The 72,089-nt window shown below is 36.4% G+C and overlaps 1 protein-coding gene across 1 annotated transcript; it reads right to left on the bottom strand.

The window, feature by feature from the left end:
• Window positions 1-43,628: 43,628 nt before the first annotated feature.
• Window positions 43,629-44,801, bottom strand: TENT5D (terminal nucleotidyltransferase 5D; the record flags this gene model as incomplete). The annotated part of the gene is made up of 1 exon (XM_079727196.1): window positions 43,629-44,801. The coding sequence occupies one exon, from the start codon at window positions 44,799-44,801 to the stop codon at window positions 43,629-43,631; it is 1,173 nt and encodes a 390-aa protein (XP_079583322.1).
• Between the last annotated feature and the right edge of the window lie 27,288 nt (window positions 44,802-72,089).

The following is a 72,089-nucleotide window of genomic DNA, read 5'->3' as shown; positions in this document are numbered from 1 at the left end:
AAAGACCTAAATGTAAGTCCAGATACTACAAAACTCTTAGGGTAATACATAGGCAGAACACTCTATGACATAAATCACAGCAAGATGCTTTATGATCCACCTGCTAGAGTAATGGAAATAAAAACAAAAATTAAACCAAGGGGACCTAATGAAACTTCAAACTTTTGCACAACAAAAGAAACCATAAACAATATGAAAGACAACCCTGAGAATGGGAGAAAATATTTGCAAATGAAACAACTGACAAAGGATTAATCTCCTAAATATACAAGCAGCACCTGCAGCTCAATATCAAAAAAACAAACAACTCAGCCCAAAAATGGACAGAAGACCTAAATAGACATTTCTCCAAAGAAGATATACTGATGGCCAACAAACATATGAAAGGATGCTCAACATCTCTAATCATTAGAGAAATGCAAATCAAAACCACAATGAGTTATTTGTAGTGAGGTGGATGGACCTAGAATCTGTCATACAGAGTGAAGTAAGTCAGAAAGAGAAAAATAAATACTGTATGCTGACTCATATATATGGAATCTAAAGAAACAGATGGTTCTGAATAACCTAGCATCAGGACAGGAATAAAGACACAGACCTAGAAAATGGACTTGAGGACATGGGTAGGGCGAATGGTAAGCTGGGATGAATTGAAAGTGAAGAAGATATACAGATGGCCAAGAGGCACATGAAAAGATGATCAACATCACTAATCATTAGAGAAATGCATATCTTAACTACAGTGAGGTACCACCTCATGCTGGTCAGAATGACTATTATGAAAAAATCTAGAAACAATTAATGCTGGAAAGGGTGTGGTGAAAAGAGAACTCTCCTGCACTGTTGGTGCAAAAGTAAATTGATAGAATCACTATGGAAAACAGTATGGAAGTTCTTTAAAAAACTAAAAATAGAACTACCATATGACCCAGCAATCCTACTACTGGGCATATACTCTGAGAAAATCATAATTCAAAAAGAGACATGTACCACAATATTCATTGCAGTATTATTTACAATAGCCAGGATATGGAAGCAACCTAAATGTCCATCCATCAACAGATGAATGGATAAAGAAGATGTGGCACATATATACAATGGAATATCACTCAGGCATAAAAAGAAACGAAATTGAGTTATCTGTAGTGAGGTGGATGGACCTAGAGTCTGTCATACAGAGTGAACTACATCAGAAAGAGGAAAAGGAATACTGTATGCTAACACATATATATGGAATCTAAAAAAAAAAAAAAGGAACTGATGAACTTATTTGCAGGGCAGGAATAAAGATGTAGACACACAAAATGGACTTGAGGACACGGGGTGGGAGGGGGAAGCTGGGGCAAAGTGAGAGTAGCATCAACATATATACACTACTGAATGTAAAATAATTGGCTGGTGGGAAGCAGCAGCATAGCACAGGGAGATTAGCTCAGTGCTTTGTGATGACCTAGAGTGGTGGGATAGGGAGGATGGGAGGGAGACACAAGAGGGAGGGTATATGGGGACATATGTATTCATATGGCTGATTCACTTTGGTGTACAACAGAAACTAACACAGCATTGTGAAGCAATTATACTCCAATAAAGGTCTATCTAAAAAAAATGTTAGCTTACAATTATGCTTCTCAAGCTGGTCAAATTAGGCAGTGCCCTTAGGAGTATCTTATATTGATTAAAAGAAAGGTTTAGAAGGGACTCTCTTTTTGGGCTATGAAAAAATGGCTTGTAAATAGAGAAGAATTTGTTAATCTTGGTAATTCTTCATAGATAGAGAAGAATTTGTTAATCTTGGTAATTCTTTGAATAAGTTGTTCTACAAAATGCAAGGGGAATTCTTACATCACCGTTCTGACATACTAGCTGAGGAAACCTTAGGAAGCTGAAGAAAGTCAGTGGCACTGAACTTGAACTGTACTGGGTTGAGTGAGAAAATCATTGTGACCAACGAGTGGTTTCTTCATGGAAAATTTAAAGTTTATTTTAATCGTATTAGATGTAAATAGGAAATAATCTCATTTCAAATAGCATTACTTGTTTTTGGACAGACCTTACTACTCTGAAAAATAGAAGTAGCACCCTTTTTATTATGTTGGCTTTTACTCATGTGAAAGATCTTAGGGAAGGATTTGAGATGAGGAGGAAACTTCTACATCAAAGGGATACATTAATCTAACTCTTTTTTTCAGATTTGGGTTTCTAGATTTTTTCTTCTTTTTCTGTTCAAATGCTGAATTTCCATTTCCTTTGGTTTGGAAGGTGACTGGGCATTGCCCCATAGGCAAGGCAACACCTAGATGGGTAGGGAGTCAGAAAAATCTGCTTCTCAATCACTCCAATCCACCCCCAACTCACACCACACATTTAGTTTTTTTGTCTGTAAAATAAGGACAACAGCTATAGTATTGATTCTTGCATCAACTAAGATAATACATGTAAAGTGCCTAACACAGTGCCTGGGTTACTGGAGGTGTTCAATAAGTGTCAGCTTCCTACCATCCTCTAATCATCCTGTGTCTACAATAGTATTGGTCATTCCACCCTAACAAAGTGTAGAGTTTCTCTTTTAAGACCATCTGTAGGACTTTCTCTTTCCCCAACCCTTGCCCCCAAATTGATTCCACCCCTCCCATATTCACAGTATGTATTGGGGGCAATTTCATCAGTGCCAGATTGCATACTCAGATATATTCTCCACATCTCCTAGAGAGAGAAATATTATACTGCAGAGTAAGATCTGCAAAAATAGAAATGAGAAAAAGCAGAATATACTTGGAAGAAAATGTCGCATCCTTCCTGATAGCCACTTCCCTTGACCATGAGCTGCTTTCAGTGTCAGAAAATATTTTGTCCTATCCTTCTTGTTTGGAAACAAGTGAAGAATGACTTCCTCAGGTCACTTGATGCAGAAGCAAATTGGTTTGCTAACCAAACATGAACAAACACAAGCAATGTTTGCTCATGATAAAAAATGTCCAGGACTTCCCTGGTGGCACAGTGGTTAAGAATCTGCCTGCCAGTGAAGGGGACATGGGTCCGGGAAGATCCCACATGCCGAGGAGCAACTAAACCCATGTGTCACAACTACTGAGCTTGTGCTCTAGAGCCCGCGAGCCACAGCTACTGAAGCCCAGGTACGTAGAGTCCGTGCTCCACAACAGGAGAAGCTACCTCAGTGAAAAGCCCATGCACAACGAAGAATAGTCCCCACTTGCCACAACTAGAGAAAGCCCGCATGCAGCAACAAAGACCCAACACAGTCAAAATAAATAAATAAATAAATAACCAATCAATCAGTTAATTAATTAATTAAGAAAAATGTCCCTTGCAGCAATTCTTTTTTTTTTTTTTTTTTTTTGTGGTATGCGGGCCTCTCACTGTTGTGGCCTCTCCCGTTGCGGAGCACAGGCTCCGGACGCGCAGGCTCAGCAGCCATGGCTCACGGGCCCAGCCGCTCCGCGGCATATGGGATCCTCCCAGACCGGGGCACGAACCCGTATCCCCTGCATCGGCAGGCGGACTCTCAACCACTGCGCCACCAGGGAGGCCCAGCAATTCTTAATGGCTTAAAAAATAGCAGCCACTCAGAAAGGAGATTCATCCAAACCAAAGGAGATTCATCCTATTTTTCCAAATAGAAGAATTTGGTGTTGGTCTTTTCTCTTCTACTGGTACTATCATTAATATGAAGAGTTGTGAGCTCTATTTGATGTATATGAGAAGACTTAGAAGAAATGGGAATAATAACTCATTTAGTCAGGGACATGGATGTAATGACAGCAGAAAACATTATACCAAGTCACTGGAAAATAATAGCATCCAGTATGGAGAATATATCAACTCCTGATGATCTTCTGCTGATAAAAGGATTGAACCAAATTTTGGATGGCACCGAGGTCTGTAGAAAATGTCAAGCCTTGCTCAGCATCCTATTAATAAATATCTTCCATTATATAGTATATTATATGTGCCACTTCCTTCTTAATTAGCTAATGCACTCCATGAGTTCATTCCTTATGCAAGTTTTTCCCCCTCTACAGGTTCACAAAATACTGTCATTCAATCGACTGAGTCTGTAAATGTCTACAGGTAGAAAAGAAATAAGTGGGTGCTCTGAGAATTTCTCTGAACTATATTCTGATGTTATTTAAGAAGATTGCCACTTCTCACAGTTTCACGTTAGCTGGAAAGTCTTCCTGTTACCAACTTAAAATGAGTGAGATTCCCTTTTAACCATCCTTGCCTACACTAATCTAGCCCCAGCTACCACCACAGACTCAGCCCCAAACAGACCCTGGAACAATAATAGTGAGGTCAGCTGCAACAGGAGTCCCACTCTCTCTGCACTGGGGTCTAGAAATTGTCTTTTGCTCCAATGTCTAGCAGCCTCAAGAATAGGCTTTGCCCTCTTGGGGGTTAAGGGAATATTAAGCTGCTGCTTCCTTATCTAACCTGAAATCCTGACCTGTTTTCCTAGGTTCCACGTGTTCAGAACGCTTTGATTTCCATGTGAATATGATTCTAGCCCTAAATCCTAGGGACAAGTCTGAACTTTTATTCTTTCATCTAACCCTTTTAACTGGGATTAGGTTCTATTTTTTAATATAATTTTTAATATATGTGCAAGTCTCATCACAGAGAATCTAGAGTCTCCATTTTTCCTGGAACATATATATGAACCAAAGTATCAATATCTGCTCCTTTAATCAGATACCTCCCAGACAGTAACCTTGGGCTAGATCATACCTAAGTTTGTCAGAGTTTTTTAGACTTGGTTTTTGTGAACCCTAGTCTCTGCCCACACTGATCCTGGCTTGGTCCAAACACTCTCCTTTCTCCCTAATAGATGAGACCAATAAGCTCTATGGCAATACTGGTACCATTTTTTACATCTTTTCATTACTTCAATTGGAATCTCTGGAAACAACTTTGAATTGTTAAAGGAGTTATTTACAATTCAAGGATCAAAGGAGACAGACAAATATGTCTGAATTCACAACCATGTCTCTGTAGAAATTATGAGGGCACAGCCTTCCAAATGACACAGTGATTTGACATTTTTCTGAAGGAGAAAAAGCCTCACATGAATATCTGTAATTCATGCCAAGTTCATTAGATATGGGAATCAACTAAAAAGTGATCTTAATAGACCTTAACAATGCAATCAAGATGTATTCTTAGGGATTTATGAAGTCAGTTCCAGGGACAAGAAATTGGATGTAGGTACATCATTTGAGAGGTGATCCCAGGAAACACAAGTAAGGAGGTGGAAAAATGAGACAGAGAAGGAAGAAAAACCCATAGTATATGCATTAATGAGCAGGTACTAATATGGGTAACTGGGGCTCAATCTTGTTGGGGATTTTCTGAGGACTTTTGTATGATTTGCCTAAGAATTGTCCTACTGAAGAACAGGGAACAAACTTGTTTTCATCACTAGTTGAGGGTTGTCCCTGAAGGCATTAACTCCCATGCATTTCTGACTGTCCTGCTTCTGGACCATTGATTCTCGATCTGGAATAATTTTTCCCTCCAGGGAACATTTAGAAATGTCTGGAAACGGTTTTAGTTGTCATGACTGGGGGGAGGGTGTAACTGGTATCTAGTGGGTAGAGGCCAGGTATGCTGCTCAACAATTTACAATGTACAGGACAGTCCACACAACACAGAATTATCTGGCTTAAAATTTCAATAGTCCCTAAATTGAGGAAACTTGCTGTGGGATAAGCAAATTATCCTGTTTTAAAAGAATGCCCTCAGGCAGAGAAGCAAAGACACATAAGCTGTTTGTCTCTGTTAGCATAGAAGAGAATTAAGGCTGTAAGTGAACTCAGAGGTAGACCAAGGAGTTATAGAATGAGGTATCAACAACTTCTGCTAGACTAGTTAAAGACTATTTCATCTCTAAGTTATGCCCTTCATCAAGAATATCATAGAAGCTCAAGTTGAGTTCATGAGAAACAGATAATTTTGACATCTTTGAGGTATGTATTTATTTTCAAAGAAAATAAAATGATTATATATGTTTTCCAAACATGCAGCTAAATCACATTATTTGTCATAATACATTAAGGAGCTGTGAGAACAGCAACCATGACAGTGGCCCTAGGAATCCCAAAGGTGACTCTCTCCTCATGAAAGCAAATAAATACAAGGACACAATAATATTCATGTATGTCATCTGCAGAGAGCATGATTTTCATGGCACTGTCAATGTTAGAAAAATATTATTCTCAGTCACCCACCAGAGGGCCCCTGAGACCATGCTGTGGGCAGAGTCTCTGCCCACATCCATCCCAAACTGACCCCTATCCTACATTCCCCACTCCAGAGACCCCAAATGCCCCCAAAGGTAATGAAGGTTCTGAGCCTGGGGTTCATCTATGCATTCCCAGGTCCCTTCACCCCTACCATCAAGAGCTAATCCGGGGAGACGGAGGAAGATGGCGAAAAAGTAAGACGCGGAGATCACCTTCCTCCCCACAGATACATCAGAAATTCATCTACACGTGGAACAACTCCTACAGAACACCTACTGAACGCTGACAAAAGACCTCAGACCCCCCAAAAGGCAAGAAACTCCCCACATACCTGGGTAGGGCAAAAGAAAAAAGAATAAACAGAGACAAAAGGATAGGGACGGGACCTGCACCAGTGGGAGGGAGCCGTGAAGGAGGAAAGGTTTCCACACACTAGAAGCCCCTTCGTGGGCGGAGACTGCAGGTGGCGGAGGGGGAAAGCTTCGGAGTAGCGGAGGAGAGCACAGCAACAGGGGTGTGGAGGGCAAAGCGGAGAGATTCCCGCACAGAGGATCGGTGCCCTCAGGCACACACCAGCCAGAGAGGCTTGTCTGCTCGGCCGCTGGGGTGGGCGGGGCTGGGAGCTGGGAGCTGAGGCTCGGGTATCGGGTTTCAGTCGGAGCGCAGGGAGAGGACTGGGGCTGGCGGTAGGAAGAGAGCCTGAAGGGGTTAGTGCACCACGGCTAGCCCGGAGGGAGTCCGGGGAAAGGGTCTGGAGCTGCCGAAGAGGCAGGAGACTTTTTCTTCCCTTTTGTTTCCTGGTGCGCGAGGAGAGGGCATTCGGAGAGCTGCTTAAAGAAGCACCAGAGACGGGCGTGAGCCGCGGCTAAAGGCGCGGACCCCGGAGACGGGCGTGGGACGCTGGGGCTGCTGCTGCCGCCACCACAAGGCCTGTGTGTGAGCGCAGGTCACTGTCCACCCCCCCTTCCGGGGAGCCTGTGCAGCCCGCCACTGCCGGGGTCCTGGGACCCAGGGACGGCTTCCCCGAGAAAGCGCACAGAGCGCCTCGGGCTGGTGCAACGTCATGCTAGCCTCCGCCGCCGCAGGTCCGCCCCGCACTGCGTGCCCCTCCCTCCCCTCGGCCTGAGTGAGCCAGAGCCCCCAAATCAGCGGCTCCTTTAAACCCGTCCTGTCTGAGCGAAGAACGGACACCCTCCGGCGACCTACACGCAAAGGCAGGGCCGGGTCCAAGGCTGAGACCCGGGAGCTGTGAGAGCAGAGAAGAGAGAGGGAAATCTCTCTGTGCAGTCTTGGAGGCAGCGGATTAAAGGTCCACAGTCCGCTTGATGTGCCCTGTGTCTGTGGAGTGCATAAATGGACAGCGAATCATCCCAAATTGAGGAGGTGGACTTTGAGGACAAGATTTAAGATCTTTTCCCCTTTTCCTCCGTTTACAACGAATTATCCCAAATTAAGGAGGTGGACTTTGAGAGCAAGATTTCACACTTTTTCCACTTTTCCTCTTTTTACAACGAATTATCCCAAATTGAGGAGGTGGACTTTGAGAGCAAGACTTTTGATTTTTTCCCCCCTGTTCTCTTTTTGTGAATGTGTATGTGTATGCTTCTGTGTGAGATTTTCTCTGTATAGCTTTGCTTCCACCATAGGTCCCAGGGTTCTATCCATCGAGTTTTTTTTCAATAATTACATTTTTAATTTTAATAACGCTACTATATATTATACGTTATTCTATTTTACTTTATCTTCTCTCTTTCTTTTTTCCTACCTTCCCTTCCTCCCTCCCTCCCTCCGCCCCTTTCTTTCTTTCTTTCCTTCCTCCCTCCCTCCCTCCTGTCTGTCATTCTTTCTTTTTCTTTCTTTCTTCCTTTCCTCCCTCCCTCCCTCCTTTCTTTCTTCCTTTCTTTCTTTCCGTCCTACCTCCCTCCTTCCCCCCTCCTTCCTTTCTTTCTTTCTTTATTTCCGTCCTTCCTCCCTCCCTCCCTACATTCTTTCTTTCTTTCTTCCTTCCCTCCTTCCTTCCTTTCTTTCCTTCTTCCTTTCTTTCTTTCTTTCTCTCTCTCTTTCTTTCTTCTACTAATTCTTTCTTTCTACTTTTTCTCCCTTTTATTCTGAGCCGGGTAGATGAAAGGCTCTTGGTGCTGCAGTCAGGAGTCAGTGCTGTGCCTCTGAAGTGGGAGAGCCAACTTCAGGACACGGATCCACAAGACACCTCCCAGCTCCACATAATATCAAGCGGCAAAAATCTCCCAGAGATCTCCATCTCAACACCAGCACCCAGCTTCAGTCAACGACCAGCAAGCTACAGTGCTGGTCACCCTATGCCAAGCAACTAGCAAGACAGGAACACAACCCCACCCATTAGCAGAAAGGCTGCCTAAAAACATAATAAGGCCACAGGCACCCCAAAACACACCACCAGACGTGGACCTGTCCACCAGAAAGACAAGATAGAGCCTCAACCACCAGAACACAGGCACTAGTCCCCCCCCACCAGGAAGCCTACACAACCGACTGAAACAACCTTAGCCACTGGGGACAGACACCAAAAACAAAGGGAACTACGAATCTGCAGCCTGCAAAAAGAAGACCCCAAACACAGTAAGATAAGCAAAATGAGAAGACATAAAAGCACACAGCAGGTGAAGGAGCAAGATAAAAACCCACCAGACCTAACAAATGAAGAGGTAATAGGCAGTCTACCTGAAAAAGAATTCAGAATAATGATAGTAAAGATGATCCAAGATTCTATTTCCAAGATCCAAAAGCTTGGAAATAGAATAGACAAAATGCAAGAAACAGTTAACAAGGACCTAGGAGAACTAAAGATGAATCAAGCATCGATTAAAAACACAATAAATGAAACGCAAAATACTCTAAATGGGATCAATAGCAGAATAACTGAGGCAGAAGAACGGATAAGTGAGGTGGAAGATAAAATAGTGGAAGTAACTGCTGCAGAGCAAAATAAAGAAAAAAGAATGAAAAGAACAGAGGACAGTCTCAGAGACCTCTGGGACAACATAAAACACACCAACATTCGAATTATAGGAGGTCCAGAAGAAGAAGAGAAAAAGAAAGGGACTGAGAAAATATTTGAAGAGATTATAGTTGAAAACTTCCCTAATATAGGAAAGGAAATAGTTAATCAAGTCCAGGAGGCACAGAGAGTCCCATACAGAATAAATCCAAGGAGAAATACTCCAAGACACATATTAATCAAACTGTCAAAAATTAAACACAAAGAAATCATATTAAAAGCAGCAAGGGAAAAACAACAAATAAGACACAAGGGAATCCCCATCAGGTTAACAGCTGATCTCTCAGCAGAAACTCTACAAGTCAGAATGGAGTGGCAAGACATAATTAAAGTGATTAAGGAGAAAAACCTGCAACCAAGATTACTCTACCCAGCAAGGATCTCATTCAGATTTGATGGAGAAATTAAAATGTTTACATACAAGCAAAAGCTGAGAGAGTTCAGCACCACCAAACCAGCTTTACAACAAATGCTAAAGGAACTTCTCTAGGCAAGAAACACAACAGAAGGAAAAGACCTACAATTAGGAACCCAAAACAATTAAGGAAATGGGAATAGGAACATACATATCAATAATTACCTTAAATGTAAATTCACTAAATGCTCCCACCAAAAGACACAGATTGGCTGAATGGATAAAAACAAGACCCATATATATGCTGTCTACAAGAGACCCACTTCAGACCTAGAGACACATACAGACTGAAAGTAAGGGGATGGAAAAAGATATTCCATGCAAATGGAAATCAAAAGAAAGCTGGAGTAGCAATTCTTATATCAGACAAAATAGACATTAAAATAAAGACTATTAGAAGAGACAAAGAAGGACACTACATAATGATCAAGGGATCGATCCAAGAAGAAGATATAACAATTGTAAATATTGATGCACTCAACATAGGAGCACCTCAATACATAAGGCAAATACTAACAGCCATAAAAGGGGAGATCGACAGTAACACACTCATAGTAGGGGACTTTAACACCCCACTTTCACCAATGGACAGATCATCCAAAATGAAAATAAATAAGGAAACACAAGCTTTAAATGATACATTAAACAAGATGGACTTAATTGATATTTATAGGAAATTCCATCCAAAACCAACAGAATACACATTTTTCTCAAGTGCTCATGGAACATTCTCCAGGATAGATCATATCTTGGGTCACAAATCAAGCCTTGGTAAACTTAAGAAAATAGAAATTGTATCAAGTATCTTTTCCGACCACAATGCTATGAGACTAGACATCAATTACAGGAAAAGATGTATAAAAAATACAAACACATGGAGGCTCAACAATACAATAGTCAATAACGAAGTGATCACTGAAGAAATCAAAGAGGAAATTAAAAAATACCTAGAAACAAATGACAATGGAGACACGACGACCCAAAACCTATGGGACGCAGCAAAAGCAGTTCTAAGGGGGAAGTTTATAGCAATACAATCCCACCTTAAGAAACAGGAAACATCTTGAGTAAACAACCTGACCCTGCACCTAAAGCAATTAGAGAAAAAGAGCAAAAAAACCCCAAAGTTAGCAGAAAGAAAGAAATCATAAAGATCAGATCAGAAATAAATGAAAAAGAAATAAAGGAAATGACAGCAAAGATCAATAAAACTAAAAGCTGGTTCTTTGAGAAGATAAACAAAATTGATAAATCCTTAGCCAGACTCATCAAGAATAAAAGGGAGAAGACTCAAATCAACAGAATTAGAAATGAAAAAGGAGAAGTGACAACTGACACTGCAGAAAAACAAAAGATCATGAGAGATTACTACAAGAAACTCTATGCCAATAAAATGGACAACCTGGAAGAAATGGACAAATTCTTAGAAATGCACAACCTGCCAAGACTGACTCAGGAAGAAAGAGAAAATATGAATAGACCAATCACAAGCACCGAAATTGAAACTGTGATTAAAAATCTTCCAACAAACAAAAGCCCAGGACCAGATGGCTTCACGGGCGAATTCTATCAAACATTTAGAGAAGAGCTAACACCTATCCTTCTCAAACTCTTCCAAAATATAGCAGAGGGAGGAACACTCCCAAACTCATTCTACAAGGCCACCATCACCTTGATACCAAAACCAGGCAAGGATGTCACAAAGAAAGAAAACTACAGACCACTATCACTGATGAACATAGATGCAAGAATCCTCAACAAAATACTAGCAAACAGAATCCAACAGCACATTAAAAGGATCATACACCATGATCAAGTGGGGTTTATTCCAGGAATGCAAGGATTCCTCAATATATGCAAATCAATCAATGTGATACACCACATTAACAAATTGAAGAAGAAAAACCGTATGATCATCTCAATAGATGCAGAAAAAGCTTTCGACAAAATTCAACACCCATTTATGATAAAAACTCTGCAGAAAGTAGGCATAGAGGGAACTTTCCTCAACAAAATAAAGGCCATATATGACAAACCCAGAGCCAACGTCGTCCTCAATGGTGAAAAACTGAAACCATTTCCATTAAGATCAGGAACAAGACAAGGCTGCCCACTCTCACCACTCTTATTCAACCTAGTTTTGGAAGTTTTAGCCACAGCAATCAGAGAAGAAAAGGAAATAAAAGGAATCCAAATTGGAAAAGAACAAGTAAAGCTGTCACTGTTTGTAGATGACATGATACTATACATAGAGAATCCTAAAGATGCTACCAGAAAACTACTAGAGCTAATCAATGAATTTGGTAAAGTAGCAGGATACAAAAGTAATGCACAGAAATCTCTGGCATTCCTGTACACTACTGATGAAATATCTGAAAGTGAAATCAAGAAAACACTCCCATTTACCATTGCAACAAAAACAATAAAATATCTAGGAATAAACCTACCTAAGGAGACAAAAGACCTGTATGCAGAAAATTATAAGACACTGATGAAAGAAATTAAAGATGATACAAATAGATGGAGAGATATACCATGCTCCTGGATTGGAAGAATCAACATTGTGAAAATGACTCTACTACCCAAAGCAATCTACAGATTCAATGCAATCCCTATCAAACTACCACTGACATTTTTCACAGAACTGGAACAAAATATTTCAAAATTTGTTTGGAAAAACAAAAGACCCCGAATAGCCAAAGCAATCTTGAGAACGAAAAACAGAGCTAAAGGAATCAGGCTCCCTGACTTCAGACTATACTACAAAGCTACAGTAATCAAGACAGTGTGGTACTGGCACAAAAACAGAAAGATAGATCAATGGAACAGGATAGAAAGCCCAGAGATAAACCCACGGACATATGGTCACCTTATCTTTGATAAAGGAGGCAGGAATGTACAGTGGGGAAAGGACAGCCTCTTCAATAAGTGGTGGTGGGAAAACTGGACAGGGACATGTAAAAGTATGAGATTAGATCACTCCCTAACACCATACACAAAAATAAGCTCAAAATGGATTAAAGACCTAACTGTAAGGCCAGAAACTATCAAACTCTTAGAGGAAAACATAGGCAGAACACTCTATGACATAAATCACAGCAAGATCCTTTTGGACCCACCTCCTAGGGAAATGGAAATAAAAACAAAGATAAACAAATGGGACCTTACGAAACTTAAAATCTTTTGCACAGCAAAGGAAACCATAAACAAGACCAAAAGACAACCCTCAGAATGGGAGAAAATATTTGCAAATGAAGCAACTGACAAAGGATTAATCTCCAAAATTTATAAGCAGCTCATGCAGCTCAATAGCAAAAAAACAAACAACCCAATCCAAAAATGGGCAGAAGACTTAAATAGGCATTTCTCCAAAGAAGATATACAGACTGTCAACAAACACATGAAATAATGCTCAACATCATTAATCATTAGAGCAATGCAAATCAAAACTACAATGAGATATCATCTCACACCAGTCAGAATGGCCATCATCAAGAAATCTAGAAACAATAAATGCTGGAGAGGGTGTGGAGAAATCGGAACACTCTTGCACTGCTTGTGGGAATGTGAATTGGTACAGCCACTATGGAGAACAGTATGGAGGTTCCTTAAAAAACTACAAATAGAACTACCATATGACCCACCAATCCCACTACTAGGCATATACCCTGAGAAAACCATAATTCAAAAAGAGTCATGTACCAAAATGTTCATTGCAGCTCTATTCACAATAGCCTGGAGATGGAAAAAACCTAAGTGTCCATCATTGGATGAATGGATAAAGAAGATGTGGCACATATATACAATGGAATATTACTCAGCCATAAAAAGAAACGAAACTGAGCTATTTGTAATGAGGTCGATAGACCTAGAGTCTGTCATACAGAGTGAAGTAAGTCAGAAAGAGAAAGACAAATACTGTATGCTAACACATATATATGGAAGTTAAGAAAAAATTGTCATGAAGAACTTGGGGTAAAACAGGAATAAAGACACGGACCTACTTGAGAATGGACTTGAGGATATGGGGAGGGGGAAGGGTAAACTGTGACAAAGAGAAAGAGAGGCATGGACATATATACAATACCAAACGTAAGGTAGATTGATAGTGGGAAGCAGCCGCAGAGCACAGGGAGATCAGCTTGGTGCTTTGTGACCGCCTGGAGGGGTGTGATAGGGAGGGTGTGAGGGAGGCAGAGGCAAGAGGGAAGGGATGTGGGAACAGATGTATATGTATGACTGATTCACTTTGTTATAAAGCAGAAAGTAATAAAAAATGATTAAAAAAAGAAAAATATTATTATATAAGTAATTCTGTAAAAGTCCAACAGTAAACTCACATTGCAAGAAGATGTTTTGGGGTCAGAAGCCTTGCTCATCTTTTCAAGTCATTTCTAGTAGTTCCTTGGTATGCATCTAATTATCTTCATGCACGAGGATTTCCTAGATGTTTCCCAGTTACAAGTGACCTCTAACTCATTGGAATGCCCATGGAATATTGTCTTTGTCTCATAGAACATATCATTTCAACTTGTATTATTGTTCCTTATATACATGCCTCATTTTCCCCAGTAGATAGTGAACTCCTTGAGGGCATGTAATACATTAATTCTTCACAGTATATTATAGTATAATAACTGGCGCATAATCAGCACCAATAAATGATTGCCAAATGAATTAAACCATGAAAAAATGAATACATGAGTGAACATTTATCAAGTGAATGTTTAATTTTTTTTTTTTCAGTACGCGGGCCTCTCACTGTTGTGGCCTCTCCTGTTGCGGAACACAGGCTCAGTGGCCATGGCTCATGGGCTCATCCACTCCACGGCATGTGGGATCTTCCTGGACCGGGGCATGAACCCACGTCCCCTGCATCGGCAGGCGGACTCTCAACCACTGCGCCACCAGGGAAGCCCTAAAATATTTTGAAGTAAAGTAAAATGAAAATACAACTTATCAAAATTTGTGGGATGAGCTAAAGCAGTGCTTAGAGGGTTTTTTAAAAACCATTAAATACATATAATAGAAAGGAAGAAACATTTAAAAATCAATAATTCAAGCTTCCACATTAGAAAACTAGAAAAAGAAGAGCATATTAAATCCAATGCAAGTAGGAAAAAAAACAATAAAATTATAGCAGAAATCAATGAAACTAAAACAGGAAATCAATAGAGAAATAAACTCAATAAAAAAGCTGGTAATTGGGCTTCCCTAGTGGCACAGTGGTTGAGAGTCCGCCTGCCGATGCAGGGGACACGGGTTCATGCTCCGGTCCGGGAAGATCCCACGTGCCGTGGAGCAACTGGGCTTGTGAGCCATGGCCGCTGAGCCTGCACATCTGTAGCCTGTGCTCCGCAATGGGAGAGGCCACAACGGTGAGAGGCCCGTGCACCGCAAAAAAAAAAAAAAAAAAAGCTGGTTCTTTAAAAAGATCAGTGAAATCAACTAGCTTCTAGCCAGGCTAACTAAGAAAAGAAAGAGAGAAGACACAAATTACTCATATTAGTAATGAAAGAGGGGTCGTTGCTACAGATCCAATGAGCATTAAAAGGATAACAAAGGAACAGTAAGAACAACTCTATGCCCGCAAATTTGATAACCTAGATGGAAAGGACCAATTCCTTGAAAGAAACAATCTGCTAAAACTCACATGAGAAAAAACAGACAATTTGAATAGGCCTATATCCATCAAATTAATTGAATCAGTAGTTAATAATATTTTAAAACAGAAATAATCAGCCCCACTGGATTAACTGGTGAATTCTATCAAACATTTAAGGGAGAAATTATACCAATTCTCTACAATCTCCTCCACAAAATAGAAACAGAGGAAATTGAGGTATACCTCGAGGATATTAAGGGTTTGGTTCCAGATTACTGCAATAAAGTGAACATTGCAATAAAGCAAGTCACACATTTTTTTAGTCTCCCAGTGCATATAAAACTTATGTTTTATATTATACAGCAGTCTATTAAGTGTGCAATAACATTATGTCTAAAAATGCCTTAATTTAAAATTTCTTTATAGCTAAAATGTGCTAACCATTATCTGAGCCTTCAGCAAGTCATAATAGTAACCTCAAAGATCACTGATCACAGACCACCATAATAAATAGAATAATAATAAAAAAGTTTGAAATATTGCAAGAATTATCAAAATGTGACACAGAGAAGTGAGCAAATCCTGTTGGGAAAATGGTGCCAATAGACTTGATTGACATATGGTTGATACAAACTTTCAATTTGTAAAAATCACAATATCTGTGAAGTGCAATAAAGCAAAATGCAATAAAACCAGGATGCCTTTACTTTCTAACATATTCTATGAGGCCAGCATAACCCTAATACCAAAAGCAGACAAAGATATTACAAGAAAAGAAAACTACAGAACAATATCTCTCTTGAACCTAGATGCAGAAATCCTCAACAGAATATTAACAAATTTTATCCAAGAGTATATAAAAATAATTATACAGGCAGTAATGACAGCAATATGGTGGAATAGGAGGTAACAACCTTCTTCCCCCCCAAAAAAAACCCCACGCATAACAACCTTCCAGAAATGAAAAAAACCTTATAAAGGCTCTTGAATCCAGATGAGAGGTTATGGCACCCCCAGGGAGCACAGAAATAAGAAAAGACACATTAAAAGTATAAGAAGAACAGTTTAATTTGACCCACATCACCACTCCCCCAAGTTGTCATAGCAGAGTGCTGAGAGAGATCTCCTCAGCCTGACTTCTCCCACTGGGGAAAAATTCCAACTATATGCTATCTATAAGAGACTCACTTCAGATTTAAGGACACACATATCCTGAAAGTGAAGGGATAGAAAAGGATATTCCATGAAAATCGAAACTCAGAGAGTAGGAGTGGCCATATTACATCAGACAAAGTAGACTTTAAGTCAAAAACTTTCACAATGATGAAGAAGATCATTACATAATGATAATAGGGCCAATTCAGCACCAGGAAGCTATAACAATTATAAGCATACATGCACACAATATCAGAGCACCTAAATATATAAAGCAAACATTGAGAGATCTGAAGGGAGAATGGATAGCAATACAATAATAGTAGAATATTTCAGTACCCTATTTTCAATAATGGATAGATCATCCAGACAAAACATACAATTAGGAAACATTGAACTTGAACAACACTATAGAACAAATGAACCTAACAGACATATACAGATCTTTCCAACAAGCTGCAGCAGAATACACGTGCTTCTCAAGCACACATGAAACATTCTCCAGAATATTTTACATGCTAGGTCACAAAACGAGTCTTAACAAATTTAAGAAGGTTGAAATAATTTAAATTGTCTTTTCCAAACACAATGGAATAAAAGGAAAGCAGAGATATTCACAAATAAATGGAAATTAAATAATACACTCTTGAACAATCATTAGATCAAAGAGAAAATAAAAACAGAAGTTAGAAAATGGCTCAAAATAAGCAAAACAAAAACACAACATTCAAAAACTTTTGGCAGGGTGTGTTAATTAGCAAGATGGAGGGCTAGGAGATCACAATACTTGTCTTCCCCACAGAAACAAATAAACAACTACAAAGCAATGAAAATAGCTCTGGAAAAAAAAGCTCTGGAGTACAAGGAAGAAGCAACAGAAATCTTATGGAGCTCAAAACCTAAGGATGGTCACATAGAAAAGTATAGGAAGCACTTTATCTATGTCTTCTCATCCTTGAGTCCACAGCAGTTCAGAACAAGGAGGGAGTCCCTCAAAAGGATTTTACCGCAGCAAGCCTCACCACAGTGGTCATTTGCAGCTTTTTCTATTGAGAACTCCCACAGTCTTCACCAATGCTAATCCCAGCTGATGGAGTTGCCCAGAGTCCCTGCCACTACATCTCCTCCTAGGGGCTGGAGATATCACTGCAGGGAGACCTGTCCCCAGGAGTTCTAGTTGCTGCTGTGCACCACTCTCCAGGATCAGTACACAACAATACCTCATCATCTATGGTACTGGAGCTGCCCTGCTCCAAGTCCCACCCCCAGACCCCAGGTTGCAGTTTTGATCAGCAAGTACCTAGCTGTACTGTCACTGCTCTGTGCCCTGCTCCCCAGGACCCAAGTCCCACTTTGACCTGACACTACCAGGGTACACTACTGCTGTCATGAGTTCCAATCCTGTGTCCAAGATCATGGCTTTGATCCATCATTGCTGGGGTGTAGCTGCTACTTCTCTGAAACACAGCCCCAGGTCTAAGGTCAGGCTTTGACCTACCCTTACCAGGTTTGTGCTGTCACTGCTCTGCATCTGACTCCCTATGTCCTGACATGTGACCTTTAATAGGTCATCACCAAGGACATACTGTTGTTGTTATGAGAATATCCCCTGGGGGCAGAGTTGGGACATTGACACTCCATAACCAGGCCATCTTCCACTTCACCCTGGGGTTAGAGTTGGGACTTGACACATCATCACCAGACTGTACCACTACTGTATCCTGGGTCCTGGGCCCAAGCCACTGCTTCACCCTGTCATCCCATAGCCAGTGCTGCTGCTATGTACCACCCCCACCCCAGCCTGAGTCACTGTATCAAGCACCAGAGATCCAGACCCCAGTTTCATAGCATATCTGCCTATGCCCACACCTAGACAGCCACACCACTGCTAAAGCAAGTGGAACTGTGCCCAGAACTCAGGTGATGTGGTAGTTCCACATGTGCCTGATGACAGGAAACCAGCTGTGCTATAGCTCTGGGTACCAACACACCAGACCTGGTGCCAAGAGGGATCTTTCCCATTAGATATAAATTCCTCTCACAGGAAAACTATTGAACAAGTGGACCCCAGCAGCCTCCTACTTCAAGAACCTCAATAGCCTGAGCTGCCACTGCCATTCACAGGGCCTCTGTAGTCTAGGCCACAGAATACCTCTGCAGTCTTCACCAAGATTTACCTCAGCTGATAGAGCTACATGAAGACTACACCACTGTGCCTCCCCATGAAACAGAGATGCTGCACCCTATCCAGTTGGGGCCCACAGTCAACTTCAAGTGAAAGTCTTTCTCCACCAAAGCCAGTCTGATGAGGCTAGAAGAGGTGACTGCTTCCTCAAATGTGCAGATATCAATGCATAGCCATCAGGAACACAGAAATGCAAAGAAACATGACACCATCAAAGGAGCACAATAATTTTCCAATAATTGATCCCCACAAATAGAGATCTGCATGTTACCTAAAAAAAAAATTCAAAATATTATTTTAAGGAAGTTCAGCAAGATTCAAAAGAATACAGATAGACAACTCAATGAACACAGGAAAACAATGCATGAAAAATATAAGTTCAACAAAGAGATATAAATCATAAAATTAAGTACAGCCTCTATGGAGAACAGTATGGAGGTTCCTTAAAAAACTACAAATTGAACTACCATATGACCCAGCAATCCCACTACTAGGCATATACCCTGAGAAAACCATATTTCAAAAAGAGACATGTACCAAAATGTTCATTGCAGCTCTATTCACAATAGGCCGGAGATGGAAACAACCTGTGTCCATCATCAGATGAATGGATAAAGAAGATGTGGTGCATATATACAATGGAATATTACTCAGCCATAAAAAGAAACGAAATTGAGCTATTTGTAATGAGGTGGATAGACCTAGAGTCTGTCATACAGAGTGAAGTAAGTCAGAAAGAGAAAGACAAATACCGTATGCTAATACATATATATGGAATTTAAGAAAAAAAATGTCATGAAGAACCTAGGGGTAAAACAGGAATAAAGACACAGGCCTACTTGAGAATGGACTTGAGGATATGGGGAGGGGGAAGAGTAAGCTGTGACAAAACGAGAGAGAGGCATGGACATATATACACTACCAAACATAAGGTGGATAGCTAGTGGGAAGCAGCCGCATAGCACAGGGAGATCAGCTTGGTGCTTTGTGACCGCCTGGAGGGGTGGGATAGGGAGGGTGGGAGGGAGGGAGACGCAAGAGGTAAGGGATATGGGAACAGATGTATATGTATGACTGATTCACTTTGTTATAAAGCAGAAACTAATAAAAAAACCCCACAGAAATTCTTGGAAAAATAATAAACAAAATGGAAAATGCAAGAGAGCTTCAACATCAGGCCCAATCAAGCAGAAGGAAGACTCTGAAAACTTGAAGATAGATCTCTTGCTATTATCCAATCAGAGGAGAAAAAAAAATGAAAACAAGTGAAGAAAGTCTGTGTGCCTTGTGGGACACCATCAAAAGAAACAATAGTTGCATTATAGGAGTCCCAGAAGGAGGACAGAGAGAAAGAGACAGAAAACATATGTAAATAAATAATAGCTGAGAACTTCCCTATGTAGGGAGAGATATGGCCATCCAGGTATATCCAGGTACTGAAACTCAAAGATCCACAAATAGATTTAACCCAAAGAGATCTGTACCAAGACAGTATAATCAGGCTCTCAAAAATCAAAGATGAGGAAAGGATTTTGAAAGCAGCAAGAGAAAAAAGACTAATTACATACCAGGGAACCCCAATAAGGCTATCAGCAGATTTCTCAAGAGAAATCTTACAGACCAGGAGATTAGTAGGATGATATATTCAAAGCGCTCAAAGAAGAAACTGTCAACTAAGAACACTTGGTTGTCATTCAGAAATTAAAGAGAGATAAAGACTTTTCCAGACAAACAAAAGCTGAGGGAATTTTTCACCACTAGACCTCCTCTACATGGAATATTAAAGGAAGTTCTTCAAGCTGAAATGGAAGGACATTAGTCCTTTCATAGTAACATGAAAACATATGAAATTACACACTTCACTGGTAAAGGGAAATATATAGTCAAATTCAAAATAATACTGCAATAGTGGTGTATAAATTAATTTGAATTCCAGAATGTAGATTAAAAGTCAAAAGTATTAAAAATAATTATAGCTACAATATTTTGTAAGTGGATAAACAATATAAAAAGATTTAAATTAGGACACATATAAAATGTGGCTGAGTGCAAGTAAATGTGTAGAAATTTTTTATGTAGTTGAAGTTAATTTGTTCTCAGCTTAAAATAGACTATTATAAGATGTATTATGAAAGCTCTATGGTGATCACAAGGCAAAATCTATAAAGCTACACAAATGATAAAGAGAAAAGTATCAAAGCTGCAATTACAAAAAAAACATCAATTCACAGAGACAGCAAGGGAGGAAGAAAGAAACAACAAAGCTACAAGATAGAAAATAATTAAGAAAATGTTGCTAGTAAGTTCTTATCTATCAATGATTACTCTAAATGTAAATGGTTTAAATGCATCATTTAGAATTCATGGAGTAGCTGAATGAATAAAAAATGAAGAATCAACTATATGCTGCCTACTAGAGACTCACTTCAGTAATAAGGACACTCATAGGCTAAAAGTGAAAGGATAGAAAAAAAATATTCCAAAAAAACAGAAAGCAAAAGAGATCAGGGGTGGCTATATTTATATCAGACAAAATAGACTTTAAGTCAAAAGCCATAACAAGACACAAAGAAGGTCATCATATATTATAAAACGGTCAACTTATCAAGAGGATATAACAATTGTAAATATATATGTACACAATAGTAGAACACCTAAATATATTAAAAAGTTATTAACAGATCTGAAGGCAAAAATAGACAACAATACAATAATGGTAGGGTACTTTAATAACCCAATTTCAGCAATGAATAGATAATGAATAGATCATCCAGTCTGAAAATAAATAAGGAAATAATGGACTTGAACTATACTTTAGACCAAACAGACCTAACTGATATATACAGAACATTACATTCAACAGCAGCAGCATACACATTCTTCTCAAGTGTCCACAGAATATTCTCCAAGATAGATCATGTTTTAGGTCACAAAACAAGTCTTAACAAATTTAAGACTGAAATCATATCAAGTATCATTTCTGGCAATGATGGTATAAAACCAGAAATAAATAACAGGAGAAAAGCCCCAAAATTCACAAATATATGCATATTAAACAACACAAAACACTATGATCAACCAGTTTGTTAAAGAAGAAATCAAAAAAATAACTTGGGACAAACAAAAATGGAAATGCAGCATACCAAAACTTATAGGATGCAGCAAAAGCAGTTCTAATAGGGAAGTTTATACAAATAAATGCTTACATTAATAAAAATAATCTTAAACAATCTAACTTTACACCTCATGGAACTAGAAAAATAAGTAAAAGCTAAGCCCACAGCTATCAGAAAGAAGTAAACAATGTAGATTACAGCAGAAATAAATGAAATAGTGACTCGAAGGACAAAAAAATAAAAATAAACTGACCTTTTTTAAAAAGATAAAATTGACAAACCATTAGCTAAAATAACTAAGAAAAGAGATGACTAAAATTAATAAAATTATAATGAAAGAAGAGACATTATAACTGATACCACAGAAATACAAAGGATCATAAAACATTACTATGAACAATTATACACCAACAAACTAGATAATTTAAAAGAAATGGATAAGTTCCTAAAAACATACAACTTATGAAGACTGAATCCTGGAAATCTAAAACTTTCTGCACAGCAAAGGAAACAATAAACATATAAAATGGCAACCTATGGAATGGGAAAAATTAATTGAAAACCACATACCTGATAAAAGGTTAATATCCAAAATATATAAGGAACACCTATAAGTCAATAGCAAACAAAGAAACAATAAAAACCAAATAATCTGATTTTAAAAATGGGGAAAGGACTTGAACAGACATGTCTGCAAAGAAGACATACAAATGACTAACAGGTGTATGAAAAAAGATACTTAACATTATAAGTTATTAGGAAATTGCAAATCAAAACCTCAATGAGATATTCACCTCACACCTGTTAGAATGGCTATTATTTTTTAGAAATAGAACATTGTTGAGGATGTGCATAAAGGGTAACCCTTATACACTGTTGGTGGAAATGTAATTTGGTGCAGCCACTATAAAAAATGGGATGGTGGTTACTGAAAAACTTAAAAATAGACCTACCATATGATCCAGAAAACTTAGTTCTGGTTCTATATCCAAAGGAATTTAAATCAGTATCCCTAAGAGATATCTGAACTCCCATGTTTATTTCAGCATTATTTACAATAAGCAATACATGGAAGCAACCCAAATGACCATTTGATGGATGTGTGGATAAAGAAAATGTGGCAAATACAAACAATGGAATATTATTCATCCATAAAAAAGAAGGAAATCTCATCATCCGTGACAACATGGATGAATGTTGAGGACATTGCTAGCTGAAATAAACTAGACACAGAAGGACAAATACTACATGATACCACTTATATGAAGAATCTAAAATAATCAAACATAGAAGCAGAGAGGAGAATGGTGGCTGTCAGGGACTGGGGTAAGGGGACATGAGAAGGTATTACTCAAATGGTACAAATTTTTAATTATATAAGACAAACAAGAACTAGAAGTCTACTGTGCAACACAGCACTTATAATGAACAACAGTGTGTTGTAGACTTGAAATTTTGCTAAGAGGGTAAATTTTATGTTAAGAGTTCTTGAAAAAAAAGTAACATGAGAAAGTCAAACAAAGTTTAATAAGATGTATACATGGGAGAGACCCAGGAAAACTGACTCACTCCTAAAAGCCTTATTTAAAAGAAAGTATTAAAGAGAGTGGTAGGAAGATTTTGAAGGTGATGGGTATTTTTATGGCATAGATTGTGGTGATTGTTTCATAGATGTATATTTATCTTCAAACCCATCATCTTGTATATGTGAAATATGTACAGCTTTTTGTATGTCAATAATACCTCAATAAAGTGGTTTAAAAAGAAAATAATTATATACCATGACCAAATGGGATTTATTCCAAGTATGCAAGTTTAGTTCAACATGTGACAATTAATTCATGTAATCCATCACATCAGCAGGCTAAAAAAGAAAAAAAAATCACATGATTATATCAATAGATGCAGAAAAAGCATTTGGCAAATACAACATATATTCATGATAAAAACTCTCAGTTAACTATGAATATAGGGGAAATTCCTGCACTGACAAAGAATATCTTCAAAAAACGTATAGTTAACATCATACTTAATGGTGAGAAATTAGACTCTTCCCTTCTAAGATCAGAAACAAGTCAAGGATGTCCCCACTAACCCTTGCTTCTCAACATCTTACTGAAACTCCTAGTTAATGGAATAAGACAAGAAAATAAAATAAAAGATATACAGATTGGGAAGGAAGATATAAAAGTTTCTTTGTTTGCAGATGATGTGATGATTTTCTATGCAGAAAACTCAAAGGAATCAATATTTTAAAAACAAGAATTAATAAGTGATTATACCGAGGTTGAAAGATAGAAAGTTTAATATATAAAAGTTCATCACTTTCCTATATACCAGCAATGAACAAGTGAAATTTGAAATTAAAAACATCACACCATTTATATTAGCACCAAAAGAGGAAATACTTAGGTATAATTCTTACAAAATGTGTACAAGATCTGTATAAGGAAAACTATGAAACTGATGAGAGAAATCAAGAAAAAAAAAGAGGAGATATTCCATGTTTATGGACAGGAAGACTCAGTATCATCAAGCTGTCAATTCTTCCCAACTTGACCTCTAGATTCAATGCAATCCCAATTAAAATACCAGCAAATTATTTTGTGGATATTGACAAACAGATTTTAACATTTATATGCAGAGACAAAAGATCCAGAAGAGATAACACAGTTTTGAAGGAGAAGAAAGTTAGAGTACTATCATCACCAATCTTCAAGACCTACTATAAAGCTATATTAATCCAGACAGTGTGGTATTGGCAAAATAACAAATAGATCAATGAAACAGAATAGAGAGCCCAGAAGTAGAGCCACAGAAATACAGTCAACTTACCTTTGACAAAGGAGATAAGGCAGTATAATGGAGAAAAGCCTTTTCAACAAATAATGCTAGAATAACTGGATATCCACAGGCAAAAAAATTAATCTAGTCACAGATCTTATGTTCTTCACAAAAATTAACTCAAAATATATAATAGATCTAAATATAAAACACAAAACTATAAAAATCCTAGAAGACAACACAAGAGAAAATGTAGTTGGCCTTGTGTTTGGTGATCCAACACCAAAGGTACCAAATACAAAATCCATGAAAGAAATAATTGATAAGCTGGACCTCATTATAATTTAAAACTTCTGTGAAAAATACTGTGAAGAGAATGAGAAGACAAGCCACAGACTTGGAGAACATATTTGTAAAAAGCGTCTGATAAACGACTGTAATCCAAAATAAACAAAGAAATCTTAAAACTCAACAGGAAGAAAATTTTAAAAAATTGATTAAAAAATTGAACAAAAGATCTGGACACCTCACCGAAGAAGATATACAGATGGCACATAAGCAATGAAAAGATACTCAACACCATATCATTAGGGAATTGCAAATTAAAACAGTGAGATATCACTACACACCAATTAGAATGGCACAACCCTAAAACACTGACAACAACAAACGATGGCCCTGATGTGAAGCTACAGGAACTTGCATTCATTGCTCATGGGAATGCAAAATGGTACATACACTTTGGAAGACAGATTGGCAGTTTCTTTAAAAAAAAGAAACATATTCTTACCAAACAATCCAGAAAACCTGCTCCTTAGTATTTACTCAAAATTTTGTTCACTCGATGACCTGCACCCAGTTATTTATAGCAGCTTTATTCATAACTGCCAAAACTTGAATGGATAAACTGTGACACATGCAGACAATGGAATATAATTCAATGTTAAAAAAGAAATGAGCTATCAGGCCATGAAAAAACATGGAGGAAACTTAAATACATATTACTAAGTGAAAGAAGCCAATCTGAAAAGGTTACATACTGTAAGATTCCAAGTATATGACATTTTGGAAAGGCAAAACTAGGGACAGCTAGATCAGTGGTTGCCAGAGTTTAGGGGGAGGGAGGGATAAATAGGCTGAGTACAGAGGATTTTCAGGGCAACAAAACTATTCTTTATGATACTATAATGGTGGGAACATGTCTTTTAAATTTGTTCAAATCCATAGAATGTACATCATCAAGGTTGAACTCTAATATAAACTATAACTTTGGCTGGTAATAGTATGTCAATGTAGGTTCATTGATTTTAATAAATGCATCACTCTGGTGCAGATGTTAACAGCAGGGGAGGCTGGGCATGTGTACAGGCAGCGGATATGTGGGAGCTCTCTTCACTTTCCACTCAATTTTGCAGTGAATCTACAAATGCTCTTAATGATTGTCTATTTTTTTAAAAGCCACAAAACTTATGTTCTTACTAAGATTCAGCCATTTTTCTCTCTGTGTTGCTGTAAGCCTCTGGATAATTTCAAGAGTTCTGAAAAGGTTAATTCCAACAATCTTTGCATTCTTCATTGCTTTTATCAATAATTTAATATTTGGAAGTCCTTACTCCACCATTTTTACTGACTTCACCCTGGACATTTTGTATAAGTAAAGAAAAGATAAAAGAATTAACATGACAGGAGATGATACCATGGGCCATTAATATTTTTATGGAGGTATCTATTAAATGCAGCCTATGGAGGGGAAATCACATCAGGATGTACATATGTATGAGCTGGGTGAAGTGTGTAGGGGAGTGCTAGGGTACAGATTCAAATGCATAGGGGCTTGAGTCTTTGGAAGGGAGTGATAAAACCATGCTTAACAATTACCCCGAGGACATCCCCAATGGGGATGTTCAAAGTTATTTCATTTAGGCATTGGGATGGATGAAGGAAGTCACCAATCCAGAGATAGTGATATTTGAATGAGTTTTGCAAGAAGATACCCAGACATGCTCAAACAAGTGTTGTTCAGGTGATTTTGAATCTCCTTTAGAATCTACGAAGGTATCAGAAACCTATAAGAATATGATAATTAACTTCCCATAGAACTACTCTTAGGGGCCTTCCCTGGTTTCCTTTCTCTCTTTTTTTAAAACAATTTTCTATAATATTAGTTGGTAATGCCTCTCAGTTCAGCCAGTCTTATCCCTATCTCTGTGTGCCTAGAAAAAATGATCAGTTTCAACTAAATATTTTAATTATAACCTAAGACCATTATCATATATAGCAGTTTTCAGTCTCCCTTTGAAACTGAAGAGGTGATTTTCCTCCATGACATGTATATCAAAAGTACCTGCTACCTTTTCATATCCTTGTATGTGTGGATGTGGGGGAAGGGAGTCTGTAATATAGCTAAAAGAAATGTGGAGCCCATTCACAGATATATGTATACTCTACAGGAGACCCAATTTTCTGTTTGATCACATTATTCAAATTATATTTTAATGTTGTAATTCTTTCCATGGCAACTAATTGTGATTTTAGAAATGGACATTCTGTAATAACACAGGATATGAGAGATGAATATGGAAGCAGCTGGGAAGGACAACATGTAATGTGAGCAGCAATGGGAAATATACTGCTACTCATCATCTTTTTATGCCTTTACAATTTTATTTTAAATATGTGAAAATATGGTTAAAGTTTTAAGAAAAAATGAATGAAGTATACCTTTGAAGAAATCATGCAAGTAGATAATTTTAGATATTCCTACTAAGGACCAGACCTGATTTAGGTGGGTATGAGAGCAGATAGAACAACAGTGTGTCTCCACTTTGTTTTACTATTGGAAATAATGTTGGTAGAGGACAAGTACAGCAATCACCAAGTCCAATAAGAAATTTTGTAACGTGTATGTACTTTAATGGCATCACTGTCAGTGATCTCAAAGTAAATGAATCTCACTTCTACCAATCTCATTTCTATGTTTAATAATGATATAGTGTTACAGTGCTTGGTAAAATATACTATACTAATATAATGGTGGCTTTTATCACACATGATTTAACTGGCACATTTACAAGCAAAACACTGTGGGACAAAAATAGGAATATTTTTGGCTTGCATTTGTTTTTTGCCACTGTTTGTTACCAAATTTAAAGTTGGCTATTTTTATGTGTGTATAGTATATATGATTTCTGTTAAAGTTTGAAGTACCAGAGAAGGCACAACTTATCCTTGCATATTAAAGGATTAAAAAGCTGTCTTGATTGTGTCGGTGGGTCATTTTGTTCTTTCCTTGTAATCATCTATTTTAGTTTAAGGTTTAGTCATCTGATAACTTACATTATGTAGAGAAAATATGTGATTTTTAGCATAAGGGCATTTATTGATATCTTGCTTCATATTTCACACAAGATACTTAATCCTCTAGAGATACTAGGCTGTTGCTAAAGCTGTAGAAACTTCAAGCAAATCATATCAAGTGGAATTTCATCTCTCCAATCATTTTTACCACAGTTCTTTATTCTTCTAATACATGTTGTATTCTAACCTATTTGTCACTCCAAAGAGTGATCACTAAGATCATTGTTTGGATATGTGGTCAGCATACAGAGGTTAATTGAGACACTATCTGGCTCAATTAACTCTATGGTGCTGATGTGTGTGTGTGTGTGTGTGTGTGTGTGTGCGTGTTTTGTGAGGAGGATTCAATACAGTGTCATATCATTTGACTCAATTCCTTGAGTAATACTGCCGTTTTATTCACTTCACCACCAATTATGTTCTTATCCAAAGTATTGTAGATACCATCTATTTGAGAGGGAGGAGAGGATAAGTACATTTTACCAATGTAAACGCAAATTAAGTTTTGGAAATGAATGGATACACACTTTTTATATAATTAAGCTATGAAAATGGGATTATCTGTCAGTTAATCTATTATAAAGGTTAAAGTCAATTATATAGACCATAATATACTGAAGGTCAGTCCCTTCACATTATTAATAGGAATTCTGTACAAATTCCATGGTAAAGTTCATTTCTAAGTACTTTTTTGAACACACTGCAAAAAATTAATTTGGTGGTATATGAAATAATAGGCAGTTACCCATGTTTCAGTTGGTACATCGCTGTATGTTTCCCAGTGATTTTATTTCAAAAACTCATTTAATCTAATAATCTCTACAGTGCTTTTTCAACAAACTGTACAAAAGCACGAGGTGAAGCAAAGGAAACAGGTATAAGAGCCACTAAGTAAATAATGAGATACAATTATCATGGTATAATTCATTTAAACATAGTTTCTACCAAAAAAACCCTGCACTGTTCATATAACATTAAATTTTTGTCAACAGTAAAATACATTTTCCAAAATAGTTTATACATGTCTCAGTTAGAACTATATAATGAGCAATAACATGGCTAAAAAAAACCCTAATCTGACTTAACATTAATTGGAGTTAACATATGGTCAACATGAAAGCAAAGATGCACATTTTGATGGGTTAAGAAGTCATCTAGAGAGGAGCTTCAAGATGGCGGAAGAGTAAGATGTGGAGATCAACTTCCTCCCCACAAATATATCAGAAATACATCTACATGTGGAACAACTCATACAGAACACACACTGAACACTGGCAGAAGACCTCAGACCTCCCAAAAGGCAAGAAACTCCCCACGTACCTGGGTAGAGCAAAAGAAAAAAGACTAAACAGAGACAAAAGAATAGGGACGGGACCTGCACCAGTGGGAGGGAGCTGTGAAGGAGGAAAGGTTTCCACACACTAGGAAGCCACTTCTCGGGCAGAGACTGCGGGTGGCGGAAGGGGGAAGATTTGGAGCCACGGAGGAGAGCGCAGTAACAGGGGTGCGGAGGGCAAAGCGAAGGGATTCCCGAACAAAGAATCAGTGCCGACCAGCACTCACCAGCCCAAGAGGCTTGTCTGCTCACCCGCCGGGGCAGGCGGGGCTGGGAGCTGAGGCTCGGGCTTCGGAGCTCAGATCCCAGGGAACGGACTGGGGTTGGCGGCATAAACACAGCCTGAAGGGGTTAGTGCACCACAGCTAGCCGGGAGGGAGTCTGGGAAAAAGTCTGGAACTGCCTGAGAGACAATAGAATTTTTCTTGCCTCTTTGTTTCCTGGTTCACGAGGAGAGGGGTTAAGAGTGCCACTTAAATGAGCTCCAGAGATGGGTGTGGGGCGTGGCTATCAGCGTGGACCCCAGAGATGGGCATGAGACGTTAAGGCTGCTGCTGCAGTCAACAAGAAGCCTGTGAGCAAGCAATGGTCACTATCCACCACCTCCCCTCCCAGGAGCCTGTGCAGCCCACCACTGCTAGGGTCCCGTGATCCAGGGACAACTCCCCTGAGAGAAAACATGGTGCGCCTCATGCTGGTGCAACATCACACCAGCCTCTGCCGCCACAGGCTCACCCTGCACTCCGTACCCCACCCTCCCCCCGGCCGGAGTGAGCCAGAGCCTCTGAAGCAGCTGCTCCTTTAACGCTGTCCTGTCTGAGTGGGGAACAGACACCTTCAGGGGACCTAAATGCAGTGGCGGGGCCAAACGCAAACCTGAACCACAGGAGCTGTGCGAACAAAGAAGAGAAAGGGAAATCTCTCCAACCAGCCTCAGGAGCAGCGGATTAAATCTCCACAATCAACTTGAAGTACCCTGCATCTGTGGAATACCTGAGTAGACAACAAATCATCCCAAATTGAGGAGGTGGACTTTGGGAGCAACAATATATTTTTTTCCCTTTTTCTCTTTTTGTGAGTGTTCATGTGTATGATTCTGTGTGTGATTTTGTTTGTATAGCTTTGTTTTTACCATTTGTCCTAGGGTTCTGTTTGTCCTTTTTTTTTTTGTATTTTGGGATTTTTGTTTGTTTCTTTGTTTTTAGTACAGTTCTTTAGCGCTTGTTATTATTGGTGGATTTGTTTTTTGGTTTGGTTGCTCTTTTCTTTCTTTCTTTTTCATTACTTTTCAAATATTTTAATAATTATTTTTTACTTTAATAACTTTTACCTTATTTTATATCATTCCATATTATTTTATTTTACTTTATTTTATTTTATCTTCTTTCTTTCTTTCTTCCTTTTTTTCTGACTTTTATTCTGAGCAGTGTGGATGACAGGCTCTTGGTACTCCAGCCAGGTGTCAGGGCTGTGCCTTTGAGGTGGGAGAGTCAAGTCAGGATATTGGTCCACCAGAGACCTCCCAACTCCACATAACATCAAATGGCGAAAATCTCTGAGAGATCTACATCTAAACTGCAAGAGCAAGTTCCACTCAACGACCTGAAAGCTACAGTGCTGGACACCCTATGCCAGACAACTAGAAAGACAGGAACACAGCCCCAACCATTAGAAGAGAGGCTGCCTAAAATCTTAATAAGGTCACAGACACCCCAAAACACAACACCAGTTGTGGACCTGCCCACCAGAAAGACAAGATCCAGGCTCATCCACCAGAACACAGGCACTGGTCCCCTCCACCAGGAAGCCTACACAACCAACTGAACCAACCTCAGCCACTGGGGGCAGACATCAAAAACAACGGGGAATACGAACCTGCAGCCTGCGAAAAGGAGACCCCAAACATAGTAAGTTAAGCAAAATGAGAAGACAGAGAAACACACAGCACATGAAGGAGCAAGGTAAAAACCCAGCAGAACTAACAAATGAAGAGGAAAGAGGCAGTGCACCTGAGAAAGTATTCAGAATAATGATAGTAAAGATGGACCAATACCTTGGAAATAATTCCAAGAGTGGAGAAAATACAAGAAACGTTTAACAAGGACCTAGAAGAACTAAAGAGCAAACAAACAGTGATGAATAGAACAATAACTGAAATCAAAAATTCTCTAGAAGGGATCAATAGCAGAATAACTGAAGCAGAAGAACAGATAACTGACCTGGAAGATAAAATAGTGGAAATAACTACTGCAGAGCAGAACAAAGAAAAGAGAATGAAAAGAATTGTGGACAGTCTCAGAGATCTCTGGGAAAACACTAAATGCACCAACATTCGAATTATAGGAGTCCCAGAAGAAGAAGAGGAAAAGAAAGGGACTGAGAAAATATTTGAATACATTATAGTTGAAAACTTCCCTAATATGGGAAAGGAAATATTTAATCAAATCCAGGAGGCACAGAGAGTCCCATATAGGATAAATCTAAGTAGAAACACGCCAAGACACATATTAATCAAACTATCAAAAATTAAATACAAAGAAAAAATATTAAAAGCAGCAAGGGAAAAACAACAAATAACATACAAGGAGATCTACATAAGGTTAACAGCTGAACTTTCAACAGAAACTCTGCAATCCAGAAAGGAGTGGCAGGACATATTTAAGTGAAGAAAGGGAAAAACCTACAACCAAGATTACTCTACCCAGCAAGGATCTCATTCAGATTTGACAGAGAAATGAAAACCTTTACAGTCATGTGAAAGCTAAGAGAATTCAGCACCACCAAACCAGCTTTACAACAAATGCTAAAGGAACTTCCCTAGGCAGGAAACAGAAGAGAAGGAAAAGACCTACAATAAGAAACCCAAAACAACTGAGAAAATAGGAACATACATATTGATAATTACCTTAAATATAAATGGATTAAATGCTCCAAACAAAAGACATAGACTGGCTGAATGAATACGAAAAAAAGACCCATATATATGCTGTCTACAAGAGACCCACTTCAGACCTAGGGACACATACACACTGATAGTGAGGGGAGGGAATAATATATCCCATGCAAATGGAAATCAAAAGAAAGCTGGAGTAGCAATTCTCATATCACACAAAATAGATTTTAAAAGAAAGACTATTACAAGAGACAAAGAAGGATACTACATAATGATGAAGGGATCAATCCAAGAAGAAGATATAACAATTGTAAATATTTACACACCCAACATAGGAGTGCCTGAATACATGATGCAAATACTAACAGCCATAAAATGGGAAATTGACAGTAACACATTCATAGTAGGGGATTTTAACACCCCACTTTCACCATTGGACAGATAATCCAAAAGGAAAATAAATAAAGAAACACAAGCTTTAAATGATACATTAAAAAAGGTGAACTTAATTGATATTTATAGGACATTCCAACCAAAACAAGAGAATACACTTTCTTCCCAAGTGTTCATGGAACATTCTCCAGGATAGATCATATCCTGGGTCACAAATCAAGCCTTGGTGAATTTAAGAAAATTCAAATCATATCAAGTACCTTTTCTGACAACAATGCTATGAGACTAGATATCAATTACAGGACAAAATCTGTAAAAAATACAGACACATGGAGGCTAAACAATACACTACTTAATAACCAAGAGATCACTGAAGAAATCAAAGAGGAAATCAAAAAAACACCTAGAAACAAATGACAATGAAAACACGATGACACAAAACCTATGGGATGTAGCAAAAACATTTCTAAGAGGGAAGTTTATAGCAGTACAATCCTACCTTAAGAAACAAGTAACATCTCAAATAAAGAACCTATCCTTACTCCTAAAGTAATTAGAGAAAGAACAACAACAACAACAACAACAACAACAAAACAAAGTTAGCAGAAGGAAAGAAATAATAAAGATCAGATCAGAAATAAATGATAAAGAAATGAAGGAAATCATAGCAAAGACCAAAAAAAATAAAACTTGGTTCTTTGAGAAGATAAACAAAATTGAGGAATCATTAGCCAGATGCATCAAGAAAAAAAGGGAGAACTCTCAAATCAATAGAATTAAAAATGAAAAAGGAGAAGTAACAACTGACACTGCAGAAATAGAAGGGATCATGAGAGATTACTATAAGCAAATATATGCCAATAAAATGGACAACCTGGAAGAAATGGACAAATTCTTAGAAATGCACAACCTTCCGAGACTGAACCAGGAAGAAATACAAAATATGAGCAGACCAATCACAAGCACTGAAATTGAAACTGTGATTAAAAATCTTCCAACAAACAAAAGCCCAGGACCGGATGGCTCCACAGGCGAATTCTATCAAACATTTAGAGAAGAGCTAACATCTATCCTTCTTAAACTCTTCCAAAATATAGCAGAGGGAGGAACACTCCCAGACTCATTCTACAAGGCCACCATTACCCTGATACCAAAACCAGACAAAGATGCCACAAAGAATGAAAACTACAGGCCAATATCACTGCTTAACATAGATGCAAAACTCCTCAACAAAATACTAGCAAACAGAATCCAACAGCACATTAAAAGATCAGACACCATGATCAAGTGGGGTTTATTCCAGGAATGCAAGGATTCCTCAATATACGCAAATCAATCAATGTGATACACCATACTAACAAATTGAAGGAGAAAAACCATATGATCATCTCGATATCTGCAGAGAAAGCTTTCGACAAATTTCAACACGCATTGATGATAAAAACCCTCCAGAAAGCAGGCAAGAGGGAACTTAACATAATACAGGCTATATATGACAAATGCACAGCCAACATCATCCTCAACGGTGAAAAACTGAAACCATTTCCACTATGATCAGGAACAAGACAAGGTTTCCCACTCTCACCAGCCTTATTCAACATAGTTTTGGAAGTTTTAGCCACAGCAATCAGAGAAAAAAAAAGAAATAAAAGGAATCCAAATCGGAAAAGAAGATGTAAAGCTGTCACTGTTTGCAGATGACATGACACAATACATAGAGAATCCTAAAAATGCTACCAGAAAGCTACTACAACTAATCATGGAATTTGGTAAAGTAGCAGGATACAAAATTAATTCAGATAAATATCTTGCATTCCTATACACAAATGATGAAATATCTGAAAATGAAATTAAGAAAACACTCCCATTTACCATTGCAACAAAAAGAATAAAATACCTAGGAGTAAACCTACCTAAGGAGACAAAAGCCCTGCATGCAGAAAATTATGACACTGATGAAAGAAATTAATGATGATACAAATAGATGGAGACATACACCATGTTCTTGGATTGGAAGAATCAACATTGTGAAAATGATTATATGACCCAAAGGAATCTATAGATTCAATGCAATCCCTCTCAAATTACCACTGGCATATTTCACAAAACTAGAACAAAAATTTTCACAATTTGTATGGAAACACAAAAGACCCCGAATAGCAAAAACAATCTTGAGAAAGAAAAACTGAGCTGGAGGAATCAGTCTCCTTGACTGCAGACTATACTACAAAGCAACATTAATCAAGAGAGTATGGCACTGGCACAAAAACAGAAATGTAGATCAATGGAACAGGATAGAAAGCCCAGACATAAACCCAGACACTTATGGTCACCTTAATTTTGATAAAGGAGGCAAGAGTATGCAATGGAGAAAAGACAGTCTCTTCAATAAGTGGTGCTGGAAAAACTGGAGAGCTACATGTAAAAGAATGAAATTAGAACACTCCCTAACACCATACACAAAAATATACTCAAAATGTATTAAAGACCTAAATGTAAGGCCAGATACTATCAAACTCTTAGAGGAAAACATAGGCAGAACACTCTATGACATAAATCACAGCAAGATCCTTTTTGAACAACCTCCTAGAGAAATGGAAATAAAAACAAAATTTAACAAATGGGACCTAATGAAACTTAAAAGCTTTTGCACAGCAAAGGAAAACATAAACATGATGAAAAGACAACCCTCAGAATGTGAGAAAATATTTGCAAATGAAGCCACTGAAAAAGGATTAATCTCCAAATTTGACAAACAGCTCATGCAGCTCAATATCAAAAACAAAAAAAAAAAAACCCAATCCAAAAATAGGCAGAAGCCCTAAAGAGACATTTCTCCAAAGAAGATATGCAGATTGCCAACAAACACATGAAAGAGTGCTCAACATCATTAATCATTAGAGAAATGGAAATCAAAGCTACAATGAGATATCATCTCACACCAGTCAGAATGACCATCTTCAAAAAATCTACAAACATTAAGTGCTGGAGAGGGTGTGGAGAAAAGGGAACCCTCTTACACTGTTGGTGGGAAGGTAAATTGATAGTCACTATGGAGAACATATGGAGGTTACTTAAAAAAACTAAAAATAGAATTACCATACGACCCAGCAATCCCACTACTGGGCATATACCCTGAGAAACCATCATTCAAAAAGAGTCATGTACCACAACGATCATTGCAGCTCTATTTACAATAGCCAGGACATGGAAGCAACCTAAGTGTCCATCAACAGATGAATGGATAAAGAAGATGTGGCACATATATACAATGGAATATTACTCAACCATATAAAGAAATGAAATTGAGTTATTTGTAGTGAGGTGGATGGAACTAGAGTGTGTCATACACAGTGAAGTAAATCAGAAAGAGAAAAACAAATACCGTATGCTAACACATATATATGGAATCTAAAAAAAAATTTGTAATGAGGAATCTAGGGGCAAGTCGGGAATAAAAACGCAGACTTACTAGAGAATGGTCCTGAGGACACGGGGAGGGGAAGGGTCAGCTGGGACAAAGTGAGAGAGTGGCATGGGCATATATACACTACCAAATGTAAAACTGATAGTTAGTGGGCAGCATCCACATAGCATAGGGAGATAAGCTCGGTGATTTGTGACCAACTAGAGGGGTGGGTTAGGGTGTATGGGAGGGAGGGATACACAAGAGGGAAGAGATATGGGGATATATGTATGTGTATAACTGGTTCACTTTGTTATAAAGCAGAAACGAACACACCATTGTAAAGCAATTATACTCCAATAAAGATGTTTAAATAATGCACATTTCACTCAGTTCTGGACATTCCCATCATCTCTTAGACACTCCATTAATACTCTTGAAATTTTCATTTACAGAAACACAGTAATTTCTTAAGAACACTTCAAAAATTTTGCAGTAAGAGATTAAAATTGGTGGTGTGAACCATAATGCTAAAAAGGTACCTAAAACATTTGTATTAATAAGGCTATAATTATATTCACTGCTTTCCTAAAATGCTGAAATATTTAATGTTAAAATGTAGGTCTGTCTTGAAGTCGTGTACGAAATCATATCAATAATTTTCCTGGGTGCTGGGCAATTATTTTGATGTTTCTATTTCATTTCCCACTCAGTGATTACAAGTCCTTTCACTGATATTTTCTTTAATGCTAAACAATTGGATTTGAATTAGCTGAAACCTAAAACACATCTTTAAGATAAATGCTTATAGATTCAATTTGTTTGCTAAGCTTTCAAAGCTTTCTTTTAATTTTAAATTTATTCTTTATTGGATTAATTGTTTTATATCTAGTGAAATGATATTGTAGGATTTTTTCATATCTAATAGTTATTTTTGGTCTGATCTCTGTGGGATAATTTCAGTTATTGAATGACTTGGATCATAAAAATTTAGGTTCACTTTTCCTTGTTCATTACTTAATGATATGTTTCTGGTCTGAATTATCTTGGTAATTACCTAAATTCTTTGTTTTGTAGGTTGAGACACTCATTTAACATCCAGAAGAATGTTAAAGCTTTCTTCTTGCTCATGCTTTTCCAACTAGAAGAAAGTCACTAATACCAATTCCACTCAGTCTAAACAGGGACTACGTGAGATGAAACAATTAGCCACAACTTGTCAAAGGGAACTTTATTTTTCAATTAAATCTAGTAGCAGTGTGTGGGTTAATGTAGATTTATGTATTAAAGTACATATATGGGATTTGTTTTAAAATGGCAGAATATATTTATTTAAAAAGCAAGTAAGAGTTTGCTATATTTTAGCATGTCATTTGTAAACTGGGAACTTAAAGACAAATTGGAAAAGATAGTCATAGGACAATACTATCAAATCATGATGGATTGAAACCTGTGGAATGAAGATAATCCAACAGGTTATTTCCAATATTTATTGGAAAATGCTTAATATTTTTGAGTGAAATACATAAAATATACTAAAATTTTTCAATAAATGTGATACTGCATTATAATTAATGAAGGTGAATCATCTTAATAGTTTTATATTTTAACATAGCATTAATTCTATAAGAATTTTAAAATTTTATAAGTTTGTATACTTTTAAATATAATTTTATGCATTAAATCTAAATTGATACGGGGTTTTGATTTTAAAACAGTCTAATTGGTTTGACATAAATTTTTTACATGTACTAATTAAAATGCAACTTCTCATCTAACTTTAAAAAATTCTCAAGAATTATATAAGAGCACATAACAATGTTTAAAATAATGTTGACCATTTCTTACTAAAAACGTTAGTTTATAATTTATTCCAGTCTGAACTCTGAATGATTCAGTAAGCCATGTAAGTGATTTCTTCACATTTAGTTGCTTAGAATTCCAGGGTTCTTAAAGAACTGAAAAGTGTGCGTTTATCTCTAGAATCATGGCCTTTGAATCAAAGTGTTGTTAGTATATCCTAGTTAAGAGACATCTTGAAAAATCAGAGATCCTAAAATTGGATTCTCCACAAAGCACATATGAAAACTTTATTGTCTAAAATGGGACCATCTACCATCACAATCCTACTTGAGTCAATAATTCTGATATTTCCAGGCTCTCCTCTCACTAAGAACTAAACTTGGAACAGTGCCATTTTATCTTTTGGTAATATAAACAGTAATAAATTGCCCCTAGACTTCATTTCTTTGCATCTTATCACTGTGAGCACAGAAAGATGTCATTTTTGTAAATGAGGAGAAGGTAGAAGAAAAACTGCAGGAATTAAAAACTTGTCGGGAAATGTGCCCCCTTTTGTAAACTGTCAGGAATACAAAATTTTTATATCTCTTATTCAGAGGTACACTCCTTGACTAAGTAAACATTTACTGAATTTCATATGAGTCTATTGAAGCATATTAAATATAGTTTTCTACATTTCTAAAGCACATAACCTCCCTGCCATGGTTTCTATTTCTGTACATATATTATTTACCTAGAAGATGATGCCTTTTATTTTAAAAATGTATTTAGGTGCGTTTAAAAGAAGCAGATTTTTCACCTTAAAAACTGTTAATTTACATTTTTTACCTGCTGACACTATCTGAAAGAATTTTACCTGTTAATAAATCTGGAGGAATTGCAATGAGGCAATAGTTATTTGGCGTTCACTGTCTGAGCAACCATTGCTTTTTGGAGGCATTTAATCCTAAGTGTCCCAAAGCTACCCTAGAAAACTTACAAAACAGTAAAGAAAATAATTTTTGTAAAAATCATTTTGTTCAAGGAGGTCACTTGTAAGGCTTAAGGAACATTATTTTCAATCCTCCTTATTCAAATATCCACTAATATATGTTTGGGTTGACTGTTCAATTTTATTGGGGGAAGGTGAACATTTGTAAAAAAATTTTAAGCAGAAATTTTAAACCTCAATGGCTAATACCGGTTTTTATTTTAAAGAAACATTTTAGAAGTTAGTACAAATGTATGGAATTCCCTTTCTAACTCTAGTTTTACAAGCTGAAGATATTACAATATTATTTTTTCATTTGGGATTGAAGCCACACTCTATATAGAAAAGTGTTTGTTTTAAATATTGTCCTATGATAAAAGTAAAATTGCTGAATTAGATAGTAGTCTGAACCTCATACCACTCTCTACTGTCATTTTCATGGTGACCAAATCTGCCCTACTGTTTCTCCAGGGCTGCACCAGTGCTGAAACAGGATTCAATCTTAGGTTTCTGGGTTCTCTAGTTGAGCCAAAGGACCAACTGTGACTTGGTCATACTTTATTTATAAGGAAAATTGACTACTTATTAGAATTTTAAAGAATGGTTCAAATACTATCACCAGTCTAGAATGTATAAAATGTAAATTTTCATAAATCATCATGAAACTACTTGAGTTGGATTGAACAGGGCTAGTCAATCCATCACTTTTAACTAGGAGTCATGAGAGATAATTTTGCCAAGAGGGCCCTCTCAAGATATTTCTCTCTTGGGAAAGCTGCTTATGCATTTATAGGGGTTAACATCTTGGCCATAAAGTACTGAGAGGTATATCAATATAGTATTATTTTTCTAGAATAGGGAGTTTGATTTGTTTTTATTTTGAAGGGTCATAAAAAGCACATGTATTGGGTTGGCCAAAAAGTTCGTTTGGGTTATACCATAAGATGGTACCAAAAACCCGAATGAACTTTTTGGCCAACCCAATACAACGAAGTCATTTATAAATTTTCTGTTGCTATTTTAAGGGCTAAATCTAAACAGAAATGGTTTCTGTTGCTGTTTCAACCACTAATACAATCCATGTAGACACAACAACTGTGTGAAAAATAACGTTACAGTTCCCCATATTAAAGCAAAGCAAAACAAAAAGTACAATGAGTTGAGCTTAAAGGTCACCTGTTACATGTTAAATTGGTTTCCAGATAGCATATATTCAAAATTGTATATTTTGCTCAAACTCAAAAAATTCAGGGAAAACTGTTTCCTTAAGAAAGTACTTAAGAGCTGATGTTCCAACAAATTAGCTGCCTCCAATTACACATGCTGAAAATATGTTCATAAATGAAGCAGTGGATTAGCAATACAATTTCCTATACTTATTACATAAATTTTATCATTATACCATATAAAATAGAACCACTAAAATAATAGCAGAACTGAAAACAAAACATTAATGTATTTCTTTTATAATGGTACAGCAAATGAATCCCAAAGCAGGTTAAAATGTTGGGTTTTATGCCTTGCCAAAATGGACTTCATGAGAATGTTTACCAAACTGTAGTCCCACATATCTCCCAATTCTGTTGTAATGTTAATTTACAGAGTTACTCATTTAAAAAAAATCTATTATAAATGGAACTGCTGTATTCATATATTGATATAATTTTGAAAAGCATTACAATCTTTAAACTTCAAAATTTTTCTCAATTATACACTTTAATTTATATTTTTTAAATTGGGTGAATATTTTCAGATAATAGATCCATTGAATGAAATGAGTTTTAATCAGATCTCAGGCATTTTGCATATTGATATCTTTATCAATGTCTAAAACAAAAAGGTGGCTAAAGGCAAATTTTAAAATTGCTTTAATTTGGAGGTATTTTAATAGAGCCTTTCTGAGATAATATAAAAAATGGAATTTGGGCCCAGGAGCTTTCCCAATTTTTTAAAAGATATTCACAACTTTTCTAGCTCTGATAATTTGTCTTTAATTTAGCTGGGCTCTCATTTAAAACAATACTTAATCCTTCTCTTCAGTTTTCTTTGACTAAACTGGACATCAGTCACTATTAGAATAACTGAATTTAAAAGTTACAAATACTCTAGTAGTAAAACTTTGATAATAACATGTGAATATTGGTGAAATGCAAGAATATTTTAGTTTTTAAAAATATGTACCAATAACTGACACCAAATATGTCCCACTGATATGAATGCTAGAAGTATATCAAAAGGTTTTTTTCTTTTTTTTTTTTTTTGGTTTTGGTTAGGTTTCTGGAGGGAAAAAACAAAAAACAAAAACAAAAAAACCCTCCTGAGCCAAGTTTCAGTCTTGAATTGTATAAAATAAAATAAGAAAAGACAGCATCATTTCTCTCTTTTAATGGGATGACATGCTATAGAGTTATATTTTTAACTAACTTCTATTAGCTCCTTTAGGACAAGAGGCTAGCACTCATTTCCTTATAAAAAAAACAAAAAAAAAAACCCCAAAAAACATTTTCCATTTATTATCCTAATGAACAGAATGAGATAATACTGCTTCTCAACCCAACTAGCCTAATCTTGGAGAGATATTCATACACTATAGAAGATAAATGTTTTTCTGCTTGAGTTGGGAGCAAAGAGGACAGCCTAGCTTGATGATGGTATTGACAGAAAGAAAGCCATGATAGATAAAGCTATAGCTTTCTCTTTAGTGATATCATTCCCTTCAACAAGTTTGGATCCTCTCTCTTGAGAAAAATCTGAACTTTTTAAATGCCAATTCTGAGCTTCTTTGCTATAATGGAAACACATGCTTGACATGGTAGGAGGAAGCATATAGCTTTCAGGCCATTTTCCCAGCAGGAGAATACCATAGGGGATTTGCTTTTTAGGGAAGGAGTTCAAATTCTCAAAAGGACCAAAGGAAACTAAGGGAGCACATGGGTGATAAGATGTTTCCAAATAGCTTCAAAATTCTGCTATTCAGCATAAAAATGCTACTCTGGAAAATACTGAACCTTTACCCCTGACTCATCACTATCATAGTTCTTTTATTCTTAAATACTTTTCCTATATCTTTTGTAATGTTTTTGGTACTGTTAATACAGCATAAAATCCTTCAGTTTTATGTAGAAGCACTCTCATTGATATGGGGATAAATGTATATGTATAACTGATTCACTTTGTTATAAAGCAGAAACTAACACACCATTGTAAAGCAATTATGCTCCAATAAAGATGTTAAAATAAAAAAGACGCACTCTCATTAACTGAAAAATAAACAGTATAATTAGGGCAGAAAGATCAATCATTTTTAGCCAATACATTATGCTGATAGATGACTGAATTTTCTCTTTAATATAGCATTTTAAAATTCTTTATTTGTTCCAAGCAAGGAAGTGAATCCATACAATGTTTAAAAGCTTCACAGTTATGATACATATATAGTATATATATATATATATAACATTTCATACATATTGGTTATTTGAAAATGCCATCTTTGGTGTACTTCTTTTGTCCAATACTGTAATATAGAGAAGACAGATTAAGCACAGTCTATAAGTGACAAATTCTCAGAATATGCCCGTTGGATCATGTTGTGATGGAAAACCTTGTGACGGTCAATGAAAACTGAGATGGAAATTCATAAAAAAATCAGAAGCAAGTAAAAATAGTGAAGTTATCTGATGGTCTTATCTATATTCATTCAGGACAGCTCCTCCCCTTCTGTCATCCCAGGTAATATTGGTCATGGATTATTTTCTTCATTACAGGAGGAAAATACAGTTTTAATCCCACTGGGAGATTTGCTAGCTGCATATCTGATGTCGTGAGTAGATATTCAGATATATGATGAACATATATAATTGTTGAATAAATTATAGAGTTATGCAAAATCTCACATGAGGAGGCACTTTAGTGTCGTGTTAGAAACTGATCTTTGGTAAAGGCAAGATGGAAAAAAGCCTCATTTAGTAATGATGAAAATATTTTCAGTTACTAACACTGAACGTTTCCACATATTAAGATGTTGGTCAAGTCGGTCATAAAAATGGTAAATGCAATAGCTAAAAACCTCTGCCTACTTTTTGCTGTTTGACATGTAGAGTCTCTTTTTAACAGATGATGATAGAAAACTTTCACATTCAGAGTTGGTCATTTTCATTCTTTTCAACTTGTTTGGGGGAAAATGAAGAAATCTGTATAAGTGGTCACAGTATTGGCTGTCCAGCTGGACAGTACTATTCTTCAGATCCACAAGTCAACTTATTTGATAGTTGATAAATTACTAATGGCCAGTGTTTTCAAGAATAATTTTTTCAGTGTTCCTTCAAATTATAGTAGGATTTTGTATCTAACCCAGTTCAATTGAGAAACAAAATATATGCTTACAAAGTCCAGGGTTTAATATCTTCTGAATCTGTTGTCTTTGAAATTAGGCATTTTTGTTAGGTATTGAAAATTCATTGATGGTAATATTCACTAGCAAAAAATGAAGTAAAGGTAACAAAGGAATTGACTGAATATAAAAATTTTTGCACTGGTCTTTACTGTACATCTGGATTTTAAAATATGAGTCTGTTATTTTATATTTTAATCCAAGATGCAGGCATCTCTAATGTATTTGTCATAGAAAATTTGAAAGTCATAAGTAGTCAGTCAGACTTGAAAATCATTTTGTGGTCCACAACATTTGAAAGTTGTTATAGCTAATTGATAACATTTGAAAATCATTTAAAGAGGTCATTTCACAGATGATATTGTATTTACTGTGATGGTTTAAGCTATAATTGATGAAAAATTGTTGGTAACTGCATAAAAATAAAAATAGAGCTTAAATTTTATGGAAGTTGGAAACTTGCTTTTAAGAGGTGTTTAATTAAAGCAAAGTTTCTACTGTGTGTGTGTGTGGTTTTTTTTTAAGCCATACTATCTGGCACATGAAAGTGCAGTGGGTGGTATGGCTGAAACAATGTAGGTGGTGGTACAGATGTTACATAATACGTAGGGGACCCTCCCCAAGCAGCAAAGTATGGAGAAGGCAGATAAAAGCAAGTTACCTCGCCTGCATTAGGTAGGATATTCTGTTCTCCAAGTACTTTTAAAGCCATAAGGGTGATCATATTGAGGGTCTGTCTTCTTTTATCACCCATGGGGAAAACAGTGCTTTCATTCACAACTCCATGCAAGATCATGAGGTAGTCATATTTGCTCTTTTCTTCACCTCTGAAATGGTTGTAGAGGTATGATTCAATCCTCTTTTGCTGTTCTGCTACATCAGGAAAATCAATGAAGAATCTAGAACACATATAACGTTCTAGGGTCTTGATTTCTGCTTCACAAGCTGGCTTAAAGTTATGAACCAGCAAGTTACTGTATTTCAGAAGGCCACCACCTCTAATTTCTTCAGGTTTTCTGGTAGATATAAGCTTGTGCTTCAAGTGTGTCATTGCTTCTTGGAAGTCTCCATACTTGCTTTCAGCTACCACAACAGGATATAATTCTTTGGTTAGCTTACCACTTTTGTCACTGTAGAAATCTAACATGGGATCCAGGACAATTTGAAAGGAATCTACACTAAATTCAAATTGTCGTCTGAGTGAATTCACAAATGCTAGCTCTATATTCTTCCCAGTGTTATTTGAAAGAGAGATGAGACTCCAGTGATCATCCTTATCGCAAACTTTGACCATCTTCTGCACGTAAGCCTCTTTCAGAATCTTTAGGGTGATATTTTCCTTTTTTACATCTTTTGGTAAAAAGCTGAGTAGGCAACCTAGAACTACATCCTTAACAAGCTGAAATTCTTGATCACTTGGTAGTTCAATACCAAACATAACATCCAGATCCTTATGGCTCATGTCATTGTGTTTTGCAAGTATGTAACTTGCTGTGGAACCATTCAATCGGGTATCTTTAACAATAATTCCTTGCTCTATCAGTTGACCTGTCACAACATGAATGATATCTTTCGGTTTTACCTCCAATGTGGGGAAATTCCCCCTTCCATGAATTGGAATTACTTCATTTAACACTTGATGCAGTGTTATAACTTGATCCCAAGTGAGATAGCTGAATCTGATATCAGACATTATGAAGTCAGTAGGTCAACTAGAAAGTAAGCAAAATATTGAGAAGAAATTTAGCATCTTGAAATCAGTGTTATAGCTAAAGCATATGAAAAATAAACAATAGACTTACCTGCAACATAAATCAAACTAATACTAGGCAGTAAATTATCAATGTATCTAATTGTGTTCAAATCTATAAGTGAAATAAAAGCCACTATGATTATATCAAAATTGTTAGATTGATTGGTGCATGTAAACAGACATTCTCAGGGATTTGTTAGAGTTGGAATTATTTTTGATGTGAAACGGTGGCCTTTCTCAATCTTTCCTCATGTAAATACTATAACAAGTATATTTGTTTGGTGGTATAAATTTTGTTCATGAGATAATCAGAGCACATAATTGAGGTTAACTGTCATGAATTTAAAGTGAGATCAGATAGCATGTCTGTGTGTGGTAGACCCAATTGACTGAACAGCATAATGTTTAAAAGCAATATATAGCATCTTTAATCCAAAAGCATCAGATCATTCTATTATTAAATTTCATATATATTACTACTCTCATTTTAAAGAATGTTACTTAAGTCCATTATTAGATTATTAATTCCTTGAATTGCTTGAGGATAAGGAGAGTACTTAATGCAACACCTCCTCTATGTTCCTGGTAGCCCTTAAAGAAATGTTGGTTAAAGGAAATAATGAATGTCATTTTAAAATAGAAAACAAATAGTATTACTAAATTTGTCTCCAAAATGAGAGCAAGAATATACAAAAGCATAAGATTCCTGATTTTTAAAAAAATGTTTTCTGCAGATGTGTAATATGACATGCTCAGAAAATTTTACAGTTGGGGGAGTATTAGGAAGCTAAAATTATAGACACTATAAATATAATTAAATATAATTAAACTATTATATAATTAGGTAAAATTACAGTTATTACATGGATCTTCAAATACTCTTAAGCTATTTAAGCAATAAATCTAGTAAATAAAATTCATTATGGATGTAGCTTTGGGTTTAGGCACTCTTTCCTGAATTCCAGAAATAAAAATTATATAAAGCTTAAGACAGATTTGTATAGATAGTATTCATAATTTGCTTATCTAGAGAGCCATTAGAACAGAATCTAAATATTTAGAATTTGGTGTTGTATATTTCTATATTTCCCCAGTAGAACTTGAGCAAAGAGAATCATCTTATTTCACATCTGTAGAACCAACTTTGACAGCCCAAGAATTTTGCAAAAGGCCAATTAAGCAATGGCAGATCTGTCAGTGAGAAGGCTAAACCTATTTTGTTTCTCTATATCAAATCCCCATGTATATGAATTAGAGTATTTATATTTATTATGTGATGAAATGGCCCACATAATGTGCTGTGTGTTTCATTTTAAGCCACATTAATTGCCAAAGTTCATACAGTTTTATCAGCTATGTCAATATCAAAATCAATCCTTAAAGATGAATGAACTGAACTGACTACACATCAGGTTGTTGTATTTTGGTCATTCATCTGTGAAGTGAAATGATCTTTATAGTGTCTTTAGGACAATGGAAATAACAAAATGCTATATGAAGGATAGAATATGCAATAAGAACTGGCATGCTTATTTTCTACTTAATTTTCCTGGAATTATCACTTAATTATTTGAAGCTAACAAAGTTTGTTATCCTCAAATTCTCCATCTGGAAAGGTAATAGTTAATAACATTGACTGGCTTCATGTAAGACTTTAGGGAGTTCAATCATTTGCCTGATAAATATTTTAGAAATATCACATATAAACTATGCAATTTTAATTATTATAGAAAAAAGTTCCCAACTTCCTTTTTAATATGCAAATTTCTTTTGCAAATGGCAATTTTATTTTCCTTAATGGCAAATTTCCTGTGTCAATATTAGCTAAAAGTTAAAAATTCAATGACCTAGGGAATTCCCTGGCGGTCCAGTGGTTAGGACTCTATGCTCTCACTGCCAAGGGCAAGGGTTCAACCCCTGGTTGTGGAACTAAGACCCCACAAGCCACGTGGTGTGGCCAAAAAACAAAATTCAATGGCCTAATCCCAGGCCTACAATCCCCATTTAAGCTATACTTCTAATCACCAATGATCTGAAAATAAAGGAGATCATTTACATTGGCATACTGACATTACTGAAGTTGCCAAATTATTTTCCATATAGAAGTTTCCAGGACCTTTATGTGCAAATAAAACCATCTAAAGATATGAATAATTTAACTATCTAATTGCCAGAATGCAGGAGTCCTTTATCAGAAAGTTACCTTTCAGATCAAGAAATCAGAAGCCTTGCTTTATATGTTGAATCTTCTCATAGATCTTAGAGGAAAGGAAGGGACATAATTTTGTTTCCTGGATAGAATCACAGTAAGATCTTGCAAAGATGAGAAAGAGGTCCAGTTTCTCCAAAGAAGACATACAAATGACCAAAAGGCACACGAAAAGATGCTCAGCATCACTAATTATTAGAGAAATACAAATCAAAACTACGAGGTATCACCTCATACTGGTCAGAACAGCCATGATCAAAAAGTCTACAAACAGTAAATGCTGGAGAAGGTGTGGAGAAAAGGGAACCATCCTACACCGTTGGAGGGAGTGTAAACTAGTACAACCACTATGAAGAACAGTGTGGATGTTCCTTAAAAAACTAAAAATAGAACTACCATATGATTCAGCAATCCCATTCCTGGGCATATATCTGGAGAAAACCATAATTTGAAAAGATACATGCACCCCAATGTCCACTGCAGCACTATTTACAATAGCAAAGACATGGAAGCCACCTAAACGTCCATCAACAGAGGAATGGATAAAGATGTTGTACATATATACAATGGAATTTTACTCAGCCATAAAAAAGAATCAAATAATGCCATTTACAACAACATGGATGGACCTAGAGATTATCATACTAAGTGAAGTAAGTCAGAGAAAGACAAGTATCATATGATATCATTCGTGTGTGGAATCTAATTTAAAAAGCGATACAAATGAACTTATTTATAAAAGAGAAACAGACTTACAGATATCGAAAACAAACTTACAGTTACTAAAGGAGAAATGTGGCGGAGAGGGATAAATCAGGAGCTTGGGATGAACATGCACATACTACTATATATAAGATAGATAACCAACAAGGACCTACTGTATAGCACAGGGAACTCTACTCAGTACTGTGTGGTAACCTATATGAGAAAAGAATCTGAAAATGAATAAATGTATGTATATGTGTAACTGAATCACTTTGCTGTACACCTGAAACTAATACAACATTGTAAATCAACTATACTCCAGTAAAATTAAAATAAAAAAAGAAAGAGGTCCAAAGTTTAACTTCACTTTATAATAGGAAAGTGGTGTAGGAAAACTGATCATAATTGTGCAACTATCTAGTTGATGCTTAATTACCTATGTTAATGATACCCAAACTTTATGGTCTTCAGAATTATCTAGAGAGCTTTAAGAAATACACAGATAGAATATTTCAGACCTAGTATATCTTGTTAAAAAAGGTAACAGTGAAGCCAACTTGCTAGGATGTGGGAAACCTGTGTCCTAGATTGAGCAATATATTACTTAATTGTTCAAAATCAGGGCTTTAAAAACCAGTTAGTACTTTTACCTTTCTTTATCTACAACTACATACAATTAATTATAAATCAAGCTTATTTTTCTATTGAATTAATACCTCATTAACAACCAAAGATTTCTGAGCCACCATCTCACTGAACACCTCTACATCTTCATGCACAGGAAATGCAAATCAGAATTTTTTAAAATAGCCTTAGGAAAATAATTATAAAAATACATCTATGATACACACATTATTATCTAGGATAACAAATCTGTGATACACACACATACACACAGACACACATATACACATATATGAGCATACAAAATATAATGAAATATATGTCAGAATGGAATAAATATGTCACATATTGATCTGAAATCTATACACACTTCCACTAATGCTCACTTCTATTAACATGGATAATCAAGATTTGAGAGTAATGTTATGCTTCTTTGGCACATCTACTATTCATTTTCACATAATGTACAATATCAATTAATGCTATAAGTACAAATTTCAAATATAACATTAAAATAATGATTTATCTTTCACGTGTAGATTATGGCTCAGCATTTAACTGTCACACCTCATACAGCAGAATCAAATACTTTATATCAAAGTCAAAAAAGTAACAAAACTTGTTGGGAAATTTGATTTGATTTGATGAACCAGAAAGCATGGCTAAATATAGACTTTGGATGACTATCATATTAGAAGTTTGAAAACTCCAACAAAGCCATCAATATTGCTTATGTTTCTGTCTTGGGTACAATACAATTCTTAGTTACTGAAAGTGTATTTATTGAGCAAGAGGTATATTTTCATGGACTAATAACTCAAATTCAAGGCAGAAATTCTTCATTAATTTGCCACATAAGCCCAAACAGAAGCCCAAAATCTGAAATTCCTAATTATTCTCCAAATATGAAGATCAGCAGTTCACTATTTTAACAGAGCATATAAATCTTGTTCTGACTTTCTGCCTTCTCACAATTTACTTATCCTTAAAGCTACCACTTTTTTACATCTAACTTAACTAATATTAGTGTATCCAACTTTAGTAAACACTGAATTCAAAACAAAGTGGTTTCCATTGTTCAGTGGGTTAAATTCACCTGGTAATGTGGGGCAAAATGAGTGAGTTGCCAAGACTTCACAAAAGACTGTGAATAGATACTCGTATAATAAAATATAATTGTTCCCCCTACCACTACTGTATGGGAAATGAACTTAGTCATCGTTTTCATATTTTATTAATATTAGAATGTTATTTTCAAAGAGAAAAAGACTTAAGATTTACTTTGGAAGGAATACTTTCAAAGATGCACTAAAGTTGAATTAATATGATGATTCAGTGGATCCTTCAGTGAAGATAAGAATTTTCATCTTATCACTAAATAAAGTCATGAATCAACCAGGAATGCAGGGAGAAAAAAAAAGTAATAATAGAGTCATTTAATAATGTTATATACAAGTAATCTGATGACTCCTGGCCAGTAGTCCTACAAATTTATATATATATATACATATATATATATATATATATATGTATATATATATATATATATACACACACACACAGATATATCACACGCACACACACACTTAGGATGCATCAGGATTACATGGAGGATCTGTAAACATAGAATTCTGGCTCCCGACTCCAGTGTTTCTTCTTCGGGTCGAAGGTAGGGCCTGAATATTTGCATTTCTACCAACTTCCCAGGTGATGTTGATGCTGCTGGTAAGAGAACCACACTTAATAATCATTAATCTAAAAGAAACTCAGAAAGAAGAGTAAAGGAACAGTAGTCCCAATAGCAATAACTAGTCCCTCATAGAATTTGACTTTCTATTGAATTTAAAGCATTGCATTGAATAATGTAGATAATTCTGATCAAAGTGAATGTTCCTTTAAACATCTAGACTTCCTATTTTTACTTTGTAACAGTCCAATATTATTTTTTCAAATAAACATTAAAGGTAATAGAAAATCTTTATAGAGTTTGTATTACAATTCTAAAATATAAATCTAACTTGTACCACTATCTATCGTAAATGATGATATATAGAAACGGACTCCTGTGCTTTAGGAACAGTTAAGACATATACACATATGCCTACATATAGATAAATGGCCGCTCCATGGCACGTGGGATCTTCCTGGACCGGGGCACGAACCCACGTCCCCTGCATCGGCAGGCGAACTCTCAACCACTGCATCACCAGGGAAGCCCGGCAAAGAGTTTTTGATCATATATATTTTACCAGTCCAAAGAAGTATTATTTGCTGACTGGAAAAAGGTGTTGGCTATTTTATCTAGTATACTGCATTTGTTTCCAAGAAAGAATGTTAATGTCTGTGAGAAATGGTAAGAAATGACAATGCAGTATTTAATTAAGCAATGGTTTACTCACAAACAACCATTATCCCTTTAAAAATACAGATACCTATTTCAGAAAAAAGTAGTATTTTTGTATATCAAGAAGAAAACATTATGATTACAAATGATATTACTTTGATGTTTCCATGTGGTATTCAATAAGATGGTAGAATACGCTTGCCAACATTCATAGTATAATGCACTAAATTAAAAGAAAATCTATGAAACAAGCATTAATCATCTCACAGAAATCTCACATTATTTTCACCCTGTGAAAAGAAAAGAGTGAAGTATTACATTAACCTAAGAGAAAACCCTTATTGATATCCGACTCATTCAAATCTGAGAGAAAATTTAATAAAATACTGACTGGGATAACAATGAACCTATAAGCCATCATGGTCAATACTTTGTGTCTGGCTCTGTGATTTAAAAAATGTAAGATGTCTACTGTTTTGTACTTTTGCCTTTCACAAATATAGTGACGTCAATCGAGTTGTTGGCTACTCAAACCATATTCTTTTTTTTTTTTTTTTTTCGGTACGCGGGCCTCTCACTGCTGTGGCCTCTCCCATTGCGGAGCACAGGCTCCGGACGCGCAGGCCCAGTGGCCATGGCTCACGGGCCCAGCCGCTCCGCGGCATGTGGGATCCTCCCCAACCGGGGCATGAACCCACGTCCCATGCATCGGCAGGTGGACCCTCAACCACTGTGCCACCAGGGAAGCCCCTAAACCATATTCTTTTGATTTAATAATTGCTGGGGAGTACAGGAGTAATTGTAGAAGGAATAAAGTATTGCAATAGCTATGTAAAAATAAATAAAATAAACCTTTTAACCAAAGTATCTTAAGTCAGGTTTGATGTTTAAAAAAAAAAATTCCCAAGACTTAAAAAAAAAAAAGAATTCCCAGCAGAAAACATTTTTTCTTGCTTGTTTATGGTGCTAACCCAAAGCACATGATACCAGTCAGAGATAATAAAAGCAGTGAAAGGCAAAGTAAGTGAGTTGATTCAAATGGGATAAAAGTGATCTCTGTAACAATAGAGAGCTCCAGTGATTTCATTGCCTGATTACAGAGAATGCAAATTAAAAGTGGAAGTCTATTTCTAATAGTCATAATATTGATAGGACTGAGATTTAAAATTAATGTACTTTTAACTCACTTTTCCTTGAAAGATGAGTATTTTGCAGTTATCACTACATACCAACAATTTATCTATATATCTCAGCTATCTTGAGTCCACAGTAATTATGCATATTTCCTTTTCTGAATGCCTACTACATCTACCTATATAATCTTAAGGCAATGCTTAGAATGACCACCAAATCCAAACAGATATCCCTTCACAGAGACAGAGATAACTCTATAGAATATTTCAGATTACAGGCACTCTTCAGAGACTTTGAGGGTTTGGTTCCAGACCACCACAATAGAGCGAATATTGGGAATTCCCTGGTGGTCCAGTGGTTAGGACTCCGTGCTCTCACTGTCAAGGGCCTGGGTTCAATCCCTGGTCAGGGAACTAAGATCCCAAAAGCTGAGTGGTGTGGCCAAAAAAAAAAGGGCGGGGGGGTCGTGAAGAAGCCACTCCTCCTTCACACTGAGGTCTTAGAGCTAGAACAGAGACAGCCATGCAGGGATAAATAAACAAAGATGTCAAGTCAAATGAGAAGCTAGGTCTGTCTTATTAAAATAAATAGATAAATAAATAAATAAAGTGAATATTGCAATAAAGTGAGTCACATAATTTTTTGGTTTCCCAGTGCATGTAAAATTTGTGTTTACACTAGTCTGTAGTCTATTAAAGTGTACAATAGCATTGTCTAAAAAACAATGTACATACATTAATTTAAAATACTTTATTGCTAAAAAATGCTAACCATCACCGGAGCCTACAGTGAATCATAATCTTTTTGTTGGTGGAGGATTTTGCCTCAGTGTTGATGGCTGCTGACTGATAAGAGTGGTGACTGCTGAAAGTTGGAGTGTTTGTTGCAATTTCTTAAAACAGTGAAGTTTGCCACATCAATTGATTCTTTTCTGACTTCTCTCTAGCTACCCTAGATGGCATCTTCTTCCATTAGAAAGCCTGCTTCATCTACATTGAAAATCTGTTGTTTAATGTATTCAGACCACTAAAACGTTCTCCATATCAGCAATAAGGCTGTTTTGCTTTCTTATCATTCACTTCTTCACTGGGGCAGCATTTTACATTTCAATAACTTTCCCTTTGCATTCACAAATTGGCTGTTTTGTGTAAGAAGCCTAGCTTTCAACCTATCTGGGCTTTCTACGTGCCTTCCTCACTAAGCTTACTCATTTCTAGCTTTTGATTTAAAGTCAGAGATGTGCGACTCTTTCATTTGAACACTTAGAGGTTATTGTTGGGTTATTAATTTGCCTAATTTCAATATTGTTGTGTCTCAGGGAATAGGAAGGCCTGAGGACAGGGAGAGATATGGGGAAAAGGCGGGTCTGTGGAGCAATCAGAACACACGCAACATTTATCAATTAAGTTCACAACCTTATATGGGCATGGTTCTTGATGCCACAAGACAATTACAATAGTAACATCAAAGGTCACCGATCATGGCTCACCAAAACAAATATAATAATGAAAAAGTTTGAAATCTTGTGAGAATTACCAAAATGTGACAGGGACCCAAAGTGAGAAACTGCTGTTGGAAAAATGATGCCAATAGACATGCTTGAAGCACGGTTGCCACAAACCTTCAATTTGTAATAAAACAGACACAGTATCTTTGAAGTGCAATAAAGCAAAGTGTAATAAAATGAGATATGTCTGTATATGACAGGTGAAATTAGTATCGGGATGTGAGAAACTATAGGTAGATATACTTAAAGTTGACCTCATGTAGTCTAATCTATCTTTAAATACAAATTCTTAGTTGCAACACCTTGAGCTGGACACTTTCTCTATGATTGTCATACCAAATTTTATGCCTGTGATAACTGAAGTTTTTAAAATGTGATGGCCGAAGATTTAAAAATGTGTATAAAGTAAAACTGAAGTTAAACAATTCTAAAGAACCCATTTTTCCTTTCAATGAGATTCATTAGCTATTTGTTCCACTAAAATTGGAGTAGGTTTTGCTTATAAGGAAACATATAAATAAGCCTGTGTTTTGAGTCTAACTATAGATGAACAACATTTTAAAGGAAATTCATTCTATATAAAAACTAGTACTGACATTAAGCTCTGTGGACAACCTATGAAATTCTTTTTATAAGCACCAAAATCACAATGTGTTTATCAGTTGTTCTAAATAGGCAGTCATTTTTATTTTATTTTATTTTTTTTTTTGCGGTACGCAGGCCTCTCACTGTTGTGGCCTCTCCCTTTGCGGAGCACAGGCTCCGGACGCGCAGGCCCAGCAGCCATGGCTCATGGGCCCAGCCGCTCCACGGCATGTGGGATCTTCCCGGACCGGGGCACGAACCCGTGTCCCCTGCATCGGCAGGCGGACTCTCAACCACTGCGCCACCAGGGAAGCCCGAGGCAGTCATTTTATAATCTGTTCAAAATAAATATCTTAACTAAAAGTTGTTGATTATAATAAAGTATTTTTCCTCCTTGTGGACTTTTCTGTTAGCCAATTACATTAAAAAGATTAATTGCAATGCAATCTTAAAACATATTTCAGGTTAAAATGTGGCAATGGGGGTATGTTTTAAGTGAAAAAGTATAAACATTTAAAAGGGAAGCTGCTGGGCTTCCCTGGTGGCGCAGTGGTTGGGAGTCCGCCTGCCGATGCAGGGGACGCGGGTTCGTGCCCCGGTCCGGGAGGATCCCACATGCCGCGGAGCAGCTGGGCCCGTGAGCCATGGCCGCTGAGCCTGCGCGTCCGGAGCCTGTGCTCCGCAATGGGGGAGGCCACAACAGTGAGAAGCCCGCGTATCGCAAAAAAAAAAAATAAATAAATAAATAAAAAAAATAAATAAAAGGGAACCTGCACATTTCCAAGTTTTTAATATAGATAAAATTCCCATATTGATGATTGTTGAATTTAGAATTTTAGTATTGATCTGTGCTATTGTAACAGATTTGAGAAGCATGAGGAAGTCATAGTAAGATTAAGCTATGTAAATGCCTATATGCTTTTATTATTGTGTCCATGTAATTTTTATGTGATTGACCTCAGTGCTTGAGTCCTACAACACTGTATCACTTATGCCACAATACATTATTGATGTTATAAGTTTATAGCATTTAAAGATTCAGGAGGGAGATCTCAATACCAGTTCACTTTTCGCATTAGTAATTTTCAAATTTGGTTCTGAAGAATGAGTCACATAATTCCTTATGCTAAAACAGTTATTACATTTCAGGTCAATTCACAGAACTATTACATCTGCAAAGGTTCACTTTCATTTTCCAAATTTATAACCTCTTACAAATGTACCTCAGATGATTATGAAGCTTGAGAAAAAAGTTTTTATGTTTTAAATTTTCTTAATTTAAAAAAATAACATTTTAAATCATTTAAAAATGTGTGTAATAACTTAATTTTCAACTACTAGAAGTGACAAAGTGCTCAGAGATGTTGTTGCATTTATAATTAGGCTTGGCCCACGGAGGGAGAGAAAAAGAGAACATCAATTTCTCCTGTATCAAAGATGGTGGAAGAGTTCAAGGTTTCTAGCTTCCATTCAGACCCACAACAAGGTATGCATATAGTTTCCATTTTAGTATTATTAATATCTGATCTGTCATTCTCTCCATTTTATGACCATCTCTTTTCAAATATTATGCTTAGCTCCATTTCCCATTCTAAAAGTCAGTGCTCTTACTGACTGAGAATTTACATGAATTCTCAGTTTCCTGCCATTGATGAATACGGAAATAACTTGTTCATGAAATTCTTATATATGGGTAGTAACATGCTAAAAGAATGGCTTTTGAGTGGAAAAGCTCAGGTGAAATGCATTGGGACAATAAAGATAAACATGCCAGGCACCTAGAGAAAAGAACACAAAGGTCCCAAAGAGGAGCAGCTCTGAATTTAAAGGCATGATGCTCAGAAGCTTAAAAGGAACTGCCTTCCCACCAACAGTGCAAGAGTGTTCCCTTTTCTCTACACCCTCTCCAGCATTTATTGTTTCTAGATTTTTTGATGATGGCCATTGATACAGCCACTATGGAGAACAGTATGGAGGTTCCTTGAAAAACTAAAAATAGAACTACCATACGACCCAGCAATACCACTACTGGGCATATACCCTGAGAAAACCATAATTCAAAAAGAGTCATGTACCAAAATGTTCATTGCAGCTCTATTTACAATAACCAGGACATGGAAGCAACTTAAGTGCCCATCGTTGGATGAATGGATAGAGAAGATGTGGCACATATATACAATGGGATATTATGAAATTGAGTTATTTGTAGTGAGGTGGATGAACCTAGAGTGTGTCATACAGAGTGAAGTCAGAAAGAGAAAAACAAATACTGTATGCTAACACATATATATGGAATCTAAGGTAAAAAGAAAAAAAAAAGGTCATGAAGAACCTAGGGGTAAGACGAGAATAAAGACACAGACCTACTAGAGAATGGACTTGAGGATATGGGGAGGGGGAAGGGTAAACTGTGACAAAGTGAGAGAGTGGCATGGACATATATACATTACCAAACGTAAAATAGATAGCTAGTGGGAAGCAGCTGCAGGGAGATCAGCTCGGTGGTGGTTTCTGACCACCTAGAGGGGTGGGATAGGGAGGGTGGGAGGGAGGGAGATGCAAGAGGGAAGAGATATGGGAACATATGTATATGTATAACAGACTCACTTTGTTATAAAGTAGAAACTAACACACCATTGTAAAGAAATTATACTCCAATAAAGATGTTAAAAAAAAAAAGGAACTGCCTTCCCTCGGTTAAACCTCTGCCCCTAATCCCTGATAAATCTTATCACTTTATTTCCCTCTGCCCCAATCCACATACATACACTTTCTTGTGTTTGTTTTAATTTTTTTGTGTTGTTGTGGATATTGTTTGTTGCTTTTAAGTGTTAAAAGTGTGCACTGTTCTAAGGAAATCGTCTCCCAACTCCTTTCAGTTTTAGCACCGATCCGTTACAGTGGGAAGTGTGAGAGCTTGCAGCAGCACTGCCTCCTTCTTCGTTCTCCTAGTTTCTTACATGGCTGGTGGAGGTTGATAGCTAGGCAAATTTAACAACCACCAAATCAGGCTTCTTTTACGTCTGATGTACCTAATGAAAAGACTTGCTGCCTCTCCAAACTGCCATTAATCTCAGTGAGGGGAGCTGACCAGAAAGAACTCCAGTTCCCTTTGGCGGGAGTGACTGGGTGGGGATATCACTGAGAAGACTCTAAAGTGCAACAGGCTTCTGGGCAAGCTGTGAGCTAAAACTACCTAGTGAGACCAAAGCACCATCCCTTCTGCACTGGACCCTGTTCAGCTCCTCATGACTCTCAGAATAACCCAGTAACCAGGTAAGTATTCCCTGAGTCATTCCAGATCTCTTACCCCTTTGTGGATAGCCCTGCCAACACTCAAGGGATCAAGGATTCTCTGGATACTGAAGGGGACTTCCGAATTAGAGCCAACACCATATACACCTTCCACATGACTCAGGAACACTATCTGAAGAAACAGGAAAGTAGGAACTCACCGGAATGCTCAAGGAAAAAGCCTCAGCTTTTTTTTTTTTAATCTCTGTTGGCATCTCTCCCCCTCTCCCCTCACCGAACCCTCTGGCAGGCTGTAAGAACTCACTTCACCAACTGCTGCTCTCTTCAAATTCATCCAGGCAAGGAGCAACTAAAGGAGGGGTCAGTTATGTGGCACTAGAGTGAGGTTTTGGAGGGGGCCTGCTGGTAAGCACACAGGAGAAGGGGAGGGGTGGCAAATAGAGAAAAATAAAAATGCAGAAATTAAAATAAAAAGGAAGAAATAAGGGTAGAAAGAAAAAAGAAAAAGAAATTAAGGAAGAAAGGAAAGAGAACGCAGAGAGCAAGCACTTGCAACAGCTGCCACGGCCGCTGAACCACTGCTGTCCAAAGGCAACTGGGTGCTGAAATGACTTCCCCCAATACACTTCTCGAGTTCCACTCATCCACTCCACAGACTTCCCTTCCTCCCAGGCTTAATCCGCCCTGTAGCGTAAAACCATTTCCATGGTAACCTGTCGTCACATGATTTAAGGTGGTCTGTAGTACTGAGTCATGAGTTCCACTTTCCCCAGGCTGGCGATCTCTCCACTACTTTCCTTTTTCCTTTAGTGCTGAACTTTCTCCAGTGGAATAATACTACCTTTTCTCCCTTCCTGCAAAGGGAAGGGAGATTTCTTCTCATTCCCACAAATAGTGTCTTGACTGTGTCTTTCCTACCTTCCACCCATCCAACTTCCCCCGAACACACAAATGAGTGACTCCTCCCCCACCTCTTCAATCATTGCCAACATAAACACAAACTTAAATTCGGAATGCAGTTTTTCTGAAACAAGTGGCTTTTTCTCTAGTGTCTTTCATCCTTAACTCTCTTTATCATGAGGAGTTCCCTCCCTTACTTTAATACCTTCTGTTCTCTGTTTTGCTAGAAATATTTAGGTCCTTATGATATTTCCCATATCTATAGCCACTTCTCATAAGTGAAAACAAGTGGATGGCATTCCTTAAAAATACAATTTCAAGATGCAGTCTTTGATAGTTTAAAATACAATTACTTTAATGAAATCTACTAAGTTTATGATTAGTAATATTAAATGTATTAATCTGATTGTTATTTCTAAACTTTATTTGCATTAAATTGTTCTACTAGCATAAAATAGAGTTCACTTTTAAGGTACTCAAAGACTGTATTAAAAAAAGATAACTAATGAGTGCTTTATAGGAAGAAAAAAATTCTCAAAAAGAAGTTCAGGATTAACGAAAAAATACACACATATATATATACATATATATGTAAACATACTTGATTATCTGGTTATAACTTTCATTCACTGATATGTAGTAGTTAAACATACTTGATATCTAAAAAAAAGAGGTACAGACTTTCAATACTTCATTTTAGAAATGTATGAAGTTAAATTTTGAAAATCATTCACTATCAGGCTATTTATTGAGATGCCAATGTGTTAGTCAATTAATCTAGGAGATTTTGTATTTCCCTTACCTTGGAGTTGCAAATAAACATAATTCTTGATACTACATCAACAGATCAGTTATATTACATCTTCCATTTATTACTGTTGACTCAGCACAGAAAATAGAATATTAAAATAATTACTGATACTTTCTTCAGCACATTAACTAAGTTCAACTTTACTACAGCCGTATAGACACAATTATTAATAAAACAGCTAATTTTCTAAGAAAGTCAGTACATACATTTTAGTCAAATAAAATCAGTTTCTGAATAAAATGTAATTTCAATATCTACTCATAGTTAAAACTAAAAGGAAAAGTAATAAAATTCCTTTTCTATAGGATTTCTCACTGTGTCTTTTGCTAGCACACTTTGTTGAATTTAACACCACCTACTCTGAAGACTAACTTCCTTCTCCATGAGTTCCCCATCAACTGATCTCCCCACATTCTCTGCACCTCACTTGCCACAACCACATGGATACTATTGCCAGGAGACCAAGAATGTTACTGTTGCATCATAAATGCTCTTATAGTTAAGAGTATTTTCAAATGAACAATTTATATGGGGCAATTCTGAATCCCAAATCTCAAGTAAAACAATATTAAGGATAGGATTAAAAACATTTCTCAAGTTACTTTGACTTTAATAAAACATAGTAGAGGTAAATAAATAACCCATACAGATGTATGCACATAGCCAAATACTTTTGTTTTATTGTAACTATATGTGAAATCAAAATTAAGCTGTAATTTTTGAAATACAGACTTTGGGGAAATATTTTCTATTTAATTTTTATCCCCCAAATGAACAGTGTTTCAAAAATCCTCAAACAGTTAAAAATTATGGTTGTTGATAAGCATTTGATAATTGTGTTGAATACCAAAGATTAATACAAAAACATTTTAAAATACAAAGTTTTTTCCCAACATAGTGACTTGTTACAATATGTCCAGTTTATAGAAATCATCCTATAACTGTCCTTAATAAAAATATAAAAATTGAAAAGATAGGCAAGCAAATAGATATAGGAAGCAAATCAGTTGTCAAAGCCAATGATCCATAGGATATGTTTTGGACAGCCCATGTATGTCATTTTGCAGTATAATAGAGAGAAGAGACTAAGTACATTTTAGAAGGGCCAAGATAAAACAGGATACCTGCTTGTTTTTCATTGTTTTTTTTTTTTTCTGGTACTATAATATATGAAAAAAAAAGAAGAAAAAATTTTTGAATTAGATCTAAGAGTATAAACCATGTATATAAAAGTAATGTTAAATCAGAGCTTAATTTGAAAAGAAAATTATATCTGTAGATTTTCTAAGGGAAAAATATACAAATTGCATGACACTTCGTGATATGTAATACTGAATATAAATTTTTAAACTTTAACGTATTAAGTGTATAATTTTTAAACATGTATTTAAATGGTGACAATAACTAAAAATTATATAATGCTTATAGTGTGTCAGGTACTAAGTGTTTTAATTAACTCATTTAATTCTCACTCAAAAGAATGTAAAGAAAATCAGAAGGGCCCAAGATTCATGTGAAAAAAAAACATACAGAACAAGTTATAAAGTAAACTAGTGAGTAGAGTAATAGACAAAATAGTCCAGGATTCAGGAATAAAGATGCAGACGTAGAGAATGGGCTTGAGGACACAGGGAGGTGGAAGGGTAAGCTGGGACGAAGTGAGAGAGTAGCATTGACATATATACACTACCAAATGTAAAATAGATAGCTAGATGGCTGCATCACACAGGGATATCAGCTCGGTGCTTTGTGATCACCTAGAGGGGTGGAATAAGGAGGGTGGGAGGGAGGGAGACGCAAGAGGGAAGAGATATGGGAACATATGTATATGTATAACTGATTCACTTTGTTATAAAGCAGAAACTAACACACCATTGTAAAGCAATTATAGTCCAATAAAGATGTTTTAAAAAATCCACAGTAATCAAAAGAAAAGCAAGTTAAAAGAGTTTATATTTTTCCTGGGTATGGTTTTAGTCTTTTTTACTTTGTGATTCCAAATTTCAAGGCCAAGAAGGATAAAAGGTATTAGGAATTTATTCATTCATTCTCTCTCTCCTGTATTTTTTTGTACTTTTATACTGGATTTGCTTAACAGGTGTTTCATGATTGTGCATAAGACATTTCGACTACTATGCATAACACATTTAACAACATTGGAAAATACTGAATGGGTTTTAAAATAATCAAAACATTTTGTAAATCAAAAGAACCTCTTGATATATTTGAGAATCCTTCTGGAACCATTTTTCTTAAGGTATTATTAATCTCTATACTATGTCAAATGAACTAAGGGATATAAAATCAGGATTCTACCCAGAATTGAACTGTTAATGTGAGATAAATATTAAAATTCACAATAAAGAGTATCATGTTACATTATGATGAGCAATACAAAGAATTACTGGATTGTGATGATTTCTCATCAGCTATCTGGGTTAAAAATATGATAGATTTTAGGCTCTGGAATTACTAAACAGATATAAATTCAAATTCAAGCTCTGCCATTTAATAGTTATGGAACCATGAGTAAATTAGTTAAATTCTTCTTTTTTTTTTTTTTTTTTGCTGTACGCGGGCCTCTCACTGTTGTGGCCTCTCCCCTTGCGAAGCACAGGCTCCGGACGTGCAGGCCCAGCGGCCATGGCTCACGGGCCCAGCCACTCCGCGGCATATGGGATCCTCCCGGACCGGGGCACGAACCCGCATCCCCTTCATCGGCAGGCGGACTCTCAACCACTGCGCCACCAGGGAGGCCCCTAGTTAAATTCTTAAAGTCTTTCATCTTTCATCTATAAACTGTATATAATTTCTATCCACATTGGTGCTATGAAATTTACGATGAAAGAATGTACTATGTAAAGTGCCCAGCATGGTACTTAAAACATCATAGAGTCTTCGATAAACATTGAAACCAGCATGATATAGCAGATAAAGATTATGATAGTCTCAGAATCCTAACACACCAGGGCTTAAATCTGTACCTATAATTTATAAACTACATTATGATGAATAAGTTACTTAATATTTGTACCTTAGTTTTCTTATCTGTGAAATGGGGCTAATAATACACTTCATATGTCTATTTGATGATTAAATGAGAAAATACACAGTGAGCATTCAATCAGACATCCATTCTCTTAAACTTTCCTAAAAATCAAATGGAATATATATCTATATCTTTTAGAAAAATGCATATGTGGTATGCCACTATAAAAATATTTAGCTCTCGAAAGAGAGGCATGGACATATATACAGTACCAAACGTAGGGTAGATAGATAGTGGGAAGCAGCAGCATGGCACAGGGAGATCAGCTTGGTGCTTTGTGACCGCCTGGAGGGCTGGGATGGGGAGGGTGGGAGGGAGGGAGATGCAAGAGGGAAGGGATGTGGGAACAGATGTGTATGTATGACTGATTCACTTTGTTATAAAGCAGAAACTAATAAAAAAAACTATATGGGAAAAAAAATTGAATAGCCACCAGCAACATCTGGCTTTTGAGTCCAAGTTATTTAATTTCAATTATTAATGTGGCCAGTGACTACCTATTAAGCTAGACCATGTTTTATAATGTAGGTTTTATTATTATTCAGGTATGATCAGGAGATGATTGCCATTGAAAAGACAGCTCATGGAAAAGATACATGCAGGGACTTCCCTGGTGGTTCAGTGGTTGAGAATCTGCCTTCCAGTGTGGGGGACACAGATTCCATCCCTGGTTGGAGAGCTAAGATCCCACATGCAACGGGGCAACTAAGTCTGCATGCCGCAATGGAGGATCCCGCATGCTGCAAGGAGGATCCCATGTGCCGCAGCTAAGAGCCAATGAAGCCAAATAAATAAATATTTTTTAAAAAAGAAAAAGAGGGGCTTCCCTGGTGGCGCAGTGGTTGAGAGTCCGCCTGCCGATGCAGGGGACACGGGTTCGTGCCCCGGTCTGGGAAGATCCCACATGCCGCGGAGCGGCTGGGCCCGTGAGCCATGGCCGCTGGGCCTGTGCGTCCGGAGCCTGTGCTCCGCAACGGGAGAGGCCACAACAGTGAGAGGCCCACATAACGCAAAAAAAAAAAAAAAAAAAAAAAAAAAAGATACATATACCCCAATGTTCACTGCAACACAATTTACAATATCCAAGACATGGAAGCAATGTAAATGTCCACTGACAGGTGAATGGATAAAGAAGATGTGGTATATGTATACACAATGCAATACTACTCAAGCATAAAAAAGAATGAAATGCCTTTTGCAGCAACATGGATGGACCTAGAGATTATCATACTAAGTGAAGTAAGTCAGAAAGAGAAAGACAAATACCATATGATATCACTTATATGTGGAATCTAAAATATGACACAAATGAACTTTTTTTGGGGGGCCATGCCAAGGGGCTTCTGGAATCTTGGTTCCCTGACCAGGGGGAACACAGGCCTTCAGCAGTGAAAGCGCAGAGTCCTAACCACTGGACCATGATGGAATTCCCATAAATGAACTTATTTACAAAGCAGAAACAGACACACAGACATAGAAAATAAACTAATGGTTACCAAAGGGCAAAAGGGGTAGGGGAGGGATAAATTAGGAGTTTGGAATTAGTAGATGCAAATGACTATATATAAAATAGATAAACAACAAGGTCCTACTGTATAGCACAGGGAACTATATTCAATATCCTGTAATTAACCATAATGGAAAAGAATGTGAAAAAGAATATGTGTATATATGTATAACTGCATCATTTTGTTGTATACCAGAAACTAACACAACATTGTAAATCAACTATACTTCAACTTTTAAAAAAGAAGAAATGACCTATCAAACTATGAAGAGACATGGAGGACTTATACTCTAATAAAGATGTTAAAAAATTTTTTAAAAAAGACATGGAGGAAACTTAAATGCATATTAAATGTATATGACTTATGAGAAGACATGGCAGACACTTAAATGCGTGGCTGAAACTTAAATGCATATTTTGAAGATTGGAAAGAAGCCAATCTGAAAAGACTACATACTGTGACTCCAACCATATGGCATTCTGGAAAAGGCAAAACTATGGAGACAAAAAGATCAGTGGTTGCCATGGGTAGGAGAGGGGAGAGATTAATAGGCAGAGCACAGAGGATTTTAAGAGCAGTGAAAGTACTCTGTATAATATTATAATGATGGATATATGTCATTATACATTTGTCCCAACCCATAGAATATACACCGAGTGAACTCGAAGATAAACTATGTACTTTAGGTGCTTATGATGTGTCAGTGTAGGTTCATTCTTTGTAAAAACTGTACCATTCTGGTGAGTGATGTTGATAACGGGGTAGGCTATGAGTGTGGGGGGAGGAGGTATACTGCAAATCTCTGTACTTCCCTCTCAATTTTGTTATAAACCTAAAACTGCTCTAAAAATGGCTTTAAAAAGATGCATCAAGTACCAGCAATATATATATATTTAGCTCTTGTGTCTTCTATGAGACAAAGGATAACTGAGAAAGTCCTTATTCAAAAAAAATGAAACAATAAACTGTAGCCAAAAATACTGTGTTTTACTTTTTTTTGGAAAGTATTACTACTTTAAATGCATTATAATAAACGGGCAAAATCCTAAAGTTAATTTATACAGTAAACAATATAAGATCTATGTTAAAGCCGAAGTGCTAGAAAAATAAAACAGTTGTACTATTTTCTCAATAATAACACTTTTTCCATTATTAAGGTTGTAGAATAAATTACATAAAGAATACACACACATACACACTCTCTCTCTCTCTCACTCTCACCGACCACTAGAGAAACCTATTTAGTTTTATAAATAATGAAAGTCACAATACTTTCAACTTTTCTTAAAATCTCATGGGAAACTATCAAACAGCAAAAATGAGACTTATGAATTAACCAGTGAACTAAGAGTTAACACTTGCTATGACACAACATATTGCTATGACAAAACAAAGTATAGCGATAAGAACAATTACTACTGTTAAAATTATTCTACTACTGCTGCTGCTCGACAATAAAATATTAACTTTTTATTGAACATTAGCTGTGTTTCTTGTGGTCTGCTAAATACTGCAAAGTATATTATCTCATTTAATATTTACAACAGCTGTATGAAGAAAATAAAACTATCTTAATTTTATAGATGAGGAAATTAACTTTCTAGAAGTCAAAGGCAGCAGAGTCATGATATAAAAAACAAGTCTTACTCTAGAAACTCTGGAGTGATACCTACATACCAGAAAGAAATTTTGAGGAATTTTTGTTTGATAGAGTAAATGAGGCCAGGCTGAAGGAAGGCACTAAAGACTTCCTGATAAAGATAAGTAGCATCCAATCCAAGAACATGGTATATTTCTCCATCTGTTTATGTGGGTCATATGGTAGTTCTATTTTTAGATTTTTAAGGAACCTCCATACTGTTCTCCATAGTGGCTGTACCAATTTATATTCCCACCAACAGTGTAAAAGGGTTCCCTTTTCTCCACACCCTCTCCAGCATTTATTGTTTGTAAATTTTTGATGATGGCCATTCTGACAAGTGTGAGATGATACCTCATTGTAGTTTTTTTTTTAATTTTATTTTTTTTATTAGTTTCTGCTTTATAACAAAGTGAATCAGTCATACATATACATCTGTTCCCACATCCCTTCCCTCATGCATCTCCCTCCCTCCCACCCTCCCCATCCCACTCCTCATTGTAGTTTTGATTTGCATTTATCTAATAATTAGTGATGTTGAGCAGCTTTTCATGTGCCTCTTGACCATCTGTATGTCTTCTTTGGTGAAATGTCTATTTAGGTCTTCTGCCCATTTTTTGATTGGGTTGTCTATTTTGATGATATTAAGCTACATGGGCTGTTTGTAGATTAATCCTTTGTCCATTGCTTCATTTGCAAATATTTTCTCCTGTTCTGAGGGTTGCCTTTTCATCTTGTTTATGGTTTCCTTTGCTGTGCAAAAGCTTTTAAGTTTAATTAGGCCCCATTTGTTTATTTTTGTTCTTATTTCCATTACTCTATGAGGTGGGTCAAAAAAGATTGTGCTGTGGTTTATGTCAAAGAGTGTTTTTCCAATGTTTTCCTCTAAGAGTTTTATAGTGTCTGGTCTTACACTTAGGTCTTTAATCCGTTTGGAGTTTACTTTTATGTATGGTGTTAGGTAGTGTTCTAATTTCATTCTTTTACATGTAGCTGTCCAGTTTTCTCAGCACCACTTATTGAAGAGACTATCTTTTCCCCATTGTGTGTTCTTGTCACCTTAAAAAAAAAAAACCTAGAAATAGAATTACCATATGACCCAACAATCCCACTGCTGGGCATATACCATGAGAAAAGCATAATTCAAAACGAAACATGTACCCCAGTGTTCATTGCAGCATTATTTACAATAGCCAGGACATGGAAACAACCTAAATGTCCAATGATGAATGAATGGATAAAGAAGATGTGGTACATATATACAATGGAATATTAGTCAGCCATAAAAAGGAACAAAATTGGGTCATTTTTAGAGATGTGGATGGACCTAGAGTCTTTCATACAGAGTGAAGTAAGCCAGAAAGAGAAAAACAAATATCATATATTAACGCATATATGTGGAATCTAGAAAAATGGTACAGATGAACCTATTTGTAAGGCAGGAAGAGAGACATAGACATAGAGAAGAGACATGTGGACACATGGCGGGAAGGAGAGGGTGGGACGAATTGGGAGATTAGGTTTGACATGAATACACTACCATATGTGAAGTAGATAGCTAATGGGAACTTGCTGTATAGCACACAGAGCTCAGCTCGGTGCTCTGTGATGACCTAGATGGGTGGGATTCGGGGGTGGGAGGGAGGTCCAAGAGGGAGGGAATATAGGTATACATGTAGCTGATTCACTTCATTGTACAGCAGAAACTAACACAACATTGTAAAGCAATTTTACTCCAAAGAAAGAAAGAAAAAAAAAAAGAAAGAAAGAAAGCGAGAAAGAAAGAGAAAGAAAAAAAACAAACTCTGGCTATCATGCTCCATTTTGCGTTAAGGATGTTAACGCAATAAGAAACTTTAGTCTTATATTCAAGGCCTTCTAAGTTCATGCCAGAAGTTAGGAATGCACAGCATTATGAAGTCAATAATTATGTATTAAAATGTCATGGTATTTTAAGATATTCAATTAACAAAGTACCTATTGTAAACTTGTCAAGAACAGAAAAGCAATGTTAAAGCTGGTTAAAATAAATATGATCCAGCAATCCCACTGCTGGGCATATATCCAGAGAAAACCATAATTTGAAAAGATACATGCACCCTAATGTTCACTGCAGCACTGTATACAATAGCCAAGACATGAAGCAACCTGAATGTCCATTGACAGAGGAATGGATAAAGAAGACGTAGTACATATATACAATGGAATGTTACTCAGCCATTAAAAAGAATGAAATAATGCCATTTGCAGCAACATGGATGGACCTAAGTGAAGTAAGTCAGAGAAAGACTAATAGCATATGATATCACTTATATGTGGAATCTAAAAAAATAATACCAGTGAACTTATTTACAAAACAGAAACAGATTCACAGACTCTGAAAACAAACTTATGGTTACCAAAGGGGAAACACGGTGTCTGGGAGGGATAAATCCGGAGTTTGGGATTAACATACACACACTACTATATATAAGATAGATAACCAACAAGCACTTACTCTATAGCACAGGGAATTCTAATACTCTGTAATACATATATGGGAAAATAATCTGGAAAAGAATGAATACATTCGTACATGTATAGTTGAATCACTATGCTGTACACCTGAAAGTAAAACAACATTGTAAATCAACTATACTCCAATAAAAATTTTTAAAAAGTTAAACAAGAATCTTACAGACCCAGGTTTTCCTTCACATTGCCAATGGTTTAGTACTTTTTAACACCTCCAAAATTCCTGATCATAATTACCTGGCTTTTATTAAATAACAGCTTAAGCAAAATGAAAATCTTACTGCATAACTAAACTGGTTCACATAGCAATACATGTTTATCCTTATGTTATCCATCTTGAGACAGGCTTGGAATTTTCATTCAAGCTTACCTTTTTGTATTTACCTTTACCTAGAAATGCTGTCATTCTTTTTTCTGACAATGAAGATAATATATGAGGGTACTGACACTGATTAACTGCATATTAAGGATTGTCTAAGGCATTTGGCTGATTCATGGTTTACTTCATAATCCCATAACAAATGCTGTGGGAATTTCCTGAATGAAAGGAAGAAAAAAGGAGCTCTTGGACCAAAAATAGCTGTATTATTATTTTTAGTCTTTTAAGGTAGAGGTTCTAAGAAGGACAGGCTCAACTGACAAAGAGCTAGTTAGATGTAGAAAACTGGCACAAGAGATATAAAGTGAGGGAATCAAGAAGGCCAAGGGCAAAACTCCTGGAATGCTGAAAGTCCACTACTAGGAAGGGAGTAGAAGAGAACAAAAATGTTTACTTTAAAAATATGACTGACCTTTTTTACTGCTTTAGACACATGCTCAGAGGTGTATTTACACTATATGACACTGAAATATTAAATACATCTGACACAAGTCAGCTTACTTACATGGTCACATAACATTATAAATTTAAATCTTTTTGGATAATTTGTATTTAATTCCATGACAAAGACATACTGAATAAAATGGTCTTCAACATTTTTTTTATCCTGATAAGACAAAATATAAAATGAAGAAATAACTCCACAGATGTACTAAAGATTCAGAGAAACTATACATCATCAATTGGCCAGAAAGAGATAATTAAAAAGCATAGAGAAGACCCATTTCCCATCAAAAGCACTACAAACACAGTAAGAATACATACAGAATCAACTGTATGTTGATTCTGTATGTCTTCTTACTGTATTCTGTATGTATTTGAAAGCACTACAAAGTAAGAATACATATAGTTGATTTTCATTATTTGCAGTAATTATGTTGCATAAAGTCACCACAAACACTTAATTAGCAAATAATGAACCATTATTCCTAGGGAAAATAAAGGATTAGATTCCTGCAAGCCTCTGGTCACAATATTTTGTTCAACCAATTAATACATAACCTTGTTTGCGTGTTTTTCTGTCTTACCAAACCTTATTTTACATATGTATGTGTATATATATATACACATACATATATGGTTGATTAATTAGTATTGACTCACAGCCAACAGCACCATAACTCTTGCCTGAATGAAGCTTATTTAACAAATGTATTCTCTCTATAACGTACATCAGTTTTCTTGTGCTTAGAAACACTAGACGGCACTTTAGCACTACACCTGGGGGCATTTTAAACAACAAAATCTCAAAAAAAAATGTGGCACTAAATAGATGATGAAAAGAACACTTGAGAGCTGAAATAAGGCCTTATTTAACTTCATCCGGAAACCTGCATTTCGGGCAAATCAAACTTTTCACTGCTTTATGCATGCCAGCAATGTATGAAAACAAACAAACAAACAAAACACTGCAAGCATTGATTTGAGGTTGTAAATAGATTTTAATGAGTCGGCGAATCTTCAAATATGGAATCCATTGAATAAGGAAGATCTACTATACCAGGAAGTCATCACTCTATTTCACTAAGGACATGTGGGGTCATATGCTATACCTAAACCTGGGATCTCAAGATAGTAGCAGGTTTATGAAAAAAAATTCTGGCTTAGGACCTATACCCTAATTAGTTAATTAGTCCACATAGGTAATGCCTAGTGTCATATTTAAGGCCTTCTACAGAGGGCACACACTATAAATACAGCCACTTACCAATAACTTCATCAATTAAAAAATAGCAGACAAGACTGAGTTTTTTTCATTTTTCAATTATTACACAAATCAACACTGTAATTAAACGTAGATAGGGCTTCCCTGGTGGTGCAGTGGTTGAGACTCCACCTGCCGATGCAGGGGACACGGGTTAGTGCCCCAGTCTGGGAGGGTCCCACATGCCGCGGAGCGGCTGGGCCTGTGAGCCATGGCCGCTGGGCCTGTGCGTCCCGAGCCTGTGCTCCGCAACGGGAGAGGCCACGGCAGTGAGAGGCCCGCGTACGGCAAAAAAAAAAAAAAAAAAAAAAAAAAAAGTTCAGTTGTTCATTCCTTTGTAACATCCAAGTAAAAAAAAATGTATAAAAATACAAAATACAACTACAGGCTCTTTAATAACAAGCACCCATTCCAAATATATGTTCAATCTAAAATTTGGAACTTGCCCTTTTTGCTGTTTGGGTAGTTTTGTTTTTTTGTTTTTTTTTTCCATTAAGCCCTGTATAGTTGTCTCATTCACTTCTATTAATTGAAAAAAAAAGTCATTCATATATTGCTATATAATTCTATGTATAGCATCCCCGTCCTTTCCCCTAAACCTACTGCCACACAGCTTGTCCAAAACAACAGGCTATTTTTGAGACAGTGCTTGTAATAAAAACTTTGGTTGTGCAAATGGCTTTGCTTTTTTTTTTTTCTCTTAAACCCTTACTTATCTCCTTTCTCATTTGTGAAGGAAATGACCTTTGTGTTAAGTGCAATACCACTCCCACTTCCCATTTCCACATACTACTCTCTTTCAATGCTCCACTCCTATCCTACTCCTAGGGAGATACCAAGGTGTAATTTCCCACCCAGGCCTGCCCTTTCTGGACACCATTACATCTTCCAGACCTTTTCTTTTTCCTTTCTGTACTAAAACTTACCTGTGCTCTATCTCCTCTAGATTTGGAATCACTTAGCCCTTAATAAACTAATTCATGCTAAATAGTTGCTGGTTATAATGTGTTATTCTCTTTAGGGAATATTAAAACAGGATTACATAAGAATCACTGATATTGAAAATTTCTGGTGTATGAGTGGATGGTGATAAGATTTACTTTAACAACAACCTTCCAATCATACTATGTCTCATGTAGGCAATATGTTACAGGAAAAACAAAAAGGACTAGATTAGAAGGAAGGATATCTATATTTTAATATTGATTCTAATATTGTGTGTGGGACTTGGCAGTCACCTCATCACTTTGCACCTCAGTTTCCTCCTCTGTAAAATGAAAAGGTTGGACTAGATCACTAAGAGCCTTAGAATCTCTAACTTTATATAATTCTATTCTACATCTACAGAAGGTTAGCTATACCAAAGACACTGCACGAAACTACTTTGCTTAATTTGGAGCTATTAAAATTTTCAATTTCTTTTCAATATGTAGCATTATCAATGGTCCTTCTAATGTACATATCTTTGTCTCAAATATCCAGAGAAGTTGAGCTACTGCTCTGTAACCTCTCTGAACACAAACTATCAATGTCACACGCCGTTCTCCCATGTCATGAGCAAACAACAATCTGCAATCTTCCAAGGTAACTTCCAAAGACCAAGAAATTGTGTTGAACTTTATTCTGTACTTAAGGGAAAACAATCATGATTTACTAAAACCTGTTTTCTAGCTCTAGTTTATACCAAATCTAAAATTAATTTTGTTTACACCAAAATTCTTCTTTAAATCACATACAGTTAACCAGTCTGAACAGGAACCCATGCTATCAATTTCTAAAATGAATGATTCAAACAATCAAAATATTCTCCAAATATACCTGAACAAAAATGGTATTTCTTTTGGTTCAGATGCCTAAATTGGGTTCACCTTCACTCTTCTATTAGAATTGTGTGGTAGTTGATATCCCATCTAATAAGATAGTATTAATTTAAAATTTATTCAAGAGAACAAATGAAAAGAATACGCCTTTCAATACTAACAACCTCAATTTTATTCACAACTTGTAAATTGTCTCATTAGTCGTATGCCATTGAGTTCTTTAGTAATAATGAGACCTTACTGTGGCATCATTGTTTTTGTGTTATATTAAGTGCAAAGTGATAAAAATGTTGATGTAACTATACATAATACAGTAAAATCTCTAATGATTTATGTTTGCCTATGTGTAAAACAGTGTAATGATGCCATAAATGTCAACTGATAAACAAGGGACAACTGCTTTCTCAGCCTTACTCATCTGGTCCTGAAACCTGTAAAACTACTCTAATATCATACAGCTCTGAACTATACTTTAAAGATTGCCATCTTTAACCTCTACTACTTAGGACAGAGTTAACTGAGGAAGTGGTACTAAGGTAC

Source organism: Hyperoodon ampullatus, assembly GCF_949752795.1.
Source record: "Hyperoodon ampullatus genome assembly, chromosome: X".
In the NCBI taxonomy this organism is placed as follows: domain Eukaryota; kingdom Metazoa; phylum Chordata; class Mammalia; order Artiodactyla; family Ziphiidae; genus Hyperoodon; species Hyperoodon ampullatus.
This window is presented reverse-complemented; position numbering and strand designations above follow the sequence as displayed.